The sequence below is a fragment of the Lactuca saligna genome, chromosome 5 (assembly GCF_052625555.1).
Source record: "Lactuca saligna cultivar CGN05327 chromosome 5, ASM5262555v1, whole genome shotgun sequence".
NCBI classification, from domain to species: domain Eukaryota; kingdom Viridiplantae; phylum Streptophyta; class Magnoliopsida; order Asterales; family Asteraceae; genus Lactuca; species Lactuca saligna.
This window is the reverse complement of record NC_136421.1, coordinates 48,004,779-48,065,726: the sequence shown is the minus strand read 5'-3', so window position 1 is coordinate 48,065,726 and position 60,948 is coordinate 48,004,779. Positions and strand designations below refer to the sequence as shown.

Sequence of the window (60,948 nt, the reverse complement as noted above, 5' to 3'; positions counted from 1 at the left end):
CATACATGTTGTTTGTTTATGTGATATGTTAGAAAAGCATGCTAGAGTTAGGCTAGGGATCTTCAGGAAGTGCATGATAGAGTTGCCTGATTGTGATTCCTGCTAGCCTAGGGTCTCCTTTTACGAGAGTTTCAGTGTTCCTCTAGGAGTGAGGATAGAGTGCTTGCTATGTTCGTTAGTGCTTGGGGCATTGTGATGATACTTGAGACAAATATGGGTAGGTGTGGAAGGTACTATGGGCCCGTACTACTGAAAGCACAGGACCCATACGTGTTTCAAGGAAGTCATAACCCCTGGGCGGTTGATTAGAGAGTCATTCTGGTTGGTTATGTGAGGTTTATGAGGATCTCATGGTGTATTGCAAAATGGTGATTACGAGGCGTTTCGAGGCAGGATCCTGTTCGGGATCAGGAGCGGGAGAGGGTGGTCAGGAGGGGTCAGCACCACTCGAGGTTGTTGGCCGTATGAGTACGGACGAGTTGGATGCTAGGATTCGTGAGATCCTGCATGATGAGGTTGCTGCTATGTTCCGGGCTGAGTTGCCGGAACTATTTGGGTTGATCAAGACTGCCATGATTGAGTACTTTGATGAGCACTATGCAGCTCTTACGGAGACGGCTGCCGCGGCGGCTACAACGGATGTAGCAGCGGCATGAGGAGGAACCAGTATAGGTTTTTAGTATCAGGACATCGATAATACGAAGCCCCTACTTTCGATGGAGTTCAGGATCCAATCGTTGCGATGCGATGGTTGTCGAATGTAAAGGGATGTTTCTTCACATGTTCATGCCCTGCTGATTAGAGGGTGAGGTGTGCTCTGAACCTGTTAAGGCTCGGGGCGAAGGATTGGTGGAGGTTGATGGGGTCTTATTCTGATGCGCAGCGGGCTGTGGTTACATGGGATCAGTTCTGGGAGATGTTCAACACTCGTTACGTTCCACGAGTTGAAAGAGAGAGGTTGGCTCAGGAGTTCCTGGAGCTGAAGCAGGATACATAGTCGGTGACGGAGATCACCAGGATGTTCATAGAGAGGGAGATGTTTTGCCCGGAGTTTGCTTTAGAGCAGGTTCAGATGTCCCGATATCGAGTATACTCAAGAGGGACATTAGGCAGTTTGTGTCCACGCAGAGATGTGATACCTTGTTAGAGTTGTAGGAGGCCGCCAGGTGGCGTGAATTGGAAATTGAGTTGCAGTTGAGAGAGCAGAGGCAGGCCCCGACACAGTCGCTGCTGGCGTCGAAACTGTCCAAGATCGTTGATTCTAGGTTGGGAGATTAGGGCAGCCGCACTTGTGGGAAGTGTGGGAAGAGTCATACCGGAGTTTGTAGGTCCGGTGGTGTGTGCCGCAAGTGCGGGAGAGAGGGGCATTATGTGAGGGATTGCCATCAGTCAGCCCCAGTTCAGGATATGATGATTTGTTATCAGTATCATCAGGTTGGTCACATGAGGGTCAACTGTCCGCATCTTACTGCCGAACTGGTGCAGGCTCCAGCACCGGGCACTTTGAGGATTACGGGTGGAGGTCAGGGTGGAGCAGAGCCGCCGAGGGCTCAAGGACGTGCTTTTCAGCTTATAGCAGAGGAGGTCAGGGCAAAGCCGGATACAGTTGCGGGTATGTTTCCTTCTTGATATCTTATTATCTTATGATTGTTATGGAGTATTTTATATCTGCTAGTCTCGTCTGCGTGATTCATGGTATGGTATTCGTTCGTATTTCGCCGGGTTTATCGTATGATCAAGGGTTTTGGTATTGCGAGTCTTTGTTGGTTATCATCCATGGGAATTGTTGATGGGGAATTAGGCTTTTTGGTCTGCGTGTCGCATATAGCATTTACAAGTGGAGGAGTACTCAGCTGAGGGTCGAACTCCCTTAGAGCACGAGATGTGCGCGGTGAATCTAAACTGTAAATATTTCAAATTTTAACATCCACAATGTGAAAAAGCTCCGATCAGTTCAGATTCACACTATGAATCTGAGGAGGTTCACAATGTGAATCTGAACAGGTTTACAATATAAATCTGAACAGAAATATCATTTTTTTTTTAAACATGAATATGAATGTATGTTTAAAAAGTACAAAAAATATGAATTTTGATATATTTATTAATTTTTTTCTATAAAAAATAGACCTTAATTTTTTTCATCAAATAAAATGAAGTGATTTTTTTTTGAAAAAAAAAATTTATTTTTTATATATCATCATTAATCTCTATGGAAAGAGGACGAAAAATCATGAACAACAGTATATTCGGTTTTTTTTGATAAAAAAATGGCCTAAAAAATTTGAACGGAAAAAAGTGGTGAGTTTTTTTTTTGTAAATTGTGGATTTTTTGGTATAATCCGGTGTGTGTGCGTCAAATGTAAAAGTGTAAATCTATTTTCTTGGCCGTTGATCGTTATGATTTCCGACGCTCACGATTGGTTCTTTGGTTAATTACGATTCTTTATTGAACCTCACCATATATATATATATATATATATATATATATATATATATATATATATATATATATATATATATATATAGCGGTGTCAATTTATGACACGACACGACAAAAATACACGAAACGAAACGAAATCGGAACGAAATCAAAATTCGAATTTGTGTTCGTGTCGTGTTCGTTTCAAGATTAAAAAACACGATGTCGTGCCGTGTCGTGTTCGTGTTCATAAATCGACACGAAATTGACACGATTAAGCATATGGTTGTCGTGTTTTTCGTGTTTGTCGTTTTTGTCATGTAATATATCTTTAAGTATAAATGAAATACACTAGTAGTTATGTAATATCATCTTTGTCGTGTCGTGTTGTCTTGTCGTGTTTTAGTTGGTTCGTTTTCATGTTAATGAAAAAAACACGACATCGTGTCGTGTCGTGTTCGTGTCATCCAAAACCTTGTCGTGTCCTGTTGTGTCAGACAAAAACACGACACGACTGCCCGATTTGACAACCCTATATATATATATATATATATATATATATATATATATATATATATATATATATATATATATATATATAGGAGGGTTCAATTGAGAAAAAAAAAGGTTGAGAATGGGAGAATAATTCTCAGCCACATATTTATTTTTTCCGCAAAACACTTAGACGTACCGTCGGAAATAGATAATGGATAAACATGTGTTTTCCAACCAAATATGTTTCCTTAAACTATGCTAATCATTATCTTAATATACACAAAAACATACTTTTTTGTTTTTTTTTTTAGAAAGCCATTATTATCGAAAAATTATTTTAAATATATCAAAATTCATAATTTTTTATTCTCTATAAATAGACATCTATATTGATATACTTTTAAGATAAAATAAAAAATTTATTTTTTTTAGAGTTTCAGCTCTCGTTATTAATAAGTGAATAAAAAAATGTATCAGATTTTTATTACAGTATATTCGTTATTCACTTATGAATAAAACGTATGCGTAACTTTTTTAGTATCGTTCATATATGAATACGACACGTAATTTATTCATATATGAATAAAACATTTATCAGATTTTTATATTGATATATGAATAATGTAACGACCCAAAAATCACGACCAAAAATTTCTTTAAAAGCATTACTAGAATCATATTTATAAAAATTGTATCATAAGTCATAACATAAATTCTCGAGTATTAATTCAAAACATAATATCATTATCAGAGTCGAACATTCCCAGGCTAACTGACTACGGTCTGTGCACTGCAATCTCCCCGAGCTCCTCTTTTGAAAACTGGGTACCTGAAACCAAAACCGAAAACCGTAAGCACGAAGCTTAGTGAGCTCCCCCAATCTAACACATACCATACAAAAACATATAAACCACATACTGGGCCTTGCCCACTGCATCGGACCAATGTCCGGACTAACTGGGGCCTTACCCCCTACATCGGATCGAAGTCCGGAAACTGACTGGGACCTTGTCCCCTGCATCGGACCGAAGTCCGGACTAACTAGGGCGTTGCCCCCTGCATCGGACCGAAGTCCAGAAACTGACTGGGACCTTGTCCCCTGCATCGGACCGAAGTCCGGGCTAACTGGGGCCTTGCCCCCTGCATCGGACCGAAGTCCGGAAACTGACTGGGACCTTGTCCCCTGCATCGGACCGAAGTCCGGGCTAACTGACTGAACATAGCATAGCATAACATATCAACTAGCATGAACACATATACTGCATACTACATCGGGCCGTAGCCCGGAACACATAACACATAACACATAGCACATAAATCCTGTCTGAGCCACGAAGGCATCAAACATACTAACTACTGCATCGGGCCGAAGTCCGGAAACTACTGCTAACTGGACGGGCCGGCATTGTGGCCTTAGACACGTCCCTACTGGAAGGAAACTCACCTGAGACTGCTGAACTGATGATGCTAATCCTCTTGACTGCTACTTGATCTCTAACTCCGAACTGCTGCTCCACTAGCTCCTCAAGCTACCAATATCAATATAACACTTAGTCCGACTGACCTCCAAAGGTTACTAGGTCAAATCTGGTCAAGGTCAAAATCCTGGTCAAAGTCAACCTTCCGGGTCAACCCTACTCGCCGATTCTATCTACTGACTCGCCGAGTTCATATGCCCTGAGTCTTTCTTATTCGCGACTCGACTCGCCGAGTCAATCCATGACTCGCCGAGTCCAACTAGGTCCAATTCCTGTCCTGTCCAACTCGCTGAGTCACCACCCGACTCACTGATTCGGGTCTCGACTCGAAGGGTTTAGGGTTTCGCGATCTGACTCGCCGAGTCCAAGAACAGACTCGCCGAGTCCTAGACAATCTTCAACCAACTCGTCGAGTTGTTCATCCAACTCGCCGAGGCCATGCCTATCTTCATCCGACTCGACGAGTTGTTCATCCTACTCGTTGAGTTCCTCCTCACCTTCAAGCTACTCACCGAGTCCACTCGAAGGACTCGCCGAGTCTATCCATTCCTCAATCCATGCAGTGGCTTTTCGAGCCAAACTGAACTTCCAACTCCTAGATCCATACTTCTAGGGCCTATTCCCCACGTAAAGTGGCAAACTTTACGTGTAGATTGAGAGATCTAAGCTCAAAACACACTAAATTCGGGTTTATGGCAAACATGCTTCTTCAACATACCAAAGGCTGATACTTTAGGGGATTCTAGACCAAAACCAACATGGATATGAGGTAGCAACCTCAGATCTGAACCTCCAACTCGAATTGGTTACATATCATACCAACAATGGCCAAAACCCACACATAAGAGTAGATCTAGATGAAAAAGAGAGTCCAAGCAACAACTTATTACCTCCACTTGGTCTGAAATGACTCCACAATCCAGATCTACAATCCCTTCTTGCACCTCCAAGGTCTTTCTTCCTCCTCCAAGCTTAATGCATTCTTCAAGGCAAGATCTAGCTCCAAAAACGGAAATGGCGGCTAGGGTTTGATGTTCTGGGGTAGAGAGGCAATAAATGAACCCTAGGAAGGAGAATGAGACACTTAAATAGGCTCCAAGTTCCCGGGTTTAGGGTTTTCCCCGTTCAGACCCAACTCGCCGAGTCTCCCTGGCCGACTCGCCGAGTCGGTCGCTTTCACCACAACCCGGATCCCGCTCGGACTCGCCAAGTCCCTCCATGGACTCGCCGAGTCTCCCCTAAACTTGAGGTTTTCTTTATTTTCTTGGGTTTCCAAACTTTGGGGTGTTACAACTCTCCCCCACTTAAACTAAACTTCGTCCTCGAAGTTTGCTACGATCAACTACCTTTGAGCTGCCTCCAACTCTCGGTCTGGAAAAATCTAACACCCTTATGCCCAGCACGCCAGCCACTCACCATGCCGATCACTACTGTTGGTACATACTGAATCTTTCTCCTTTCCATAATTTCCTCAACGATACTTCCTCCGACTGAAAATCCTGTTTGCCTCTCAACTGCCTACTGGATGCACTGAGACTACCCTTGCTCAACTATTCTGCCAATATCTGAGTTTCCATCTCCCACCGGTCACTACACTCCATCGCAATCTCCTAGCCGCTCCTAGCGACTCCGTAAGATACCCCGACTGTCCATAACTGTCCCATCTATTCTGTCATCCATACTGAATCAGCTTGCTTATATCCCATCTGATTACTCAACTCCTACTAACTCGAGTCTTTCATCCCGAAGAAAAGCTACCTGCCTAGCTATCTTTACATGTCACTTACACTCGGCCGAAGGCTCAACTGATCCTGCTGAGAGAGACTTGTCATTTCCAAATCAACCAACTATACCGTCAACACTTGTATTCCAACTCAAATACAATACTGACCCAAAACTCTGAAACCTTTCAAACACTGAATTGTCTGCAATACTGAACCTGCCTGAAACACTAAACTGCCTGAAACGTTGATCTGGCTGAATCACTGAGCTGCCTGAAACACTGAGTTGGCCGAAACACTGAGCTGCCTGAAACACTGAGCTGCCTGAAACACTGAACTGGCTGAAACACTGAGCTGCCTGAAACACTGAACTGGTTGAAACACTGAGCTGCCTGAAACACTGAACTGGCTGAAACACTGAGCTGCCTGAAACACTAAACTCAAATCCAACTGTGGAGTCAAAGGACTCCTCCCTTAGTCGCTTCCACGACTTCTGAATGAAATCTTCCTCAAGGACTAGTTTCCACTAGTTATCCTGTCACTGTGGCTCTAACAACCTTCCGATCCAACCGATCGGGTCCATACTTCACATCCTGACATCATCCATTCTATGACTAATAACATGATGGCTCCCAGACTGACGGTAGCCCTTAACATACCCGAACCTCAACGGTCCACTGCTACTCTGATCTCATAACTGATGTGACGATCTATAGCCAAGATTCGCTGACTTAGCCATAACTGAACCATTTGGGAAATCCGAATCTAATCCGTGGATTCCCATATTCCCACCGCTGCACCCGAACGGGTGGGAATTACTACATTCTCGCGTTCAGCCACGCGCTCATGCTGCTACCAATCTGATAAAAGCCACGGCTACACCCGCGGATTCACAAGTCTCAAATACTATATGGCTGCTAATGAACGCTACGGCTACCCCCGTAGGCTTACAACACTCTACTACTATCTGACTGCTAGTGAATGCTACGGCTACCCCCATAGGCTTACAACACTACTACTACTATCTGACTGCTAGTGAATGCTACGGCTACCCCCGCAGGCTTACAACACTCTACTACTATCTGACTGCTAGTGAATGCTACGGCTACCCCCGCAAGCTTACAACACTACTACTACCATCTGACTGCTAGTGAATGCTACGGCTACCCCGCAGGCTTACAACACTACTACTACCATCTGACTGCTAGTGAATGCTACGGCTACCCCGCAGGCTTACAACACTACTACTACTATCCCGAGGACATCCTGACTATCCCTATTCCCGCTAGTGATTCTTCATCCCGATTTCTCAAACCAGCCCTCAGTCTTTGAATTCTGCATCATCCTCGACATCTTATATCCTTGATATACTTAGTGCTTCGTCGAGGAATTCTCCGGCTTGGTTCCCAACCCAACTGTCTACTAATCCGGATACAAGAAGCTATTGTTGGGAAGTTTCCAACCTCCCAACTCCTGAATCTACGCAACCTGCATGCTGCCTCATACACTGGCTACTAATACAAAACATCTCTTGTTGCCCGCTCTCGGGTTCCTCATTCCACTCACTTGAGTCTTTACAGGTGGTCCTCAAATCCTGGATTCCTAACCAGTTTCTAACCATCTCCATTACATGAACCCACTGCTGGGAAAAGTTCTCGAACTCTCAATTCTGAACTTCTCAATCCATCCAGCACTGTGCTACTACCACTTCTTCTCAGAGGCCGCGCACTCATCCTGAGTGACTCTTATCCATGTATACCCGGAGGGTTCTCCCCCACTTCGATCCTGCTTACCCCTTGCTGCTTCACATTCAAAAGAGATCCCGACCTTTACTACCATTCCAAAACTTCTACTGGGGAACCCAAGCCCGCCAGGTAGGAATTTGACCATTCCATCCAAACCACTATCCACTCCGAACTAGCGAAACGAACCAGATCTCTCCCTACCATGCTACAGTTACTGCATCCTCCGAAACTTCTCCATATGAGCACATCCCCTAACTACCAACCAATTATCCGAGGTATGAAAATGGCATATGACGTAATCACAAGCAAGCCACTCCATAACACAACACTTATACCACAATTGATGCAGAAACCATAACAATATAATCATAACATAAGCTGACAAACACAAAGTTACATACCTCCATTACTCAGTGCTGCTCGAATCCCTGCTGAAATCTACCGGAGAAACTCGGCTCCGAGCCGTAGGCACCCTTGCCCGGCCTTGACAACCACTGACGGTACTTGAAGTTCCAAGGGCAGGAGCTGGCGCCTGCCCTGCTGAATACAAACTCGAACAGTGGGCCTTCTTGTGGCCCCTCTGACTGCAATGGAAACACAACGGATCAAGTCCCTGGGCGATGGTAACAACACAGTCTCTGCTAAAATGACCAATCTGGCCGCACTTGAAACACCCAGCATCGCCACCACTTCTACGCCTACACACACCCATGTGCGTCCTTCCGCACTTCCCGCATCGACTGCGGCTCTGATAGTTCCTCGTCCTCAAATCTGAACTCTTGGGCCTCTTACTCGAACCTGTGGCAACCTGAGTCTCATCCATTTTCCTCTTCCCTTCTGACTCCCTGCCCGACTCTCGCTCCTGTGTTACCCCAACGGTAACGTCTGCTGACTGAACAACAGATGTCTGATCCTGAAGCCTCGCTATCAATCTATCAGTGATCCTCACGACCATGTCTGGCAGACCCTCGCGAATGGCTCGCGAAACTTCCTCAACTATCCAATCATGCAATGGTTTCTCTTGGAGACAGAATGCCCCACACACCCCTGCCCACTGATAGCAGAAACTAGAAATGGGATCTCCCTCCCTGATGGATCCCTGAACTCCATAAGATTCGGGACCTAGACGAGCCCCAATCTGTCCTGAAACTAACCCGGCCCTAAAGGCCTCAAGATGACTGTCCATGAGCTCCACAATAGCCTCTCTAACTGAACCGAAAATCACTGGAGTCTGATCAATGATGTTGCGCATAATCTCTGCGGAAATGAAATCCCTTATCTGATCATCAAGCTGCCCGACTCTAAAGCCCGAGCCAGACCCCTCCCCTGCACCTGAACTGCCAACTGATATCTCGCGCAACGTCACCATGCTGAAAATATAACAATCCCTGATCAATTACATACTACTGCTGAGGGATCTCTCACATACTCTACTAGTTCCTTGGTTTCGCCTCGGCCCCTCTTGAATCGAGTACGGATCCTCTGCTTTCAGTAGTATGGGCCCCTACTACCTTCCATATCTATCCGTACTTTCCTCAAGAGTTACCTCAACTCCACCAAGTCCCCTTTACTCTTCTACTGATCTCTACTACTCTCATCCTAGGCTTGCCCTAGGGAACCTCTAACTCTACCCAAACAGTCCTCAGCTGCTGAAGGCCTCCTTGTAATGCCAATTAGTCACCACCTGAATACCATCACATGTGACGAGGCTCAGATAATCCTTCAAGTAAAGGACTCGTCCCTACAACGGTTGGACTCAAACGAGAGCTGCGCAGTAGGGCCAAATCCAGCACTCTGAGATTATTCAACCCTGATCACATGTGATGAAACGTATTCACCTAATGGCTAAATCTCATCACTTAGAGTCCCACAAAGCACAAAGCAAGCAGCATTCGAATAAGGGAAACATACTCAGGCAAAACAATTCTCATAACAAGAAACTGCACTAGCATATAATGCTAAGCTTATACTTTCAGGCATAGCCTACACAGGCTATCCTACTACTGTCTACTCATTACTAGCATGCAATTCTCATCAAGCTGGAACACATAAAGCAGGCACATAAGGCATCATCCTAGATCCTTAGTCCTATTCTAGCATGCTGTTCTACTGAAGCTGGAACTGAAACTGAACTGAAACCGATACTGAAAATAATAACATAACTTGTATGGGTAAATTGGGAGTACTTACTTGAGCTCGGCTGATTGCATGCACCACACCCTTTTCTCGTTTTCAAAAAAATCTTTTCTTTCTATGTTCTTTTTCCAAAACCCTTTTTCAAAAATGTTTTTCTTTTGAAAATCCTTTATCGTGTCCTTAGTTTGAGTTCAAATACACTCGAATGCATATCTGAATCCCTCAAACCAAGGCTCTGATACCAACTTGTAACGACCCAAAAATCACGACCAAAAATTTCTTTAAAAGCATTACTAGAATCATATTTATAAAAACTGTATCATAAGTCATAACATAAATTCTCGAGTATTAATTCAAAACATAATATCATTATCAGAGTCGAACATTCCCAGGCTAACTGACTACGGTGTGTGCACTGCAATCTCCCCGAGCTCCTCTTTTGAAAACTGGGTACCTGAAACCAAAACTGAAAACCGTAAGCACGAAGCTTAGTGAGCTCCCCCAATCTAACACATACCATACAAAAACATATAAAGCACATACTGGGCCTTGCCCACTGCATCGGACCAATGTCCGGACTAACTGGGGCCTTGCCCCCTACATCGGACCGAAGTCCAGAAACTGACTGGGACCTTGTCCCCTGCATCGGACCGAAGTCCGGACTAACTAGGGCCTTGCCCCCTGCATCGGACCGAAGTCCGGAAACTGACTGGGACCTTGTTCCCTGCATCGGACCGAAGTCCGGGCTAACTGGGGCCTTGCCCCCTGCATCGGACCGAAGTCCGGAAACTGACTGGGACCTTGTCCCCTGCATCGGACCAAAGTCCGGGCTAACTGACTGAACATAGCATAGCATAACATATCAACTAGCATGAACACATATACTGCATACTACATCGGGCCGTAGCCCGGAACACATAACACATAACACATAACACATAGCACATAAATCCTGTCTGAGCCACGAAGGCATCAAACATACTAACTACTGCATCGGGCCGAAGTCCGGAAACTACTGCTAACTGGACGGGCCGGCATTGTGGCCTTAGACCCGTCCCTACTGGAAGGAAACTCACCTGAGACTGCTGAACTGATGTTGCTAATCCTCTTGACTGCTACTTGACCTCTGACTCCGAACTGCTGCTCCACTAGCTCCTCAAGCTACCAATATCAATATAACACTTAGTCTGACTGACCTCCAAAGGTTACTAGGTCAAATCTGGTCAAGGTCAAAATCCTGGTCAAAGTCAACCTTCCGGGTCAACCCTACTCGCCGAGTCTATCTACCGACTCGCCGAGTTCATATGCCCTGAGTCTTTCTTATTCGCGACTCGACTCGCCGAGTCAATCCATGACTCGCCGAGTCCAATTAGGTCCAATTCCTGTCCTGTCCAACTCGCTGAGTCACCACCCGACTCACTGATTCGGGTCTCGACTCGAAGGGTTTAGGGTTTCGCGATCTGACTCGCCGAGTCCAAGAACAGACTCGCCGAGTCCTAGACAATCTTCAACCAACTCGTCGAGTTGTTCATCCAACTCGCCGAGGCCATGCCTATCTTCATCCGACTCGATGAGTTGTTCATCCTACTCGTCGAGTTCCTCCTCACCTTCAAGCTACTCGCCGAGTCCACTCGAAGGACTCGCCGAGTCTATCCATTCCTCAATCCATGCAGTGGCTTTTCGAGCCAAACTGAACTTCCAATTCCTAGATCCATACTTCTAGGGCCTATTCCCTACGTAAAGTGGCAAACTTTACGTGTAGATTGAGAGATCTAAGCTCAAAACACACTAAATTCGGGTTTATGGCAAACATGCTTCTTCAACATACCAAAGGCTGATACTTTAGGGGATTCTAGACCAAAACCAACATGGATCTGAGGTAGCAACCTCAGATCTGAACCTCTAACTCGAATTGGTTACATATCATACCAACAATGGCCAAAACCCACACATAAGAGTAGATCTAGATGAAAAAGAGAGTCCAAGCAACAACTTATTACCTCCACTTGGTCTGAAATGACTCCACAATCCAGATCTACAATCCCTTCTTGCACCTCCAAGGTCTTTCTTCCTCCTCCAAGCTTAATGCATTCTTCAAGGCAAGATCTAGCTCCAAAAACGGAAATGGCGGCTAGGGTTTGATGTTCTGGGGTAGAGAGGCAATAAATGAACCCTAGGAAGGAGAATGAGACACTTAAATAGGCTCCAAGTTCCCGGGTTTAGGGTTTTCCCCGTTCAGACCCAACTCGCCGAGTCTCCCTGGCCGACTCGCCAAGTCGGTCGCTTTCACCACAACCCGGATCCCGCTCGGACTCGCCAAGTCCCTCCATGGACTCGCCGAGTCTCCCCTAAACTTGAGGTTTTCTTTCTTTTCTTGGCTTTCCAAACTTTGGGGTGTTACAAATAAAACATTTATCAGTTTTTGTTACAGTTAATTTGTTATTCATATATGAATAAGTAGTATAAATGATACTTAAACTGTAAAAAAAATTAATTATATATTTTTATCATAAGTGAATAACGAATGTATTGTAGCAAAAATCTGATGCATTTTTATTCACTTATAAATAACGATAGCTGAAAATATATAAAAAATAAATTTTGTATTTTATCTTAAAAATATATCAATATGGATGTCTATTTGTAGAGAATAAAAAATCATGAATTTTGGTATATTTAAAATCATTTTTCGACATAAATAGCTTCTTAAAAAAAAAACAAAAAAAACTATGTTTTTGTATATATATTAAGGTAATGATTAACATAGTTTAAGGAAACATGTTTTGTTGGAAACACATGTGTATTTGTTATCCATTTCCGCTGGTACAACAAAGGCTTTTGCGGCAAAAATAAATGAGTGGCTGAGAACGATTCCCCTATTCTCAACCTTTTTTATTTTCTCAAATGATATTACCTCTCTCTCTTTCTCTCTCTCTCTCTCTCTCTTTCTATATATATATATATATATATATATATATATATAGAAAGAGAGAGAGAGAGAGAGAGAGAGAGTGAGAAAGATTCGGTAAGAAATATTTTTTTTTGGTAGGAAGGTAAGAAGTTTTTTTTTCTACATATTTTTTTGACGAACAAAAAGAATAAATCACTAGTTGATTCATTTTTAAGATGATTCAGAAGAAAAAATTCTTAAAAAAACATCTTTATGATTCATTTTTAAGTAAATTAAGAAAAAATTTACTTTTATGACAATTTTAGTGAATAATAACAAAATCATTATATAAATGAATCATCGAGATGTTTTTTTGAAATTTTTTTGTCTTGTGAATCATCTTACAAATGAATCATCTAATGATTAATTTTGTTTGTTCGCGAAAAAAATATGTAGAAAAAAAACTTATTACGTTCCTACAAAAAATTTTCTTCTTATTTGATCTTTACTCTCTCTCTCTCTCTCTCTCTATATATATATATATATATATATATATATATATATATATATATATATATATATATAGGGAGTGGTTCAAATGAGAACCAAAAAATGTTAAGAACCGTAAGAACCTCTAACTTTAGATGTTTATAAATGGTTTAGGGTAACCCTAAACCCTTTATAAACACCCTAAACCCTAAACCCTTTATAAACATCTAAAATTAGAACTTCTTACGATTCTTAACCTTTTCTGGTTCTCATTTGAACCTTTACCTCTATATATATATATATATATATATATATATATATATATATATATATATATATATATATATATATATATATATATATATATATATATATATATATATATATATATATTGTGTTCTATAAAATCATAATTTTATATTGCTCATTTTTCATTCATTTATTTGACAATAAAACAAATAATTAGAAGATTCTTCTGGTTTTCCATTAAACAAGACAATGACAGAATCTTGGGGTGCCTTTGTTAGATGCCAGCTCTATTCGTGCTTTTATTTTTTTTCTTTATTATTAATGTTGAAAAAAATTGTTTTTTTTTATTATTAAAACATACTGTATAACTCATACATTAATAAATTTACTCTTAAATTTATATTTTTGTCTACATTAGTGTTGAGTCTATAGGTTTCTGTATTAAAAATATTCAATGTCACTTTTACCGTTTCTACCGACTAGTTTTATGATTAATATATGAAGACAAGTCATAATTTTCATAAAATACAAAATATGAAACCAATATTAAAACTATTAAAACTTCATGTCCTCGTGACACTCTGAAAGAAGTTTAGTGGTTTAGGTACAAAAATTCAAATAGAAAATAAAAAGTTCAAACACCGGTATGTCCAAAATATTCGGATGATGCAGTCTACATGCTTATATAATTCTACTTAATACTTAACTTATCGATTCTTATGTGTCTTTTATAATGAAAAAGAAAATACTGGACATAGGAATACCTAAGTACAAAATCTCGTGTTTGTTAACATGATTTTGTTGTAAAGTATTTTGTATTCAAAATGAAGGCAAACTATATGATCAACCATGCACACAACCATATATGTCCGTGCCTTGACGTATATGTTTAATTGTGAATAAAATACATATGTTTAGACATGAACATTCATAGTTTTGTGTTTTAATCATATAACTTGATGCTTAATCCCTCTAAAGGATAACATGATATATGGATTTCTAGGTTCTGGTTTTATTTTATGTTTCTTTTTGATGATTTCTAATGAGAGTTGGATTTATGGTTTTATTTAACTATATGTGCTTGGATTCTCTTCTGAAATTAATGGGCATTCCATTTAGGAACTTTACCATTATTTATGTGTGTGGGTATCTGTGTGAGAGAGATAGATAGATAAATATAGAGATAGAGATATAGAGAGAGATGTTGGGTTAATTAGATTTATGAGTGTATGGGTATTTTAGGAAAATCCTTTTTATTGTAAGTATTTGATTTAGATTAAGAAGTTGTCTGTTTACTTAACAAGTATTACATATTGGTTTAGGTTACTACTTTCATTAGTATAAATAAGGGCATGTATTCGTTAGTTTAGATAGAGATTTAAAGCAATAAAATCATTTGTTTGGCCTTGGGCATCAAGGTATTACCAGTTTAATACCTTTCACTTGGTATTAGAGCCTAGGGCTCGTGAAAGTGTAGGGAGGCTGGTTTGAGAGTCGGTTTCAAGAAAACTGTAGCCATTTGTTGTGGGCAAATGCAGCGGGAACCAGGTTTGGTTTAAGAGGGGTGTAGATTGTTTTTTGAGCGTGAGTTGAAGCATCTCAACCGCAGTCCTGATTTTTCTTGATCGGGCTTGATCTAAGGTAAAGAAAGATTAACCGGAGACGCGAAATAAACGGACGAGAAAATGTCAAAGCGAGTGTGGACATTATGACGGTGGAAGTTTAAATAGGATGACTTTAGATTTGGCTGGGGAGAGGTCGTGAATCCTAGAAAAGTCTAGATGGTAATGAACATATCCAACAGGATGTCATGTTACATGTTACGTGTGTTGTGAACAATCAAAAGACTATGGATGAATTTGGACGTCACCGAGGTAGAGGTCGAGTGTCCGGGAAAAGTCGGGATGGTTCGGGAAGACGGTGATTCAACACTGTTGTGAATGAGAAGTATGGCTAATCCGATTAATGGGATGATTGTTCGGTTAATCGGATTTATGAGTGCATGGGTATTTTGGGAAAACCCTTTTATTTTAAGTAATTGATTTAGATTAGGAAGTTTTCTGCTTGCTTAACAAATGTTACGTATTGGTTTAGGTTACTGCTATTATTAGTATAAATAAGGGCATGCATTCATTAGTTTAGATGGAGTTTTTTAGCAATAAAATCATTTGTTTGGTTTTGGGCATCAATGTACTGCCAGTTTAATACCTTTCAAGAGAGATGGTAGTGGACTCCATATCAAATGTTTTTTTTTTGAATCACTAATAATATAAAATATTAGTAAGGGCGTGTTCGGCAAATCAAGCGAGTAGTATGTAGAAGGTAACTGATAACGTTTTGTTAAAAGCTACAGGAGATAACTTTGGGATTTGAAGTGTTTTTTAAACTAAACGCTAAAAATTTGTAATGCTAAATGAGGATTTTTGTTTAAAATGGAACGTTTTTTTAAATGCTACAAGTTAAAAGCTCTCAAACTTTCCGTACCAAACACATCCTACAACGTTAGAAAAACAATATTACATTAGGAAGATTTAAATGCTAAAATATGGTTACATAACCAATTAGACCATAAGACCATGACACCCTATTTTCCCATATTAAAATGTTAATTAATAAATAGATGATAAAAACGAAAATAAAAAAAATACAAAATGGTTATTTTGTAGACATTTAAAGAAAGATGAGTGACGTTAACTACCAAAAAGACAAAATCTGATGAATTTAAAACCAAATAAATTGATCATATGACAATTTTTTGAAAATAAAAGTAAGACAATAATAGTATATCGTGTTTTTATTTGAATTGGGTGCCAGCTCTAAATGATATAGCCGTTTATTCAATATGGTACCGGGGTCCGCAAAAAAATAACCGGGAAGATTCTCCAAAAACTCCAAAATTAATAAATTTAAGAAACGAGAAGGAATCTTCAAAATATTGCATCCAAATTGTATTAGTATAAACGATATTTTTTTTTTCAAATAAAATAGTTTAAAATATTATACTTCATGTCATGCAGCCTAATTTAGAAATGGAATGTTTTTTTTTTTTAATACAGGAGAGCATAATTATTAAATAAAGTATTTTTGCAAAATATAAATGCTAATCATTCATGACTCTTTTATAAGCATTCAATAATTAGTAACTGACTGATTTTAGTTTTTAATTTTCTAAATTTGCATAATGTTTAGTAAAGTATACAAAATTTACTCGAATTTACTGATGCTACTACTATCTAAAAAGTGATAAGATATATGAGAGTTATAAATTTACAAATTCAATTTGTATTTTTTTTAAGAGGTGGATTGGGGTTGTTTATTTAAAACAATTTATCATTTTTGTGTTTATTAGTTCGTTCTGTATTAAAACAAAAATTAAAAAAGAAATATTTTAATTAGTTTATGTCGTAATTTTTCTGACCATATCTGTTAATAAAATTTGATAATTTTTTTATAAAAATAATGTATCGTCTAAAACTCATTTTTATAGTTTTTTTGTAAGATAAAAATAAGATATTATAACGGCAATGCATTTTATTTTAATAACAACACACTTAGAATTAAGAAAATAGATCCGATATCATTCTTATTATGTCTACGTGATTGTAAAGAATTAAAGTAAATGATTTAATTTTTATTCATTTCTAAAATGACCATTAATTCTGAAAAGTGAAAACAGGCATTTTGGATTTTTTTTTTTTAATTATTTTTTTTCATATCTACACCACCAAACATTTACCAAATTTCTTTGTATCTTCTTAAATCCAAAATTTTACTATCATAAGTTTTTCACCTAAATGAAACATTTTTATGGCCTTGTATACTGTATAGTTTGTTTTTTATATATATCATTTTAAGTTTTTTGTTACTTTGGATATATTTTTGTTTAGCTTTTTCCACAATATTTAATCTGGATTCCAAATTCCGCTTCGGAATCCAAATCTAAAATGTATTTTTTTTTTTTTGCAAAAATATATTGATTTGATATAAGGTAATCCAAAACAAAATAAATTTAATCCATAATATAAATTTTCCAATATAATGATCACTTGGGTAAATGACAAAAAAGTAAAGCAATTACAGTATTTTTCTAAAATTATATGATTTTTTTTTTGTGACTATCCTTATATTTTAAGAATTATTTAGAGAAAATAACTTTAAAAGGTAACGAAGTTTAAAAAATATACAAAAAAGACTATTGTTTTTTTTTAATATTTTTTATACACAAAATACTATTTTACCAGTTATTGTAGGTTACCATTGTTGTTTTTTTTTAATACAAAAAATATCATTAATGTTAGTATTTGTACACAGAATACCAACGAAATACACATGTGTTCAACTAAAATATTATGATAACCAAATACTTTAGGTAAATGGGAAAATAACTTAAAGTATAACGAAGTTTCAAAAATATTTAAAAAATACCACACTATTTGTTAATTGTGTTGTTAGATTATGTAGAGCACAATCACCAGAGATCATGAACCATTATATCAGTTCACAACAATTGTGCAATTCTCTTTCATTCTTTCACTCGATTGTTCTTATGGTAACAAGAGAAGTAGGTGGGTAATAACATTAGTTAAACATTATTTCTTCCCGATCACATTATATGCCTCAAACCTAAAACATATATACGTTATATAGATGCACATATTATACATCAATGTTAGTCGTTTATTATTGTTTCGATACAAGAGAGACACAAAGGAGAAATGAGTGTGATGTTATGTCATGAGAATTCCTAAATATAGATTTAGATACAAACTGATCGAGTGATGGAATGAAAGATAATAAACAACTAGTTCAACTGGTGTGAACTGGTACGACGGTGACTAATCTCCGATGACTGTGTTCTATATAATCCGGAAATAACAAAGTTAACAAAATGTGCTCTGAAAAAATAACAATGGTTTTTTTTTTTGAACATTTTTGAAACTTTGTTATCTTTTTATGATATTTTTCCGTTACCTGCGGTAAGAGGTTACCCACAAGGTTTTATTTAAACATGTATATTTCATTGGTATTTTGTGTATAAAAATACACTTTAATAATATTTTAAGTACTAAAAATAAAAGAATAATATTTTTTGTATATTTTTGAAACTTCATTAACTTTTAAATCATTTTCCAATTAAAATATAATTTATTGCGGTAATAAACCAACCCATTATAGAAAATACACCGACACAACTTGGAGATTTACGCGTCGAGGAAACAATAAAGAAAAAGAATCCCTTTTACACATTCCTCTTTATTTCATTTTCCTTAAAAAAAATATATAAATAACCTATACTAACTTTTAAGTTAAAAATGTTGATTATTTCATTTTCCTAAAACTAAGAAAAGCCCGACCAAAATAATAAATAGGTAAATTTGAAATTTAATATAATATTAAATGATTCGAAGTGGTCTCATACTTGTTGCAATGTAGACAACCATTTTCTTAAAATAATTATTCTGAAGGATTCTTTAAAATTTGTCTCCATATAAAAAATTAAAACAAAATAACATCTAATTTAATTAATAAAAATTATACAAATCTAAAATTTATTTATAGATAAAGCATTATTATTATTATTATTATTATTATTATTATTATTATTATTATTATTATTATTAACAACAATATTTAATTCCTATTTTTGTCGTTAAGATTAAACAATTAAATGTTAAATTTGTTTTAACATATAAGTTATAACCATAATGTCTCCCAAGAAAAATACAAAATTATTATTGCTAAATAAAGAATATATTATTTTATTTTATATAAAATGATAAAGAAAACATACAATTAAGATGATGGTACAGAAATTTCCGGTTATGCCCCTCTGGTCTTCTTCCTTCTTCCTTCTTCCTACCTCCCTCCGATTTGTATTTTGTCTTGTCTCTGCAGCACTGCCTCTACAAACAACCACAAAACCTTACACTAATTCCAAAATAAAACAATCATACAAAAAACATTCATTTTTAAAACCCTAGAAATGGAGTCTCTCTCACGTCCTTTTCTCCCCAGAAAACTTTCCAATGCAACTACCTTCTCACCCAGAAACTCCTACGACGGCGTTTTTTCCGGCCACCGCCACAACTACACCGGAGCTTCGCCAATTGACGTTCAAGACTACCGTGAGATTTTCGCTAACTCCCCTGCTGCTTCATCAATTCCTGTGCTTGATCTTTCAACCTTAAGAGAACCTTCTTCTGATGCTTTGAACTTGAATTTGCACTTGAACTTGAACTTCCGGAGTTCAGAGCCGGATTACTCTAAGATTTTCGGTGGCATTCGTGACGAAGATGTCGCTGTTTCTTATGAAGAACTATTTGCTCGCGACAAAGCCAGGTGATTTTTTATTCTTTGAAACGCGTTTGGAAAATTTTGTCTTTCTCGTTGTTCGATTGAAACAGAGGCACCCTGATATTATTCTGAACGGCAGTTTTGGCAATGACAATGGTGCTTGATTTCTATAATTTTTGTAGTTTATGAAAAATTGAGACGTTTTTGGCTCTTATGTTTCGAATATACCGAAAAGAAAGTTAGAACTTGGGGTTTCTGTCGTTTCTCGGGTTCAAATTCTCCCTATTTTGCAGCTCTGATAAATCCTGTTTCAGTAGTCGGTTTTATACTACTAAATACTCTTGAAATTGAGAATTTCGAAATCAAGTCATAACCTTTTTCTCCGTTAATGTTGGTTTTAGGGCTCCTTCATCAAAAACATCTTCACCAGATTCCGATAATTTGTCTCATCACTCCGCTGATGTCTTGAAGCAATTTAACATGTCATATAATAAGATCAGCCGAAAAAATAAAGATGGATTAGATCATGGGACAAGACATGTCACACAATTACATGCCATACCTGGATTTACTCGTTTCATTGATGAAGCAGTTCCTCCATTAATGGAAGCCAAGAAGCAGGATTCCGCAGAAGTTCATGTTAGTTTAGATTCCATTAAAAGAAGTAAACATCATCCCACTACAGTATCATCACCTTCGTCTTCACCAAATAACATAGTTGATCATAAAGATTATCCAAAAAGATCAACAACTATGAATTCCGAGTCATGTGAAAGTGATGCTTCTGAAAGTTATTTTGATGCTGAAGGTGATGCCAATTCCGCTGCTTCTGCTTCTGCAGCTGCTCTGAAGAAAGCAATAGAGAAGGCTCAAGAAAGTATACGGATTGCAAAAGAATCAGTTGGAAGAAAGAAGAAAGGGCTTCGAAGCTTTTCAAGTAAAAGCTTCAAAGATAGCTTGAAAGTTGAAGAACCAAAATGCAAAGATGAAGTGAGAGGGGTATTTGAAAGAAACGCTGCTTCTGTTACATCACAAGCTGTGGGTAGAAACCGTAAATATGGTGATACAGTAGTTTTTCCAGATTTCATGGACAGTGAGAAACTTTCTGTCGCAAAAAGGGTTATAGATGAAATACATGGAAAATTTTCAGAATCAACTAAAGAATCTTCGATATTGAAAGATAATACCATTGTTTCAAATTCTACACAAGTTACACACGAAACAGTAGAAATTGATATTTCCAGAGAATCAAAGGAGAATACGAATGAGGTAAGACCAAATTATGCCGATGAATTAGTTACAGAATCGAATGATTTAACTATCTCTCAAAAGGTTGAAGAAGATGAGAAGAAATTGCCCCTAGAATCTGTTTTATCAGATAATGAGAAACAAGAAGAGGTTCTTGAACAAGAACACCTCAAGAATGCAGAGAAAAGTGATGATGAAGCAAGTGATAACATACAAGAAAGTAAAGAGAGTGAAGGAATCTGTCATAACAAGTTACAAAAAGACGATTTTGAGAAGAAACAGGAAGATAACCACATAGGTGATCAAAAGGTGGAAACTTTCGAACTTGATCATAACGTTATCGAAGAAATGGAAACACACAAGTATTCCAAAGTTGATATGAACGATAACAATGAGGAAACAACTCAAGAGGTTGATGATGATGATACAGAAGCAATGAAGGAAACAGAAGATGAAGTTATTGAAAAGACTTCAATAGATCAAACTTCCTCCGATGACTACGAAGATGAATACGAAGTGAAATCTGACGACACTAATGGATCCGAATCGAACGACGTTGAATCCGAATCATCATCTTCAAGAGAAGAAGAAGAAAGTCAAACTAACATCCAACTTCCCCACAACGAAAACCCTACAATCGAAACCACAAAGGAGACGATTGATGACGTGGCAGCTAGAGAAAAGGAGCGGGAGAAAGACAGATTAGCTGTCGACAGAGCAATTCGCGAAGCGCGTGAGCGAGCGCGTGAAAGAGCCGAACGAGCTGCTGTTGAAAAAGCCACCGAAGAAATAAGACAGCGAATGAGAGCTGACGCCCAACAAAAGGCTGCAAAAGCTTCTGCCCAGTCGAAGCTGAGAGCCGAGCGAGCTGCAGTCGAGAGAGCCACGTCAGAAGCCCGACAACGAGCTTTAGAGAAGGCAATGACTAAAAAGCCCTTACAGGATTCCTCTCGCACTTCTAATGGAACAACAACTTCTGAATCGGCTCTAAGAAGTAAAGCCAAATTGGAAAAAGACAATCGAATCATGGAAAGAGCTGTATGAATATGAAATTTGTTGATTTAATTTAATAATTTCTTCCTCGTGACTCATAAATGTAACGATTTTAATGGTGGATTTGTTTCTTTAGGCTAAAGCGCTTGCAGAAAAAGAGAAACGGGATTTGCTTGCTCAAAAGGAAGAAGCCGAGAGAAATGTAATAATCCCGATTTAAAAATAAAAACGATTTATTTTAATTTCTATAACAAATTAACAAAACATGTTGTATTTCAGAGATTAGCGGAGAATCTTGACGCTGATATCAAGAGGTGGTCAAATGGGAAAGAAGGAAACTTGCGTGCATTGCTTTCAACACTACAATATGTATGTACAAGTTAATTTTAATTTTAATTTTAAATATGTAATAAAGTAATTAAATTGTTGGAGTTTTCACAGATTCTTGGAGGCGAAAGTGGTTGGCAACCGATTCCATTGACAGAGATCATAGGGAGAAGCGCTGTAAAGAAAGCTTACAGAAAAGCTACTCTTTGTGTTCATCCAGACAAGTTACAACAACGAGGGGCAAGTATTCAACATAAGTATATATGTGAAAAGGTTTTTGATCTTTTAAAGGTATATATATGCAAATATACTATCGATCTTTTAAACTTTTGTAATTGATCTTCTATTATTGGCTGATTTATAATAATTTTTGTGTATGTTGAAAGGCGGCTTGGAATAAATTCAACTCCGAAGAAAGATAGCGGCTTCTTATCGTTTGGAAGAAAGTCGTGGTGTTTGGTTTTGGGGGTGATTATTTATTTATTCAAGAGATGTATTATTATTTTCTTTATTGATGTTGTGATTTACCAAATGGAAAAGAGAAGAGAGTTCAGTGGTTTCGGGTATATGATTTCTCATATGTTTAGAGCACATGTGAGGAGTCATTATACCTGGAATTTGACATTGAATGGTGGATTATGTGTCTTCATTTGAGGTGAGTTAACAAAGTTCACATGTATTTTCCATACCTAAGAAACTAAAAATGTCAAAGAACAGATTCTAATTCTAATTCCTTTTATTACTACACGATGGTTCCATCTTTAATGGTTGCATTCTTGAGGATGACAGTTATCCCTGATCTTATGTAAAAACCTTCATCCGATCTGTCTGCTTCTTCCACATTATCTTTGTTTGCAATTATCACATCTTTTCCAATCTTGGCATTCTTATCGATTATGCAATTCCTATTTAACCAATATTACAAAAAAGAAAAAAGAAAAAAAAGATGATCACAATCTAAAAAACAAACATGTTTGTATTTGAGGAAGTTGAGGGAAAGGACAAGACTCACGTGATTTTTGTGTTCTGTCCCACACCGATTGGAACTCTCCCACTTGCTATAAAAGCCGCAACTTCCGCATCCGTTTGGTAATAGTCCGCACCCATCATCATTGTATCCTAACAAGGGCAAATATGTCATTTAACTATGTCAAAAAGCCAATAAGATTCACACTTTCATGTCTCAAGAGTAACGGGTGATAGTCTCAGTCCAATGCATGACAAACACAGTACAAGACTTGTACTGTTTGTTATGTTAATGTTCACCTTAAGCTCGACGCCTTGGTCTAGACGTGACCGCACCCCAACAACCGAGTGTTGAATGCTACAATCGCGCAAAAAACACCCGTGGGAGATTATTGCATTAACAATCTATAAAAAAAAACAAAGTTTTTTTTAAAGAAACGGAATAATATATTAAACATGAGACATTATAAACTTAGCGTATATACCCTGCATCTTTCGACTTTAGTAGGAGGCAAGAATCTTGGTGATGTGAAGAAAGGAGTCTTGGGATCATTGAAATCAAACTTCGGAGGCTGCCCACATTGAAAAAAAAACACAAACTTTTAGTCCATAAAAAGCATTACAAAACATCTTGTGTTGTGTAAATATGGTTGGTAGGACACCTGTTCGGTTAGGGCTAGGTTTGCATCGAAAAAAGATTTTATAGTACCGATGTCCTCCCAATAATCTTTGAATAGATATGCCTAAAAAAGCAACAAAGATACTAAATTAGCATTCAAGATTTGAACATGATATGAATTAGACTTTATTTAACAAGACTGAGACTGATATCAATGAGACAAAAATTGCAGAGTGAGTCATACTTGGACATTGTGCTCTGCAACCGCACTAGGAATAATTTCGGACCCAAAGTCATTGCATGAAGGGTACTTCCATCTCAAAAGTTTTAGAAGGACATCGGTTCGAAAGACGTAAACGCCCATCGATGCAATGTAAGGGTTTTTCAAGGCCTCGTGCTCGGATAACCCTAGAAGAGTGGTGTCGACTTGCTGAAAAAAATGAAACACAACATGTTAATTGTATTACACAAAACAAAATTTATATATTAAACTTAACAAAATTAAAAATTTGTACACTTATTCACCATTGATTTTAGCAAGTTGCCCTTCGGCTTCTCAGCAAAATGAACTATTCGTCCTGACTTGTCAATCTTCATTAATCCATAGTCAGATGCTCGGCTACAAGGCAAAACAAGAGAAATTAAGACATGATAAATGACCTAAAATGGAAAACCATTATTTCCAAAACTTTCTTTGTTAAGTCGTTCTTTCTGTATTAAGTTTTTACCACTTACCTGTGGTCCATGGGAATGCAAGAAACACTTATATCAGCATTTGTGTCAACATGTTTCTACAAAAACATTTTCCAACAATCAATATTTGATAATCAAAAAGTAGATATAAAATATATATATCGACAAGAAGCACCTGAACAAAGTCCATATAGTCCATTCGGTATAAATGGTCACCCGATAATATCAATATGTTCTCAACATTCTTGTTCTTAGCATCCTACAATAAACCATAATTAAGTTATCATAAAAAAAAACTTAATTAAAAAAATATATAATTAAGTTATCACCTCAAACACCCATATAAATTGGCGAACAGCATCTGCTGTTCCTTGAAACCATTTCTTTCCTGCTTCCCCTGGTGTTTGAGTAGCAGCAAGAACCTAAAACCAAGAAAAAAAAAAGGATCGAAATTATTAGCGTTTTCTTTTCTCAAGAAAATTATAAAGAACAAGAGTTTAATAACTCGAAATTTGCAAAATAAAAACGTTATACTTCCACAAATCCATCTCCAAAACTCATTCCATTTCCGAAGTTATAAGTTCGAGCTAAATGACGATTGAGCGAAAACGAATTAAACTGTGTCAAGATGAAGATCTTTCGTATCCCACTATTAATGCAATTACTCATTGGAACATCGATGAGTCTGTAACATCCACCAATTGGAACCTGTATAATTAAATAATCAGAGTTGATTAACAGAATTAACAGGTTAATTATAACAATAATCAGTTTCCAAATATGAATTTAGCAAGATTCGAACTTACAGCTGGTTTAGCTCTTTGGCTAGTAAGAGGAAAGAGTCGAGTTCCAGCACCACCACCCAAGATAATGGAGGCCACTGTTTTAGGGTCTACTTTTCGTTCATCGAAGAATGGCGTCTCGAATTTCTGAAAATTTTAAAAATTTACAAGCACCCAACTCGAAAAACTTAACGAAGATCAATAAAATTCGTGTAAACTTACGAGCATCTCCTCATCAACAGGTGATTCAAGAACAGATTGAGTAACCCCAAGTTTCTTGATTTTTCGGGTTTGAGTTCTTGAACTTTTACAGAAACGAGTTGCAAAAGGTTTGATCTTGTTTCCCCAGAACCCATTTTCGATTCCATCGAGACCTTTTCGAACATGCAGATTAGGCTTGAAAGTAGCAAAACAAGAATCCATCTTTTGATCACTTTTTTTTATAAAAGATCAAAAAATGGCTAAAGCCCAAGACTCGAAATCAAGATTTTGGATTTTGTGGCCAGATAAAGAGTGATTTCACAGCACAGAAAGCTACTTTTTCTGTTGAAGATCTCAATGTAGTAAGGAGCTAAAGAAATGGCATTTGACTGAAATCGCAAGCAAAGTCTACACATTAATTGAATATTCTATATTCTTGTGTTCATATGACTGATATTTGAAAACCCCTGATGAGAAAACGTGTTCATGACGAAGATTAATCAAATTATGTTATTATTTTCTAAACAAACCCTCTGTTTTCCGAGGTATAAGAGGAAGAAAGAACAAAATCTTGAGAAAGATTCGATCTTCAGAGAATTCTTGATGCAATTAAAAAAGGGTTTGGATCTGATTAAGAAGAAAAGAGCAGAATGAATAGTAAGAAAATGTGAAGGTTGGCCAAGGTGCGTGTGGAGGGAGGGTTTGAAAGAGTAAGAGTGAGAACGGAAAATCCTCTCGTGAAAGGTTTCAGACTTTCTACCGTTCCACGTGTAGAAATCTGTGATTCATGTACATATTAATTGAATGTATTACAAGGGTGGTCCCTCTACTATGCGTTTATAGTTACCTACCCCTTTTAAGATGATTATTTATAGGTGAACATAATAACCAAAAAACCGAATCAAAATCAAATTAACTGATATAACCAAATCATAATAATCAAACCATTTTAAAAACCGTTGGTTTGGTTTTTGATTTTTGTTAAATGATAACTAACAGTTTTGTTATGCTTTTATAAGTTAACCGAACCGCTAACTTTATATTTTACTATATAAAGTTATAGATTATATTATATTTTACTATATAAAATAATATAGTCAAACTTATTTAAGACCCATCAAAATTTGAAAATATAATTCATTAACCCTCACTTATCAAGAGACGAACGAGAAATGAAACCATCAAAGGTTGATCAGGTAGACACACACAATTTTCCGATCATGCATTGAGTTAGATTATTAATTAATGTTGTAATTCCTAATAGGATAATTCTACAATTTTTAAACATTATTCACAATTACTTTAATCTTCACACTTATAATCCTAATCGAAGGCTTCTCACATCGTTAATCGTAATCAAATATTGTTTTGACTTTATAATCCTATTCGAAGGATTTTTTGACTTTATATTTAAAGACTTCTAGGTAAGTTTAGTTTTTAGTTATTATTGACTTTGTGATATATTAAGAATGTATTTTTTTGAGTTTTTTTTTTTGGTTTTTTTTTTATTTAATGTTTTGGACTTAATCACAGTGTGTGAGTGTGTGTGTGTGTATATATATATATATATATATATATATATATATATATATATATATATATATATATAAGTGATTGATTTTTTTTTTAATCCAGAAAACACATAATATGAATCTTTGACTATTTTATTTTATTGATTTTGATTTAATCACATTTAACTTATGAATATTTGGCTTTATTTTAATGTTAATATCAATTATCAATATATAAAATTATTAATGTCAATTTTTTTCAATGTTTTATATTTTTATTAAATGTTTTTTTTTTATTATTATTATTTTGAATCTGACTATGTGTTATCTCACTTTGAGTATCAAAGGTACATATTTTATTCTATTACTATAAGTTAGGTTACAAACATTGACACTCAGGACTTTTTTGTATTCTCTTTTCATTTTTTATGCCAATATATATTCACCATTTATATTATTTTGAACATTGTGGTTAACGAATTTTAACCATTAACCAAAACCGTTAACCAAAAAAACCATTAACCATATTAAACGGCTATCAAAATGCATTAACCAATCATAATGGTTATGGTTCGGTTTTGACCAATAACTTAACAAACTGCCCCATACACACCTCTGGTTATTTATGTTCAAATAAGTCGAATTCACTATCGGGCGATGAGTCAAAATGACAAAATATAACAAAGAGAGATGGAATTGTGGGTATGACTTTGAGAAATAGTTGATTAGAGTTGTTACATTGGTTAACATTAATGATTAGAAGAGAACGAGTGAGAAGAAAGAGTTAGTTGTTGTAACAAAAGTCGACTCTATTTTTTATTAAAACAAATTAATCCATGTCGGTATTCACATGTGGACACTAAATGATGTCGTACACAACCGATACATGAATAATGTAATATGTTGAAAAAGGTGTTAGCTATTATAAATAATGGTAAAGGGTAAAAAAATATTTATGGGATGACTCCATTATGTTAGGTTTAATTGTTATTATTACTAGGGTTATTGTCAATCTAGGCCAACAATATTTAGTATATTGGTTTAAATGTTCATCATGATTTATTATTATTATTATTATTATTATTATTATTATTATTATTATTTTACCTTTCAACGTTACGAACTTATGCTTTTAGTTTTTAAAAGGTCATTATAGAAAATTTGAAGGAGTCACCAGGTGACCTCCATCCTAATCATTAGTCCATTATATCTTCTTCTCTCAGTCAACGATGTTATCGACATTCAAGCACCCAACTCCAGCCAAGATTTCTACAAATCGAAGCTTTTAGAACCCATGTTTACTTGTTTGTCGAAACCCATACCACCGAGTCCACCATCGCTATTCTCCACCATCTCTAGTCTTTAATCACTGATCGTCATTCACCCATCATCACCACGCCGATGTTGTTGTTAAGGGAAAAATCGCCATCCCTTTCCTTCGCTAACCATCATCATCTTCGTCTTCAAGGGTTCACCAACCATCATGATGAGTAACTTTGTCTGTTAGAACTGAACTCGTTTATGAAATCGAAATGTTTGCTTGAAATTTGTATCTAAAATCGATTTTCTAAGTCGAAATGTTTCTTGAAATCGGTTTCTAGAATCAACATGTTTGTTTGAAATCGGCATATGAAATCGATTTTCTAAATAAAAATGTTTGCTTGAAATCAGTTTCCGAAATCGTTTTTCTAAGATGTTTTCTTGAAATCAATTTGAAAATCAAATTATTTTGCTTGAAATAAGTTTCTAAAATCCTAAAGTACTCTTTTCTTCCGGAGGAACTGGATGTCGGTGAAGTCGACGAAGATGACCAAGGTACCACCTGATTAACATCTCTAATCTCCTTATCGTCAAAATCCGTTTCATCTTTGTCTTCGTCGTAATCATCGTCAAAACCCATATCTCGTGAAGAGAAAGATGATCGAAAAAAATACCCATTGATTTATGTGTTCCCAAATAAGGGGTAGTGAGATGCTGCGATTTTTGGAGGTTGTGAATCAATGGTGGTTTTTGCTGCTATCAGATACCATACAAATACACACCTAGTAACCCATACAAACATACACCACCAACTTCATCGTCTTTCCTGCCACCATCACACCGGAAAATCCAGTCACACCGCCACCCCTTCTCTCTGTTTACACCCACCACAACGTCAGAAAATCTCACCTACACTTTCCAAGATCTTGGTTTTAGAATTACAACGTATGAGAAATACATGGCGTTAATGAAAAAGAGGAAGCTCCATTGTTACTATTCGCAAGCCCTCACGTCACGATGTAAACTGATGGATTAGTTCTATCTTTGTGGCAATCAGGTTTTGGCTTACGTGACAACGATGAGTCGAGTCACCACTAAGTCATTGTTTACTCACGTGTCTAGTTCGCAGTTGACAATGCAGTATAACCTTTAAAAATGGGTAAAGATACCAAATTAACCGGTAAAACAAAAGTTCATACCTTTCAAAGGCAAAAAAAATCACGATGACCATTTAAACTAATGTACTAAACATTGTTAGACTACAGTGACAATAACCATTATTATAATCATCTTAAAGAGATTGAATGTATGTTATTAATTTATTATCAATAAAATTTAAAATATATTAATAACATGCTATTTTTTTAATTAATTTATATGTCAATATAATTGTAACACCCGACTTCTTGGGTAAGTTAAAGGGTAAATGGCAAAAAAAAAAACACTATTTTTACATAGAAATTCGATTTTGACACTTTTTTTTTTTTTTTTTATCTTTTTTGACATTGTGTTTTCCAATTTGTTACAATTCTGACCACTTGACCGGTTAACCAGGTTACATGCTGACGTGGTATGATGACGTGTCAGTTTTGATGATGTGGCAAGCTGACATTATATGCTAACGTATCAAAATTGATTTTTTTTCTCACAAAAAACACTAAGTTTTCATTTTTTTTTTGATTTTGACACTAAGTTTAATTTTTCTTTCTACTTTAAAACTATATTTTTTTGTTCCAAATTGAACATCATTTTTTCAAATTTTGTTCAATGTTGATAATTTTTTATTTGAAACCGTATAAATATTGTTTTAATACATTTAAACCGTATAAATATGTTTTTTTTTTCAATTAAGAGCCACAGTTTTGTATAAATACAATTTTTTTTACATTCAAACCATATTTTTATATATAAATATGTATTAGTTATATAAAAATTGTATTTTATATTAAATATGTAAATTTAAAATGTGTTTGGAGGTTTGAAGGCTTGTAGTCGATTAAAGCTCAGATATCAAGTTTGCAACCCATCAAATTTTTACATTTTATTAGAAACTTATAGTTAGTTTGATTCTCATGATATAACTAATGCTTTGAATGTAAGAAAAAAAACACTTTGTATTTAAATAAAAATGTGGTTTTTAAATGAAAAAAATATGTTTATACGGTTTAAAATGTAATAAAAATATATATATATTTATACGATTTCAAATGGAAAATAAAAAAAATTGAACAAAATTTGATAAATGATGTTCGGTTGGAACAAAAAAAACATAGTGTCAAAATTGAAACAAAAAATTTATTAGTGTCAAAATCGAAAAAAATTGAAAACTTAGTATTTTTTTGTGGAAAAAACATCAATTTTTACATGTCAGCATATCATGTCATCATGTCATGTCATCAAAACTAATACATCATCATATAACCTGGTTAACTGGTCATGTGGTCAGAATTTTAACAAATTGGAAAACACAGTGTCAAAATTGACAAAAAAAAACATGGTGTCAAAATCGAATTTCTGTGTAAAAATAGTGTTTTTTGTTAGGATTAATGGTACAAAAAACACTATTTTTACACAAAAATTTGATTTTAACACCATGTTATTTTTTGTGTCAATTTTGACACTGTGTTTTCCAATTTGTTACAATTCTGACCACTTGATCGGTTAACCAGGTTACATGCTGACGTGGCATGATGACATGTCAGTTTTGATGACGTGATATGCTGACATTATATGATAACGAGTCAAAATTGAAATTTTTTCTCACAAAAAACACCAAGTTTTCAATTTTTTTTTTCGAGTTTGACACTAAGTTTAATTTTTTCTTTCAACTTTGAAACTATGTTTTTTTGTTCTAAATCGAACATCATTTTTTCTAATTTTGTTTAATGTTGACAATTTTCTATTTAAAACCGTATAAATATTTTTTAATACATTTAAACTGTATAAAAATGTTTATACGGTTTAAATTGTAATGAAAAAAATATATTTATACGGTTTCAAATGGAAAATAGACAAAATTGAATAAAATTTAATAAATGATGTTCGATTGGAACAAAAAAAACATAGTGTCAAAATTAAAATAAAAAATTAAACTTAGTGTCAAAATCGAAAAAAAGTAAAAACTTAGTATTTTTTGTGGGAAAAAAAAATCAATTTTGACACGTCAGCATATCATGTCAGCATGCCACGTCATCAAAACTGACACGTCATCATGCCACGTCAGCATGTAACCTAGTTAACCGGTCAAGTGCTCAGAATTGTAACAAATTGGAAAACCAGTATCAAAATTGACACAAAAAATAACACGGTGTCAAAATCAAATTTCTGTGTAAAAAGAGTGTTTTTTATACGTTTACCCAAAAGTTTAGATCAAAAGTAAAATTATCATACGAGTATCCATAATTACGGAGGAAAAAAAATACTACACTAACTATTTATCATCTTAATACACTATTTTAACTACTTTTCTTCTTACTTTAATTATCCAAAATTTAAAGGTAACACTGTTTCGTAATTCCCTGACTTTTCAAAATACTTTATTTAAAGAATAGTTCAAAATTTTCTAAAAATCTACGTTTTCAACAATTGCTAGTTTTACGTATGAATTCACTTTAAAACTTACTAATTTATTTAAATAAAAATTTTATTTCATAACAAGATTTTGTTATATATTTAATGAATCTAATCTTTAAAAAAAACTACTTTATTACTTATTATCATGTATTTGAATAACTGTTTTTCTTATATTAAATTTTACCAAGTAAAAATAAGAAAATATGAACACTACGGAATCTCTCACTGATTTGACGGATTCATTATGGACTTATCTGTTGTGGCATCGGTTCGACGTGTTCTTGATCTTGCAAATTTGGACTTATCGAATAATGAGAGGCGTAGAATTAAGTTTGTTCCACCAAAACTCATTATACTTGCTTGGTATGATGAATTGTTTTTTATCGACTACCCAGTTACTGGATGTTAAATAATAATAATAATGATAATTACTACAAAAGGTAAATCATATCTTTGACACTTCCATGCCGTATTCTCGTTGCAGGATAATCATATATATGAGAGGTAAATTTAAATACAAATGATTGATAAAATGTGTCTTATATTGGATCCGGAGACCTCAATAGTATTTCATTCTTCAAATGTTAGGATCCTATAGGATCGAATAATAAGAAGTTAAGAACACTTATAATACAATGATAGGATCTATATGATCGAATAATAAGAACACTTATACATATTATTTCATCATTCCAAAATATTCAATGTTTAACTTAATTACCAAATAGTTCAATGTAAAACGATTAATGTTATAATAATGTAAAGAGTAAAAATGTAACAATGGTCCTATCATTAGATGAAAATTGTCAATTTGGTCTAAAAAGATTTGAACTTTCATCAAAAGTTCAAACTTTTCATTTTGTTGTAAATTTGGTCTAATTTGAATAAAAAAAAATTATAATGACAATTTTGCCAATGTTTTTGTTTTTTTAGTTTTTTTAATTTATTTAAATACTTTTATGATTAAAAGAAAATAAAAAAGAAAATATTAGCCCTGTTGTTAAATGCATTTTGTTCACCTATTTTGCACGTCCATTCCTGTCGTTTCATTGTATTTTCCGTCATAATTCTTGCATTTAGTTAGCTATTTGGGCAATTACATGTCTTATTCGGAACGTCTGGTATTTCACTATTTTTTATTTATTTTGTAGGCATTATGGAGTTTGGAGCATTGGAGGCGAGCAAGGAACATGAAGCTTGGAGCTTAGAGCATGGACCGGTCGTGAAGAGAACTTGAAGACACAACCTGAGTCGTTGCATTTCATCCTAGCAAAGGATCACATTTAAAACACTGTCTGTGTCACACCGACACGGGTCATGTTTGTCATTTCCATCATATATTTGAGCCATATGACGCGAGGTGAAGCTAGACCGAAGGTGGAGCCAAGTTTGAAGACTAGTTGGAGTTTTTGCAAAAACCATGGTCATTCTAAAAACAATTGGTCGAAACACATGGCCTTGAGTTAGACACGTGAGCAGTTACTAAAAAGGAGGAAATCACCATTTTTCATCAGAGACGGTTTTGGGAGCAACTTCTGGCGATTTTAGGAGATTTTTGGGAGTTCTTGAAGGCTACTAATCATTGCAAACACTTTTGATTTGTAACAAAAAATAGGTTTTCTTATTGTAGAACATATATCACATGTTTTCACATTTCTGAGCGTATGAGAAGAAATAAACAATGTTAGAAAGCTTGTACTAAACTTAATGCAGTTTTTCAATACAATCTAAGAGCATGTTTAGATTGAATTAGTAAAGTTATATCTAGTCAATGAGCGTGTTTTGGTTAGATAATTTGACAAGCGAGAGGTATTGGAGCATGTTAGAATCTTTCAATACCAACTTAAAAAAGCAATCACGAATTACATCAAGTCATAATCAAGTTAAATAACAACACTGAGAACTAGAACTAGAACCATTTCAAAAACTTGTTTACAAATCTATTTCATTGTCTGCATGTTTTCAAAGTAGATTGTTATTTTCCTTATTTAAATTTTGCAAACAAAACCCCCGTTGTGACCAAATTACTTTGCGCAAAGAAGTATAAACTTTTATCTCGTGTCTCTATGGTTCGACCCCGGTTGCCTTGTACTACTTTTTAGTGCATTAAAACAGTGTATTTAGAGTCTAGTATACCCTATTATTTGTTAGGTTTGACACACCTAACACCTACCCTACCCTATCTTTCTGACAATTTGAAAGACCACCACTACCGATCAACATCACTACCACCTCCAACACTGGCCACCACCGTCAGCCGAAAACTTCAGTTGTCAGAAAATCTATATAGCTGCGACATGACAATCAGGAATCTAACATACAAGAACACATTAAAAACTCAAAAATCTTATATACAAGAATACAAAAATATGATATACAAGAACCCAAAAATATTATATACAAGAACACATTAAAAACCCAAATATATGATATACAAGACCCAACATATAAACCTGATTCAACACACAACATTCGTCGGAGAAGAAGATGAGAGCGTGGGTGACAATGGATTTGAAAAACTAGGGTTTCAAAAAATTAGTAGGGTGGCTGCACTAAGGTTTTTGCAAAGGTTGGTACCTCGCCGGAGAAGGAGATCTAGTGTGTATACCTAAAAAAGTTCAGACCCGGTTTTGTTACTATATATGTTCATCTCCAGCACGAAGGGTTTGGCTATGGTCGTTGCCTCCGTCTGTGGCTCGAGTTTCAAATATCACCGGAACCGAAAAAACTAGAAGAGCGTCACCACTGTCGTCTGTGTACAAACGCGTAACTCAACGTCGTCATCAGAGAAGGAGGGAGAGGAAGTCGTCGTCGCCGTCACCAAGCCTCGTAAAGAGAAAGAATTCCGTTAGCGTAAGATTTGAGAAAAGGCTTCGTAAAGAGATTGTGGTCACAAAACCTCCGTTGATGAGGTCGATTTTAGTGCCGCCATTACTAGGGTTTCAGTTCAACACCATTATAATCTCTAACATGTTACAAAGTCGCTCGTTAGGCAGGAAGGTAGATCGCCAACATCGTCGGAGAAGGACCAAGACGAAGCCGATGGTGGTGACAGCTCCGATAGGTGTTCCAATTTTTCTGGAAAAGGTATATATATATATATATATATATATATATATATATATATATATATATATATATATATATAAGAGAGAGAGAGAGAGAGAGAGAGAGAGAGAGAGAGAAACATAGAAATGGATTTGGGGGAGGGAGTATGGGTGGGGTAGGATTGTATTTGTTTTCTTTTTTGCTTAATTATTAATTACAAAAATTAATAAAAAGAAAAGGGAAAACCAAATAGAGAGGGAAAAAGGTTCATTTCATACACTTCCAATTATGAAACGGATCAAACTCGAAACAAAATGAAATGTTTTGTGACATCCCCAAAATCTCGGTTAGAAAAGACCGATTTTCATTTATGCTTTTAAAATAATTTCAGAGTAAATCCTTTTGATTTGAAAGAGTTGCGGAATTTGTTCCGAAAAACAAAACATGATAAAACAATGTTTACCAACGCATTTCATAAAAGAAATGTATTTTTCATTATATAATCAAAACTCGGGGTGTCATGTTCCGATACAGACCAATAAGCGTAAACGATAACATTACAAGTCATTCAACAAATATATACATATACAGACTTGTAAACAAAACAACTTGATGGTTCATCCATCTTACGCCCTTGCGCCACTTCCTGTAATACAAATAAAACTGAGTGGGTCAGGCTTGGGAGCCTGGTGAGCATATAGGGTTTTCAACCCACAATAAATAATTAAATTAATTATTATCAACCAACAATAACCCAGTTACCCATTCCCGTTATTCTCACTTTATGTCCCTAAAATAACTAACACAAGGGACCTAATCTAAGAACATTTTCATCGGGGTGACAACACATGCTGCGGGGGTTCCTCAGCAATATAAGTCAAATAAGGCAACCATGAGGGGGATGGAATACAGCGAATGAACACCCAAGTTCATTAACACCTACAGTTTATGAGCCTGCTAGCGTTCCACTAGACTGTCTAGAAAAGTCTGTGGTCGTCATCTAAATTCCGCTAGATGACTGGATCAAAACAACAACGAGGCCTCTCATCTGTTTATTACACACCAACTATCTACCCATGTTCTACCCAACATATTAGTAGATAAAAACATACATTTTTATACATATTTTCAAAACCTGTGTAGCATGCTTGATCAATATATTTTCCATATAACAGATGAGGCACACACATAACACGTATTTCATATAGAAATAATCAGATCTGTAAGATAGAAGAAAGTGAATATACATTCACACACATAACAACAAAATATACACATAACACGTATCTCGTATAAAATACTTCATAATTATACGTTAGGAGAAAGTAACAACGCACTCACACGTATAAACAACAATATACTTAATACACTCAAACCATACTTGTATTATTATTGCGTTTATGAAATGTAGTATACACTCACTTGATCAGAAGATGGTCGGACAGCACTACGACTTGCAAAAGTAGTAATCCTCAGCAGATCTGGAAGATCTCTACAAAAATAGAACTTCTCACGGGCAGAGCTTCGGCTCGGAAACCGCACTTCTCGGGATCTTCGGGATCTCGGGACTTGCTTCAGGACTCGGGAATATTACCGGGGCTTCTTGGTATTTCTGGCACGCAAAATGAGGCAAAACGGGAGAGAGAATGGAGAAAAATAGCAAAGAAACTCGGCAGCCTCGCATCCTATTTATAGGAGGCTGATGCCTCGGAGTACGCGGGGCGTACTGGTCCGAAATCGTCACTGCGTTCGTCATCCGAAGTCCTCGAGTGCGAGTGTCAACATCTTCGCTGTACGCGGGGCGTACTCCGGATGAGTCCGGTGACTAGCCTTCGGATAAGGCCGGATTTTCCAATTAAAAGTAAATACAAATTATTTAATAAACTTCGGAAATTCATATCTTCTTCATACGAACTCCGTTTTCAACGTTCTTTATATCCACGCGAAGGTGAGACTACGCTCTACAACTTTCGTTTAGACTCCGTCGGCTAATTTTTACTTTATTTTTAATATTTATTTTTAATAGGCCGGGACAGAAAATTTCATTATAAATTCATAACTTCTTCGTTTGACGTCCGTTCTCGCCTAACTTTTTATCGCTTTGATACTAACAACGAGATCTTCGATTCTCGTTTAGATCACTAAGGCTAAATATCGCTCTAACGTAAATTTCACTTTTTACGTTATTCAGTGGTGCCGATTCTGTCGCGAAACTTTGACAGATCATAACTTCCTCGTTATAACTCGGATTTCGGCATTCTTTATATCTTCGGAAACCTTATTTCAACTACTACAACATTATCTAAAGATATCAAGTTTATTTTACACTTAAATTTTGACACTTATTTTTATTCTTAATTAATCAAACCGCATAATTAAGCAATTAAGCACAAAACACATAATATTCAAATAATACACCTCTATTATTTCAAAACGGGTTAGAAAGATTAACCTAGACTATTATATTGCTAAAAATGGCAAGCCCAGAAACACAGGAGTTACATGTTTGGACTTCTGGTGCTAGTACAAGCCTTTTTGGATCAAAGTGACAATTTTTAGCTAACCATAGGAACCATTTATGCAGTTTTGTCTAATGTAAACAAAATTTTTTTTTCTTTTAGTTTAGATCACTAGAGAATCATTTTGGTTTCAAATTGGCTATTTTTACTTATTTAGAAAAAATATATTAGAAAGAGAAGAGTAGGTACACTTATGAAGTTTCATAGACTTGGAAGATGTTTGTTTACCTCTTAATTGAAAATTTAAGAGGTATTCTCTTTAAAATTCAGATATGTGGTTTTGGTAGCCTCTTCTATTTTTCCTCTTAAATTAATAATAATAATAATAATAATAATAATAATAATAATAAATAAATAAATAAATAAATAAAACCTCTTAATTTCTCAGACGTGTGGTTGTATCTGGAAAAAAAACAAGGCACATGTATTTCCTATTTTGCCTAAAAGCGCATTCCCTCTTATCTATTATATTTCACGAGATGGCCTATTTCTCCCTCCCAGCCATTTTCGACGACTTGCTAACCTCCGCCATTGCTTTAGCCAAGGATCAGCTACCGCCTCCGCCAAAGTCGCCGCATATGCCGCCCACCATCCCCGTCAAACTCAACAACTACATAAGGTAATGTTTCTTTGAAACCTATTTGTGTATCTAAAATCAATTTTTAGGGTTAATTTTTGAAATCGATTTCTAGTGCTAATTTCTGAAACCTATTTGTGCATCGGGTAATGGTTCTTTGGTGTCCTCATGTTGTTGGCCTATTATGGTTTTTACTATGATGCTCTTTTCGGTATTGATTTTTTGCCGTTCGTTTGATGTATTGAAGATTTTAAGTTACCTTAATTATTAATTATAGGTATATTTATGTTCGTTTGCAGTTTGATTAGTTTTTTTTCTCAAGAATTGATTAGTTCTCATGGAGTTGAAGTTATAAGTTGGTTCTATATGCTTACTCATCATTGCCATCATTGCTCTTGTTATTAAAGGAAGATAATCCACTTCCAAGAGCAATCAATAGTTGAAGAAGAGAAATCAAAAAGATGTAGAGTCAAACCTATTGTGAATATTCGTTGACTATTAAATCCCAAATTCCATATCCAACCCTGAACTAATTTTCTTAAGCTCTTTTTCTGAAATTCCATATCCAACCATGAACTAATGTCCTTAACCATAAAGTTTCCAACTTTATGGTCTTACATGGCTAATAAGTGCCCAAAAACGAAAACCCTAACTACTTAATCCATTAAGACCTTGTAAGTCATGCATGGAAGGAAACTAACAATCAAGTTAACATTTTTATGCTTCTAAATGCTCCAAAACATCTGAAAGGACAGGTTGAATGGATCTAGAGTATGCCATACTCAAGAAAAACATTGATTGGGGACAAAAGCACATGATAACACCACAGAAGATAGATCTAACCAAATGAGCATCAAGGTATGAACTTTATACCTTCCGCAGATGTAGGATGGTGCAAAGCTTCCAGATCCAAGGTTGCTCCCCTTCTAAGCTGTTCTCCATTCCTTCTTCTTCCTCTATGAACACCAAGAGACCCACAAATAGCTCAAGAACGAATTAGGGTTTGCAAGGGTCGAAGTTCGGGTTAAATGCAATTAATTCTCATACTTAGGTTTATAAATAAAATACCTCAATATCAAGATGTTACATTAAAAGTTTTGCCCCTGTTGTATATTTTAAGGTTATGGGGATATCACTGATTTGGAGCACACAAACTCATGGTTGTATGCATTTAATGTGATCCAAATAAGCATATATTTCAGGTTTTTTAAGTTTGTTTTAGATGGAGTTTATAGCAATATACTTCACTGAATTACAAAAATATTGTAACATCCAGTTTTAGGATGTTTCTTATTTCGGGATTGTGCACCGTAATTCGATCATGTAAAGGCCCTAGGCTTCAAGGAAATAGATTTTAGACCATATTGGATGTTGATGTTGTTGGTTAAGTGATTAAAGCCCTCGAATTGTGCTTTGAAGTCAAAGGATAAAATGGGAAACATAATATTTCAGGATCCTTGCATGGATTATGGTTTTATTTCGACAAGTATAAATTCAAAAGTAATCAAATAGGGTTATGGGGCTTATTAATATCTTTGTGTGCATATAAAGATCGCCAAAAACGGAGTTGAACGAAGAAGTTATCACTATCTAAAGTTGCATTGGAATTGGGTGAAAACCCGTTGTCACAAGGTGGCAAGCATGTTTTCACGATGAGAGTGTCGTCACGAGGTGACAAGCAGGTTGTCATGAGGTGACCTCTATGCAACCCAAGCCCATGAATTTTAGGGTTTTCAACATATTGAAAGGTGGAATTGATGTTTTAAGTTATTTTCTTATCCTTCATCACATCTAGAACTCCTCAAGAGAAACCCTAGCACCCCTCTTTAAGATTTGAGCTCCTCCCCTCTCCAATCTCCTCTTTTGGATGGTTTTGGTAGAATTTTGATGAAGATTGAAGATCAGGAAGATTCTTTTGGTTGCAAGGAATTTTATTTCAAGTTTGGATCCATCAAAGTCACCCTATTTTTCGACTATTGTGAGTATAAAGTTCATATATTGCTCCTTAGTTCTTTAGAACTCTTCATTTGTGGTTTAGTAACACTTTTCGTCCATTTTGTGTAACATCCATAAAAATCATGATAAATTTAAAATTTTTAGATACAACCCAAATCCATAGATCATAATAAGAGGATGTGTACGGTCACGCGTTCGCCTTTCCGCGGTCATCCGAAGTACCTGAAACATAACCCAAAACTGTAAGCCAATTCTTAGTGAGTTCCCCCAAAGTACAAACACATAACCAAATAACATATATAATAACAATATGTAATGGGTCCACAACTTAAAGACTAGATTACCCCTGATCCCAAAGCATAATCATGGCTTGTCTTCAGGGATAACAACATATGCCTGGCTTGCTCCCTGACTAGATCAGTCATCGAACTGAAATACCATCAAGCCTCATTACGAGTCTAGCATATCGCTCAGTCCTCAGCTCGTATTTGGAATGCTCATGAGCCTACAGTACAAGTGTGGCATGCCCTACCCAACCCTCAACTCATATATGGATTGCTTCAGGGTTTTTTAGCTACCGCACGAAGTAGTACAACATCAATCCAACACAATATGTCGACATATACCAAATAATAACATATACAGATAATCATGCAAACAAAATCATAGGTAGTCGTACAGATCTACCAGACTAGCATATCAATAACTAGCTTAATCATGCATATCTATTACATACTCAGCATATCATTAAACATCAAACCAATAGGTTGGCCTTGGTGCCATTGACCCGCAAGTATAGTAAGAAAAACACACCTCGCAAACTGGACAAAATTTGATGAGATCACTACTCCGAATCTCAGCTCTAACTGTCTTCTATTCCAACCATATGACCAATCTCAATCTAAATCCAAAAATACCCAAAATACCGTTAAGGTCAAACTTGGTCAAAGTCAAAGTCAAACTAGTCAACCAACTAAGTCAACTAAGTTAGCCCAACCGAGTCAACTTAGCCAAATCGACTCAGAGTGAGTATGCGGGGCATACACCGAAGGTACTCTGGGCGTACTCAAGTCCTCGCATGTTGACCACCATCAGGGTGGTTGACCTCGTACATAGGATGTACTCCAAGTATACGGTTCGTACTCCCAGAACCCCAAAACTTCCATTAAGAGATTAATGGCTAAAGCTCTTACGTCCGGACTATAAATCCATGGCTAAAATACTCTAGGAGTCATAAAGTCTCCGCCTTTATGACTTAGCATGTCCAATAAGTGTGTAACTCAAGGTCTTAATCCATTAAGACTTTCTACATGATGCATGGAGCAAAAATAACCATTTGGGACTAGGGTGGCAATTTATGACACGACACGACAAAAATACACGACACGAAACGAAATTGGGACGAAAATAAATTTTGAATTTGTGTTCGTGTCGTGTTCGTGTTAACTGTAACAAACACGATGTCGTGTTCGTGTTCAAAATTCGCCCTGAAATTAACACGACTTAGCAGTTCTTTATTGTGTTTTTCGTGTTTTTCGTATTATATTTGATAAAGTATTCATTAAATAAACTACTTTTTAGTATATGATATATTTTTGGTGTCATGTCGTGTTTGTTATTTTTTAATCCGTTCGTTTTCGTGTTAGTTAAAAAAACACGACATCATGTCGTGTTGTCTTCGTGTTACATAAAACCTTGTCGTGTCGTATCGTGTCAGACATAAACATGAAACGATAGCACGATTTGCCACCCCTATTTGGAACCCATTTTTATGACTCACGACCCATTTTTAATGGGTCAAGAACATGCTTTGTTCAAAAATCATCATTTTGGGACCAAAAGAGACTTTAAAGACCAAAAACCTAGATCTACAAGATTGAGTGGAAAAGATGCAAGCTTTATACCTTTTTGAGGTTGAAAACAAGCTAGAAATCCCATATTTATAATGCACTCCACTCGAAGGTCTTCACACCATTTTCTTCTTTCTTCAAAACCACACCAAACTCTCTTTAAAGCCTTACAAATTGGCTTCCTTTTGCTCTAGGGTTTCTTGAGGGTTGAAATCTCTAAAAGAGGTTGGATAAAAATAGGGTTTATGTCCATAAAAATGCTTATGAGTCAAGTCCCCAAAATTAGGGTTTGTATGCCATCCTCGTACGCTTAGCGTACACACACGTACGTATGGCGTACTCATCCGACCCAAATTCACTAAAAGCCACTTTGGGCTCCATTCTCACCATTTCTCAACTTATGGACCAAAATGCAATATACTAAAATCATAAAGCCTAGGAATAGAAGTACCTTAACATTGGGATATTACAATTCCCCCCCCCCTCCCCCCACTTGATCTAGACTTTATCCTCGAAGTCCGCCATGGCGAATAACTCGGGATAATGCTTTCGCCTCTTAGCCTCCAACTCCAGGTCCACTTGGATCCTCTCTGATGTTGTCACTGTACCTTTACCAAAGGTATCTCCTTGTTGTGCAGGACCTTCATCTTCCTTTCTAGAATAGCTACCTACCTTTCAACATAGTTCAGGTGCTCATCAACCTGATTATTATCCAATGGGACCACTACCTCATTGTCCAATATACACTTCCACAACTAAGAGACATGGAAAATGTGGTGAATATGACTAAGCCCGCTCGGAAAATCCAACCTGCCTCTCAGGAGGCACACCAGGTAACTCCTCTGGGAATATATCAGCAACTCTGACATCTGGAACCTCTAAAACTGAAATCTGATCCCCAACTCAAGTATCAACCACATAATCCAAATAACCTGCACACTCATGTTGAATATACTAACGAGCCCTGGTTGTCGAACAAAACCCTGAAACAACCTTGGTGCCCTCCCTATAGATAACTATTTCTCCCCTACTTGGGGTTCGAACTACCACTCTCTAGCCCTCACAATCAATCATGATGTCAAACCTGCTCGGCCAGTCCATACCCACTATCACGCATACAACTCCCATAGGGATAGGGATCAAATAAATCAGACAAGGCACCCTGAAGATCTCCAATATACAACCCTGATACACTGCGGATGCAGAAAACCCCTATTCGTTGGCGATGGAAACTCGCAACAGACACTCTAACTCCCCAATAGGCATATCAAACTCCCTAATGAATGATCGAGATACAAAGGATCGAATCATGCCCAATTCAAATAACACAAGAGTATGCAAAGATTTTACTAAGAGCGTACCTATTAGGATCATATACATGAGCATAACATAAAACATAATCAACAGAATAATAAATAGAAACATACCGGTCATGACGTTTGGTGCCGACCTGGCTTTCTCTTCCGTGAGATGGAAAGTGTGACCTCGAGCCAGTAGGGGCTCCGCCCTACCCTGACTCCCATCTGTGATCCTCAAAGTAGTCGGTATTGGAGCCTGTGTCGGCCAAGCAGCACGAGGGACGGTTGGCCTTTATATGGCCAACATGGTCGCAGTGGTAAGAAATCCTGGGGCTGAGTGATGGAGCCTACTTGCGGCAATCCCTCACCATATGGATCTTCCGGCCACAATTGTGGCACCCAGAAAATGATCGGCAAGCACTCTCATGAACTGCTCCAGAACAGGTTGTGACTGCGCCGAGGCCAATCTCTGATCCCTCGACTATAGCTCCATCTTAATCTCACACCGCCTGGCGGCCTCCTGCAACTCCAACAATGAACCATAAAGTCAAGTGGATACAAACTGCCTGATGTCCGTCTCGAGCATGCTCAAGTAATGGGTCATCTAATCTTGCTCAAAAGTAGAAAACTCAGGACAAAACATGGCCCTCTCCGTGAACATCTTGGTGATCTCCGCCACCGACTCCATCCCTGATTCAAATCCAAGTAGTCATGAGCAAACCTCTCACGTTCCACTAGTGGAACATATCTAGAACGGAACATCTCCGAGAACAGTTCCCAAGTCACTACAGTCCTTTGCATAGGAGAATACAAGCTAGTAACAAGCCTCCATCAATCCTTCGGTCCGGACCTCAAAAGGTTCAGAGCGCACCTGACCTTCTAGTCAGTTGGGCAAGAGCAAGTGAAGAAGCACCCCTCAATGACAGACATCCGCCTCATGGCTATGATCGGATCCTGAACTACATCAAAAGTAAGGGGCTTCGTATTGTTGAAGTCCAGATATTGTAAGACCCTCCCAATACTAACCCCAACAGCAGCAACGATTGAGGTGGTTCCAGCAACAGCAGCCTCAAAGAGGGCGGTGTATCGCTTATCAAAGTACTCCACCATTGTGGTCTTAATAGACCTAAACATCTTTGGAAATTATGCCTAAAAATGAGCAACAAACTCCTCCTGAAGGATCTCTCTAATCTTGTCCTCGGATACAGTCGGCCCATTATATCCACCTGTCCCTGATCCTAATCTAGATCCTGCCTCGAAACTTCGCGTCATCACCATACTGAAAATAAACCAGCGAGATATCAGATAACTCACAAATCATACCAATGGAACCAATTCCCAATAAATCCCTAGGGGTTGTGACTTCTATGTTATGCGTCCGGCTCCTATGCTTCTAGTACTACGGGCCCATACTACCTTCCTCACCTATCTGTATTTGTCTCATAGGATCATCACAAAAACCCTAACAAGACACACTAGCATCTGCATATAATCAATCCTTACTTCCTAGAGGAAGGCTAAATATTATGAAACTGGCCGACTGACCCCACACAACACATCCATGAAACTTCCACCAATCCGACAACACTCGTGTATGCTAATTATACATAACATTGGATCCTATATAGACAGTCGAATAATTGATTCTACCCTAAGCCCTTCATTAAACAAGAACAAGAAATAAGGCTAAACCAAACATTCTCAGGCTATAGAATCTTTGTTATGTACAACTATGATGCATACACTAAGCAACTATAGTAACGATGTCAATTTCATATAAGGAAAAACCATAGGCTATCAGGTATCATATAATCAAAAAATTTTTATCATGGAATTACTAAATATCCCTATCCTATCACTGGCATTTTGTTCTAACATAACACAAGATCAAATAACAGTGTGGTAATTTGAGGTGTACTTATTGGCTCCAACTGATCGTACGCATCGCATCCTATTTGATTATTATGAAAACAATTTGAAAATTATTATTTTCTTTTAAAAAAATATTTTTCCTTAGTTTGAGACCAGATTTACATGAGTGTTCCTCCAATTCACTCAAACCAAGGCTTTGATACCAACTTCTAACATCCATAAAAATCATGATAAATTTAAACTTTTTAGATACAACCCAAATCCATAAAGTGTTTACAAAATAGTTTTCAAAACATTTCCGACATCAGAGTTTCCCAAAATCATAGATCATAACAAGAGGATGTGTACGGTCACACATTCGCCTTCCCGCCGTCATCTGAAGTACCTGAAACATAACCCAAAATTGTAAGCCAATGCTTTGTATGTTACCCCAAAGTACCAACAAATAACCAAATAACATATACAATAACAATACGTAATGGGTCCACAGCTAAAAGACTGGATTACCCCTGAGCCCGCAACATAAGTTTGGCTTGCCCTAGGGGCCTACAACTTTTTTCTAGCTTGCACCCTGACCAGATCTGTCATTGGACTGAAATACCATCAAGCCCTTAATATGAGTATGGCATACCTCCCAATCCTCAACTCGTATCTGGAATGTTCATGAGACCTCAGTATGAGTCTGGCATGCCCTACCCAACCCTCAGCTCATATTTGGATTGCTCCAGGGTTTGTTAGCTACCGCACGAAGCAGTACAACCTCAATCCAACACAATATGTCGACATATACCAGATAATAACATATACAGATAATCATGTAAACAGAATCACAGGTAGTCCTACAGATCTACCAGACTAGCATATCAATAACTAGGTTAATCATGCATATCTCTTCCATACTCAACATATCAGTGAATATCAAACCAATAGGTCGGCCTTGGTGTGTTCGACCTGCAAGTACAGTAGGAAAAATTACCTCACAAACTAGATAAAAGCTGATGAGGTATCGACTCCGAATTTCAGCTCCAACCGTCTCCTATTCCAACCATATGACCAATCTCAATCAAAATCCAAAATACCCAAAATACACTTAAGGTCAAACTTGGTCAAAGTCAAAGTCAAATTGGTTAACCAACTAAGTCAACTGAGTCAACTCAACTAAATTGACTCTGAGTGAGTACATCGGGCATACACCGAAGGTATGCTTGGCATACTCGAGTCCTCGAATGTTGACCACTATCAGGGTAGTTGACCTTATATGCAGGGCATACTCCCAGAACTCTAAAACTTCCATTAAGAGCTTAATGGCTAAAGCTCTTACGTCCAGACTACATATCCATGGCTAAAATACTCTTAGAAGTCATAAAGTCTCCGACTTTATGACTCAACATGTCCAATAAGAGCTTAACTCAAGGTCTTAATCCATTAATACCTTCTACATGATACATGGAGCAAAACTAACCATTTGGAACATATTTTTATGACTCAAGACCCCCCCCCCCCAAGGTCTGAAAGGACGAATTGGTGGGTCAAGAACACGCTTTATTCAAGAATCATCATTTTATGACCAAAAAGAGACAATAAAGACCAAAAACTTAGATCTAGAAGATGGAGTGGAAAAGATGCAAGCTTTATACCTTTTTGAGGTTGCAAACAAGCTAGAAATCCCAGATCTACAATGCACTCCACTCCAAGGTCTTCACACCAATTTCTTCTTTCTTCAAATCCACACCAAACTCTCTTAAAGGCTTACAAATTGGCTTCCTTTTGCTCTAGGGTTGCTTGAGGGTCGAAATCTCTAAAAGAGGATGGATAAGAATAGAGTTGATGTCCATAAAGATGCTTAAATATGAGCCAAGTCCCCGAAATTCACCAAAATCCGCTTAGCATACACACACATACGCATGGCATACTCATTTGGCCCAAATTCACCAAAAGCCAATTTGGGTCCCTTCTCACAATTTCTCAACTTATTCACCAAAATGCAATATACTAAAATCATAAAGCCCAATATTATAAGTACCTTAACATCGGGATGTTACATTTTGCGGGTGATCTTGGAGTTGAGTGAACTCCAACACCTTTTGATCAGTTTGGAACGTTGCTTGGATCTCATGGACTACGAAAATTATGATCTTTGGCCTTCTATTTTAGTCATGCAAGTTATCTTGGTCCTTTAGGTCATTTTGGTATATTAAAATTTTGATCTGAAAGTTTGAGACCTTATTATGGATAAAGTTGGAAAATTTATCCATCTAAACATCATTTTGATTCAGATATAAAGGTGTGAGACTTGGACTTAATGGATTAAGTTGAGAAAAATGCATTATTGGTCCCTTTGAGACTTAAAGACTATATCTTGGTTATTTTGACCATCCTAATGGATAAAGCTGGAAACTTTATCCATTATGAAGCTTTTAGGAACCATATATGATGATATGAGTTTTGGGTCCTTAAGGATTAAGCTCTTAATGAAGAAAAATCTTTCTGACCCGAACCAGGATGTAGCCAAGGAAGGCTCACGACATGGTAGTACTGCAACGCATATGTTGTATGGACAAAACCATGACGTGGCATAGGAATTGCCACGATGTGGGGGTGATCTGAGTTTGTGACATCCCCAATTTCATGGCCAGAAAAGACCGATTTTTTTATGCTTTATTTAAAAACCAGAGTATCCTTTAGAAGAATAATATTGCAGAATTTTTTCCTAAAAGTATTATAAAGATATTATCAAACCATTTCCGAAGAATTGTATTATAATTATATTAAAACATTGGGATGTCATCGTCAATACATTACATAATCATAAATGGAAAATAACATAGGCCTTACAACATTTATTATTCCACTAGCCTATAATCCATAATTATCTCATCTGTTCATCACACTGGTGTTCTTATGCCACTACCTGTAATACAAGAAACTGAATGGGTCGGGCTTGGGAGCCTGGTGAGCACATAGGGTTTTCAACACATAATAATTAAGTCCTTTAATTACATCAAATCATTCAACCCGATTACCCGTTCCCGTTATCCTCACTTTCTGTCCCTAAAGCATCTAATTTAAGGGACCTAATCAAAGGATTATCTTCGGGATTGACAATAATGCTTAGGGGATTCCTCAACAATATATGTCGTTAAGGCAACCATGAGGGGGATGGAGTACACATGGTGAACACGTCGTTCACAAACACCTATAGGTTGCGAGCCTACTAGCATTCCATTAGGCTATCTAGAATAGTCAGTGGCTGTCATCTATACTCCGCTAGATGATTGGATCAGCTTTAACATCAAGGCCTCTCATCATTTATTTCATCTTTCATCATCTATATCATCTACTCATCTTTACCTAACATAATTATAGGTATAAAATACACATACAGTTTAAATCAACTAAAACATGTATAAATCGTTCATCCAACATAGATATCAGGAACACAGATACTAGGCACATATAGCATGTAATTTATATTAAATACTTCATATCTATGTGTAAGATGAAAGTAACTATGCATTCACTTGTTTAAGTAACGACTCTAAATTAGGACAACGCTTCGCTTCTAGCAACTGTCTTTTCCTTTGACGTAACCTAGTATCATTATCACTAGGTCTTAGTCTGATATTTATTACGACTAATTATTAGTCTAGATTGATCATTAATTCAAAGTGTATTGATATATAGCTGATAAGGGACAACCAGATAGGATAATATCGGAGGTAGGTTCCGTTTGGCATACAAAGTATACTGTTTGGAAATCCCACTTTAAACATCTCACTAAATCCATCCTAGACATCATCCCCGTAAGTAGATCAATCAATATAACGACTTGAAATCACTGATAAATCTTGTTTATAGGTTCATAATAACGATAATGAATTTAAACATACGTTAAACTTAAAGTGTAATAGGAGTAGCTCGACTTACATGGTTTCTGGAAAAAACTTAGAAGTCTGTGGTGAAAACTCCGTAGCTGAATCTTTTTTTCTAAAAAGATTCTTATAGTGTTTCTGATCTCACCTTGCTATACTAAAACTACAGAAAGAGATTTGAATCACGAGGGACCGAAATGTTCAAGGATAAGAAGAGAAAGACTCTTGAATCAAGAGAATGGTGCAAGAAATATGAAAGCCTAGAGCCTCTTATTTATAGTAATTGAATTTTCAAAAACCACCCTCTATAGTTACCAAAAATGACCTTATAGTTATTTCAACGACTAAACCCATTTATAATACTATTTTAAATAGATTTAATGATATTTGTACTAAACTAATGTCGAAAGTAGTCAATACTAGTCTTATAACGACCGCATCGTCGATACCTTTCTCATGATATATACATATGTGTGTGTGTGTGTGTGTGTGTGTGTGTATATATATATATATATATGATTTATACTTTATTTTAATATGTAAATATGCTATTATAAATTATAAATCGTTCATACGAACTCTGTTTTTTACGTTCTTTATATCCACACGTAGCTATCGACGAGATCTACAACTTTCGTTTAGACTCTGTCAGTTAATTTTGACTTTATTTTCCTTCCATATTTTTATAAAAATAAATGATTTTGCTAAAATCATAACTCTCTCGTACAGACTTCGTTTTTTGCATTGTTTTTCTCAAAATTCTTATTTTAAAGAGTACTACGATTTTCTTTTCGGTGGCTTTAGCTAAAAGTCAACCATTCTCTTCGTAGCTTTTTACGTCAAACATTCATTGTGCACGACTGACTTTTATATCTTATATAAATCATATCTAATTCATATGGAGTCAGATTTCTACGAAAATTACATTTTCGGGATCGGGATAACATGTACTTTTAAAATTATATATATATATATATATATATATATATATATATATATATATATATATATGTGTGTGTGTGTGTGTGTGTGTGTGTGTTTGTGCACTTATTTTTACGATTTATGAACGATACGACTAATTTTTCCTATTTTATTATATTGTAATAATCATGAAGCACATAATATTCACATGGTTCTTCTTTATTATGTCAAATAGGTTACAATTTGTTGACTATAACTATTACATTATCATGATAATGCTTAGCCAAAAATGCAGGCGTTACAGAGTTGACTTTGATCGTTGACTTTTTGACCAGTTTGACGTTTGGTCAAACTTGGATATAATTGTGTATTTGGCTAAGGATTAGTCTTGGTTTGGCTTTAGGAAGCTTGGGTTGGTTGTTTGTTGCTGATGTAGTTGTTGAGCTTCTGTTAAGTAGTTTAAGTGAGTCTTCTCACTCTACTATGTAGGTTGCTAGATTATCTCTACGACTCTTGCATGAAAGATTGTGGTTTGATCATAACACTTGTATGAAAGATTGTGGTTGGATCATATCATTTGTATGAAAGAATGTAATTGGATCACAAAACTTGTATGAAAGATTTTGGTTGGATCACAACACTTGTTTGTCTTCTTGACTTGCATAGAAGACCATGGTTGGATCATGACAGAAAGACTATGGTTGGGCTGTAGTCTGGAAGTGATTATAATACTATTGTTGGATTATAGCATTCATATAGGGTTGAAATACACTCTAGGGATCGATCCACTTATATGTATGGTATGTGGTATTTTGTGCTTACGGTTTATGGTTTAAATCTTTTTAGGTTTTCTTATACTAAAGGAGGGGCACGGCTCGATTACATCACATTCATTGGAGAATTCCGCACATAATAACTTTTGACAATACTCTGATAAATTTTTTTGAATCAAATGGTTTTATCTAGATCTTTGAAATTGTAATTTGAATAAATACTTTTATTTTTAAATGAAAATTTTGATTGCTATGATTGGATAGAATTGTGTTTAATTTTGATTTATGTTTAATTTGCATTTTGTATAGTGTTGATATATTTTTTATAAGTATTTAAGAAGTTAATTCGTTATTTTATAAACAAAACATTGAATTCAACAAAAATAATACAGACTGGTAAAATGATCATTTTTAAAATTCAGCACGATAATTAAGAGGTTCCAACCAAAAAGGATGTTAAAAATTCAAATTCTTCCAAACAGCCCCGTACAAATACAAGTGGCTATACGCATATGAACATCAGATGGTGTAGATATTGAAGTATCAGATGGTGTACTATATTGAAGTATCCAAGCTTCGTTTAAACGTAAACTATAAGTTTCTACGATGCCAACTAGAAAATGATCAATGAAAAATTAGATTTGATGGGGCATATGATGTGATTAAGAAGTGATACAAAATAATGGAATATGTCCAAAAGTATCACATGAAGTGAAACAAAAAATATTTGAGAGACCATGTGAAGACAATGATAACTTATTGACCCATAGTAAGGGTGTAAACCAGAACAAATAGTTCATGAGAAACTTGAGTCCAACTCGGAAAATACTCAAAATCAACTTGAATTTAATTGATTCGAGCTTGATAACTTATTGACCCATACTAGGGATGTAAACGAGAACAAATAGTTCATGAGAAACTTGAGTCCAACTTGGAAAATACTCAAAATCAACTCGAATTTTATTGATTCGAGCTCGAGCTCGAGCTACTCGGGTACATAATCCAGTCGAGATTGATTAGTAAAATAGCCGACTCATAAAGCTCGCGAGCTTAATCGAGTATTTATAAAATTCCATGTTTGCCCTTTGTATATTTCTAAATCACTAATATATTTGAAGATTTTTAGCTTTACGCATCGGTTAAAGAGTAAGGACTTAATTTCCATTTCAAATCTTTTGAGAATGATTTTTGTTTTTGTTTTTTTGTTTTTTTTATGCATGTAAAATACAATGACATAGACGGTTGATGTTATATTTAACATTAGATGGTTTATTCTAATTTTTTTTGTCATTTTGAACAATATAAAAGCATATGAAATGTTTTTAATTTTTGATAATTTTAACTTTTTTTTAATCGAACCAAGTCGAGTTGGATAGTATCAAGTATTTCACCAGTTGAGTATGAGCTTCAAATTTAGGCTCGAGGTGAGTTCTAATTGAGCTTCGAGCTCGAGTATTTTACGCGAATCGAGTTTCGAACTTGGCACTACTTGGCTCAATTCGACTCGTTTACATCCCTTGGTCCGAACCCATACCATACGAGAAAAATAAAAATAAAGCAGAAGGACAATTTAATATGGTCAACATGGGGTTTGAGAACAAAACATACGCAACCAAATACAAACAGTAAGGAATAATCATGTATGTGTCCATATAATATTTCAGAAGGAGACAAACCAAAATCATGAGATGTTGATATTAGATTATTCATATATGTAGCATTAGTAACTCTTTTTCCTTGAGCATACTTGAAACTTGAGTTGACCGCAATAAGGAACAAGTTGTTTCAAAAACATGATCTTTAGGGAGTATTGATACACAATTTTTGGTTTATAGTTCCATTTGAAGTAAGTAATTGCGAAAAATCATAAGAAGTATATTCCTCCACCTAATGCACATTTAAAAGGTTCATGATTGTTGAATGTTAAGTTTTCGCAAAGGCTCTAAAGTTATTGAAAATGGAGAAGAAGTCGGGCATACGTTTCGTAAGATAAATTCACTGTCGCAAGTGAATTTATCAATAAATGAGACATAATATGTGGAACCCCTTTTCATTAACATGTGAAGTCCCTATAAATCATATTGAATGCAATAAAATGGAGAAGAAAAATAAAAATAAAAAATAATTTTATTAAAAACTTAGAGCAAAAAGTTTGGCCGTTTTATAATTACTATAGCAAAAAATGTCATGATCGTTTGAATTTCCTAAGACCCATATGAAAGCTAGAATGTAAACAAGATGCTAAAAACGCGATCTAAACAAGGATGTCATAAAGAAGAATGTCGTATACAAAAATTAAAGTACAAATAAGAAAGGAAGACAATTCTATGCTATAAGCAATAATATCGGATACTTTAAGTTCATCCTAGACATAATTGTACCATTATATATGACATTTCTCAACCACCATATAAGATATCATGTATTAGACAAAAACAAAAATCATGAGATACACCAAATAACTGGATATACATAATTTACTAATGTATAAAAATAAATAGATACAAGGAATAAAGTAAACACGAGGAAGCGACTCATTACGAGTAACAACATAATAAGGTGATGTTGTTTTTTTTGTCTGCATGTCTTCTTCATCTTTTATGTCTGCATGATGCAAGTCACTCGCAGACATTAGCTTTCGTAGACTGTTTGTTTTTTTGAAGAATGTAGACCTAAAAATGTATGCGCGTCTTCTTCTTGGCGCAGATGTGGACCAGAGTTTTCTAACATCTTCAAACATCTTCTAGTCTAAAAAAACACATATACTTTATTTATTTTTTAGCTTTTTTGAATTTATATTTATTCCAACTTTATTAGTGATAAACAATTTGAAAAAAAAAGTTACAATACTTTAAAAAAAGGTTCGACAACACAAACATGATATTTTTGACAAATTTATAAATAAAAGTTTATTACAATAATGGTCGTTGAAGTTGTTTATATATATATATATATTTGTGTCAAATTTTATAAAGCATTATTTTATAAATCATCATCAATTTCTTAGATAAAATATTTATGACACATTTTTAATTGATTTAACTGAAAAAATCGAAGTTTATTTCTACTCATTTACATATCAAATTCTTTGATTCCTAATTACAATATTTAAGCATAACTTTGCGATCAAAATTGTTGGTTTTTATCAAATATATATGTTAATTTGTACCATTTCTATTTTCACTTTGTGTACAATAATACATAAAAGTTGATTTAGATTTGTTAATTATTTATAACAAAGTCATAAATATATTAAAAAATCACTTTGTAGTTTAAAAAAAAATTAGTTTATTTAGATTTTAAAAAAACAAACACTTTTATTTTTTCAGACTGCAGACGTTTGGTCCATCTCTTCTGCTACAGAGGTCTACAGATGTGATCCGCAGACTGCAGACATTTTGCCTCAGAAAAAACAAACAGCACCTAAGTATCATTAAGTTGTATGTATGTATGTATGTATGTATATATATATATATATATATATATATATATATATATATATATATATATATATATATATATATATAAGTTCAAATAAAAACCATTAAAAGTTAAGAACCTAAAAACCTTTCATTTTTAACTTATAATTAAGGTTTTTTTATATATATTTTGATTTTTCTAAAGTTTTTTACAAATAAAAAAAACACAATAGGGACAAAATGGTCTTTATGTAAAATTTATTCCATTACTTATGTGTTTGATCAGATAACATGTAACGTCATAAAATTTCCAACCAAAAATTTTCATTTTTACAACCATCAGAACATGAGTAATAAGTTTAGATTCCAAAGTAACAATGTAGTCACAACCGATTACATAACAAAAGATAACAAAATAGTTTCCCCGAGTGTGTGTACGGTCACGCTGGCGCCTTCCCACGGTCCTCACTCGTACCTGAAACACATAAAGCAACAACTGTAAGCATAAAGCTTAGTGAGTTCCCAAAATACAACATACGCACATACGCCTTTCCAGGCCTTGACCTTCCGGTCCATGTGTCTCAGGAGACTTCCGTCCCGACTGGGTAAACCTTCCGGTCCTACCCACGTCAACCCTTACAGTCCATATGACCACGCCTTCCGGCCCATATCAAACATATCATACATGACACATATAAAAAATAACTTAACACACATAAGGCATATATTTCATATCATATTCGACCTTCCAGTCACACAGTCAAAACCCTTCCGGGTACAGTATAGTGAGAAGACTCACCTCGTATGCCTCGCTAAGTCGCTAATCGTGAATCCTGGAATCACTCGGGCTCGAACCCTCGAGCTGCAATCCTCCTATGATATTATAAATCTATAATTATTACTTGTACCACTAAGGTGGACCATCCATATCAAGTCAACACAGGTTGACTTGGTCAACAGTCTTTAGTCAATTTGGACCAGACTCGGCGAGTGCACAATAGTGACTCGGCGAGTCTACGCGTTTTTACCAACTCTCAAGAATTTTCCCTTTGACTCGTCGAGTACTCTCCCGACTCGACGAGTTCCACCTGGGCATGAATCACAGTGCCACCGCGACTCAACTCGCCGAGTCGAAGGTCAACTCGGCGAGTCCCAACTGACTCGGTCCACCTGTCAAAACCTTTCTAACTCTCTGCGACTCACTGAGTCGCCCACAACTCAGTCCGGACTACACACAGGATGGTCTCAAGGACAATCTTCAAGCGACTCGTTGAGTCTGTTCTTCAGACTCGGTGAGTCCATGCCATGCACCAGCTAAAACTGGCTTTTGCGGTCAGATCCGTTCCATAAATACATAGATCTGGCCTTCCCAAGCTTATTTGTCACGTAAAGTCTCAGTCTTGGTTGCCATGCAATGCATACAAGGCTTATTTTGAAGAAACAACCTTTAATATGGCAAGTTTATCTTCTAACTCAAAAGAATGGACATAAAGCTTGTTATAAGGGGTCTCCTGGACCTGCTAAAGTCCAGATCTAGGTCCCATATCCCCATGGGACCTCTCATACTTCTTATTCAAGCCAAGAAATGCAAGAAGAAACCCTATATTTGGCACATCAACACAAAACACGAAGTTTGGCTCTGAAAATTACCTCAAGAAGACTCCCTTGATGAAATAGCAACAGATCTAAGCTCCCCAACACTTCAAGCTTGCTCCTCTCCCTCCTTTCCTTGCAAAATCACACAAAATGATGAACAAATGGCCTTCAAACACACTCACAAGGGCTTACAGACGTATGGAGGCTCTTAGGGTTCAAGGTGGCCGCAAATGAGGGCCATAAGGTCCTTTAAATAGGGCTTAGGACTGGGAAATTAGGGTTTCATTAAATAGCACGGACTCGCCGAGTCCGGACGCGAACCCCCGCCCAAAACCGCGACCCGACTCGGCGAGTTCGACCACCAACTCGCCGAGTCCCCTCACAGAATGGCAAAAAAATATGAAATGAAGATACCTAGGGATCCGGGCTGTTACAAATCTCCCCAACTAGAATAAGACTTCGCCCTCGAAGTCCCGCTTAGGCAAAAAGCTCCGGATGCTGCTCCCGCATCTCACGTTCCGGCTCCCAGGTCATCTATGATCCCTTCCGATGCTGCCACTGAACCAAAACCAGGGGTACCTCCTTGTTTCTCAAAACCTTGATCTTCCGATCTCTGATGGCTATAGGTCTTTCAGCATAATTCAGGCTTGCATCCACCTGAATATCCCCTAACGGAACCACCGCTGATTCGTCGGCTATACATTTCCGCAGTTGCGACACATGGAAAGTATCGTGAATCTGTCCCAACTCTGCTGGCAAGTCTAAACGGTAGGCTGCCCGGCCCACCCTTACGATCACACGAAAAGGACCAATATATCGGGGCCCCAACTTGCCCCTCTTCCTGAACCGAATCACTCCTTTCCAAGGAGAGACCTTCAGGAGCACGAGATCACCAACTTGGAACTCAAGCTCGGACCATCGCCTGTCTGCATAACTCTTCTGTCGGCTCTGAGCGGTCAACAACCTTTGCCTGACCATCTGAATTTGCTCGGTCGTCTGAAGCACGATCTCCGTGCTACCCATAACCTGATGTCCCACCTCACCCCAACAGATGGGGGTGCGACACCTCCGCCCATACAACAGCTCAAAGGGCGGCATACCAATGCTCGAATGATGGCTGTTGTTATACGAGAACTCTGCTAAAGGTAGATAGGTGTCCCAGCTCCCTCCGAAGTCCAACACACATGCCCGAAGCATGTCCTCGAGTGTCTGAATTGTCCGTTCACTTTGACCGTCTGTCTAAGGATGATACGCCGTACTGAAATGTAACCCAGTACCCAACTCTTCATGGAATTTCTTCCAGAACCTGGAAGTGAAACGCACGTCGCGGTCCGAAATAATCGAGATCGGCACCCCGTGCCGAGATACTACTTCCCTCACATATAACTCAGCCAACTTCTCCGCAGAAGAGCTCTCGCTAATGGCTAGAAAATGAGCGCTCTTTGTCAGCCGATCCACGATCACCCAAATCGCATCGACTCCTCTCGCCGTTCGCGGTAACTTGGTGATGAAATCCATAGAGATTTGTTCCCACTTCCATTCGGGAATCTCTAGCGGTTGCAGCTTGCCGTGCGGTCGCTGGTGTTCAGCCTTGACGTGCCGACAAGTCAAGCATCTCTCGACGAACCAAGCGACATCCCTTTTCATACATGGCCACCAGTACTCCTTCTTGAGATCCAAATACATTTTCTTAGCACCAGGATGAATCGAGAATTTCGATCGATGCGCTTCCTCCATCAAAATAGTACGCGCACCGCCCACAAAAGGCACCCAAATCCGCCCCTGAAAAGTCATAAGCCCTCGACCATCCGTAACAAATCCTGATACCTGACCTACAACCCGTTCCTTCTTCTGGTGTTCCGGCTTCGCAGTCTCCACCTGAGCCCCTCGAATAATATCCAGAATCGGGGTCAAAACCGTCAACCTCATACAAATATCTCGGATCGGGGTGCTATCCGCCCTACGGCTCAATGCGTCGGCTACCACATTAGCCTTGCCCGGGTGGTACAGGATCTCACAATCGTAATCCTTCACCACATCCAACCACCTCCTCTGTCGCATATTCAGATTTGGCTGATCCATCAAGTATTTCAAGCTCTTATGGTCCGTGTAAATCGTACACCGAACCCCGTACAAATAGTGTCGCCAGATCTTGAGGGTAAACACCACCGCCCCCAATTCCAGGTCGTGTCTGGGATATCTCGACTCATGAGGCTTCAACTGCCTCGAAGCGTACGCTATCACATGACCCCTCTGCATAAGTACCGCCCCCAAACCCGATATAGAGGCATCGCAGTATACCATAAAATCCTCCATCCATTCTGGGAGTGCAAGCACTGGAGCCTCGCACAATTTCGGACGAAGCGTCTCGAATGAAGACTGCTGCTCCGGTCCCCACGAAAACGTAACACCCTTCCGGGTCATCCTAGTAAGTGGCACAGCGATCTTGGAGAAATCCTTGATAAATCTGCGGTAATATCCAGCCAAACCCAGAAAACTCTTGATCTCGGTGGGCGATCTCGGCACTTCCCACCTCAACACCGCCTCAATCTTGGCCGGGTCGACCAATATCCCCTTCTGGTTCACAAGATGTCCGAGGAACTGGACCTCTCGTAACCAGAAATCACACTTGGAGAACTTGGCATACAGTCTCTCCGATCTCAAAACCCGAAGAATCTCCCGCAAATGTTCCTCATGCTGGTCCCTAGTCCTCGAATACACCAAAATATCATCGATGAATACGATCACCGACCGATCCAGCATCGGTCGGCACACCCGGTTCATGAGATCCATGAATGTGGTCGGGGCATTGGTGAGCCCAAAAGGCATCACCACAAACTCATAATGTCCATAACGAGTCCTGAAGGCAGTCTTTTGGATATCCTCCTCGCGAACCCTCATATGATGATATCCCGACCTCAAGTCAATCTTGGAAAACCAAGATGCCCCCTGCAACTGATCGAACATATCGTCGATCCTAGGTAACGGGTATCGGTTCTTAACCGTCAACTTGTTCAACTCCCGATAATCGATACACATCCTATGTGAACCATCCTTCTTCTTGACGAACAAAATCGGCGCTCCCCAAGGCGAACTACTCGGTCGAATGAATCCTTTTCCCAACAGCTCCTGAAGCTGCGAGGATAATTCCTGCATTTCCGGTGGAGCGAGACGGTAAGGCGCCTTGGCGATGGGCGCTGCTCCCGGAACCAAATCGATACGAAACTCCACCTGCCTCTCCGGAGGCACACCTGGTAACTCCTCGGGGAACACGTCCGCAAACTCACATACAACTGGAACGTCATCAATCGAATTGGGCCTCTCCGTGATCACACGAGTATCCATCACATAGGCTATGAATCCATCACAGCCCTGCTGCAAACTCTGCCTTGCCCTGGTCGCCAAACAAAACGCCAACCCACACCGGGTCCCTTCACCATAAACCGTGAGCACTCCCCCACTAGGGTCTCGAATCATCACCAGTTGTCTCTCGCAGTCAATGACTGCTCCAAACTTGCTCAACCAATCCATGCCCACGATAATGTAAACATCCCCCATAGCTATAAGGACCAAGTCTATAGGAAACTCGACCCCAAAAATCTACAGCACGCATCCTCGAATTACCCCGGTGGCGTATACCGCTCTCTCGTTCGCTATAGCAACTCGCAGGGGACGACTCATCGTCTCCCGATCGATATCGATGTGCTGGCTAAAAGCCAACGAAACAAAGGACCGACTCGCACCCGAGTCGAATAATACCAAAGCAGGCACATGATTCACAAGAAAAGTACCTACGCAGATAGTAATATAAGCATAATATCTCAGCATAAATGTAAATACATGAAAGAATACATACCGGACACTACATTAGGCGCTGCGCGGACCTCCTCTGCAGTCAACTGGAAAGCTCTCCCACGAGCCTTCGGGGCCTCGGTCTTCACTGGCCGAACCTCAGGAACCCTGGCAGCAGGCGAAGATCCCTGGCGAAGCTGGGGGCACTCGGCCTTCTGATGGCCAGTCTGGTTGCAATGGAAGCAAACCATAAATCCCTTGGGGCAATCCCTCGCAATGTGCCCCTCCTTGCCACACTTGTAGCAAGCACCCGATCGACATGCCCCCTCGTGACCCTTGCCGCACTTCCCACAAGTGCGGTTCCTCTGTCCTCCGAATCTCAAATCAGCGGACTTGGTCCGCTTGGCTGCCGGCTGCGACTGAGCCGGCCGCCGATCCACCCGTTGAGACTCGACCTCCTCCCTGGCCTGGGTCTCCAACTCGATCTCCCGCTTCCTGGCATTCGCCTGAAGCTCAGCAAAAGTCTGATATGACGAGTTCGATACGAACTCCCAGATGTCTCTCCTCAGCACTCCCAAATACCGGCTCATCCGAGCCTGCTCCGTGGACACCTGCTCGGGGCAGAACATCGCCCTCTCATGAAACTTCTGCGTGATCACTGTAACCGAATCGTTACCCTGCTTGAGGGTCAAGAACTCCTGAACCAACCATTCCCTCTCCACCGGGGGAACATACTCGACTCTGAACATAGCAGTAAATCTCTCCCAAGTCATGGCTGAAACCTCCGCAAGAGTGAAGTTCGCCGTCACGAACTTCCACCAATCCTTTGCTCCCAGGCGGAGCTGGTTCAAGGCGAACCGCACCCTCAGATGCTCCGGACATGAACAAGTATAGAAGCATCCCTCGATATCAGCAATCCACCTCATCGCAGCAATCGGATCCTGCGTCCCGTCAAACTCTGGTGGTTTCGTGTTGCTGAACTCCCGGAACAGCAGCGAGTCACCCCCCTGTCGTCTGGCAGCGGCCACAGCTGCGGTAGCTGCAGCGGCGGCAGCCTCGGACAACGCGGCGTACCGCTCATCAAACGTCTCCATCAGCGTGGTCTTAATAGACCCAAACATCTCCGGAATCTCGGCCCGGATCGCTGCAGCTACCTCCTCATGAATCATCTGACGAAGCTCCTCGTCAGTCACTCCACTCGTGCCAGGTCTGTGTCGTGGTCCAACCATGATGTCTCTGAAATACAACATAAAAATATCAGAGACTCTATCGGGCAAAATCGCACTCGATAACGCAGTCCTACTCAGTCTCCGATACCCAGGGGTTCTTACTTGGGCTGCCCACTGACCCGGTGTCCTTGGTA

The 60,948-nt window shown here is 37.4% G+C and overlaps 2 protein-coding genes across 2 annotated transcripts; one reads left to right on the top strand and one right to left on the bottom strand.

The window, feature by feature from the left end:
- Window positions 1-19,608: 19,608 nt before the first annotated feature.
- Window positions 19,609-23,232, top strand: LOC145048806 (uncharacterized). Its single transcript, XM_078997422.1, has 6 exons — window positions 19,609-19,964; window positions 20,321-22,205; window positions 22,297-22,362; window positions 22,440-22,529; window positions 22,602-22,778; window positions 22,874-23,232. The coding sequence occupies exons 1-6, from the start codon at window positions 19,609-19,611 to the stop codon at window positions 22,907-22,909; spliced, it is 2,610 nt and encodes an 869-aa protein (XP_078853548.1). The 3' UTR covers window positions 22,910-23,232.
- APL2 (ADPGLC-PPase large subunit) lies at window positions 23,112-26,523 on the bottom strand. The gene is made up of 13 exons (XM_078997423.1): window positions 25,770-26,523; window positions 25,572-25,694; window positions 25,300-25,473; window positions 25,095-25,187; window positions 24,941-25,024; window positions 24,808-24,863; window positions 24,598-24,691; window positions 24,317-24,502; window positions 24,116-24,196; window positions 23,939-24,025; window positions 23,754-23,858; window positions 23,500-23,606; window positions 23,112-23,392 (listed from the first exon to the last, which is right to left on the bottom strand). Exons 1-13 carry the CDS (start codon window positions 25,968-25,970, stop codon window positions 23,230-23,232), a joined length of 1,554 nt encoding a protein of 517 aa, XP_078853549.1. The 5' UTR covers window positions 25,971-26,523; the 3' UTR covers window positions 23,112-23,229.
- Between the last annotated feature and the right edge of the window lie 34,425 nt (window positions 26,524-60,948).

What these genes read in the sequence shown, in the direction of transcription:
- LOC145048806 (XM_078997422.1), top strand. Translation starts at nt 19,609, where the DNA reads ATGGAGTCTCTCTCACGTCCTTTTCTCCCCAGAAAACTTTCCAATGCA. An exon ending in AGGAAGAAGCCGAGAGAAAT is followed by an intron (nt 22,363 to 22,439) that starts GTAATAATCCCG and finishes GTTGTATTTCAG; the next exon opens with AGATTAGCGGAGAATCTTGA. An exon ending in TGCTTTCAACACTACAATAT is followed by an intron (nt 22,530 to 22,601) that starts GTATGTACAAGT and finishes GAGTTTTCACAG; the next exon opens with ATTCTTGGAGGCGAAAGTGG.
- APL2 (XM_078997423.1), bottom strand. Translation starts at nt 25,970, where the DNA reads ATGGATTCTTGTTTTGCTACTTTCAAGCCTAATCTGCATGTTCGAAAA. An exon ending in CTGTTGATGAGGAGATGCTC is followed by an intron (nt 25,695 to 25,769) that starts GTAAGTTTACAC and finishes TAAAATTTTCAG; the next exon opens with AAATTCGAGACGCCATTCTT. An exon ending in CTAAAGTCGAAAGATGCAGG is followed by an intron (nt 23,859 to 23,938) that starts GTATATACGCTA and finishes TTTTTTTTATAG; the next exon opens with ATTGTTAATGCAATAATCTC.